At 37.4% G+C, this 72089-nt stretch overlaps 1 protein-coding gene across 1 annotated transcript; it reads right to left on the reverse strand.

The window, feature by feature from the left end:
• Positions 1-23038: 23038 nt before the first annotated feature.
• Positions 23039-41912, reverse strand: ANXA1 (annexin A1). Its single transcript, XM_037030331.1, has 13 exons — positions 41810-41912; positions 35182-35261; positions 34979-35087; positions 34174-34268; positions 32625-32738; positions 31876-31966; positions 30207-30286; positions 29957-30013; positions 28309-28402; positions 27342-27437; positions 26198-26256; positions 24287-24409; positions 23039-23386 (listed from the first exon to the last, which is right to left on the reverse strand). Exons 2-13 carry the CDS (start codon positions 35245-35247, stop codon positions 23330-23332), a joined length of 1041 nt encoding a protein of 346 aa, XP_036886226.1. The 5' UTR covers positions 35248-35261; positions 41810-41912; the 3' UTR covers positions 23039-23329.
• Positions 41913-72089: the final 30177 nt, after the last annotated feature.

A 72089-nucleotide genomic window follows, 5' to 3' on the forward strand; every position in this document is an offset into this window, starting at 1 on the left:
AGGTTTTTCAATTTTTAAATACCACTCAACAGTTTTTTTAAAACTCATAACAACATAGTTCACAATAATAAAAATATGGACACAATCCAAATGTTCATCAAAAATATAATGTATCAGTAAAATACAATGGAATATTCTATTAAAAAGAAAACTAAAGAACTATACCTAATGCAATTTTAGAATAATATTGGGTAAATGAAGACACAAAATGATACACACAGTATTATTCCATTAAAAAATACAATGAAAAGCAAAACAAATTTGTATTACTTATACACAGAGTAAAATCAGTTAGAAATGCAAAGAAATTATTTACCTTCAAATTCAAGATAATAATTTCCTTTACATGGAAGGGATGAGGTGGCCACACACGGGATTTCAAGGGTTGTATTATTAACCCAGTTATTTTTCAATCTAGGTGGTAGTACAACAGGCATTCACTTTAAAATTTAACATTAAACCATATAAACATGTGCTTTATGTACGTTCCAGTATGATGTCACAATATCCAAAGAAACAGATTAAACAAAATTTTTAAAGTAAAAACAAAATTGAGATTATTAAAATGAAGCAGAGATGATTGCCTTCAGAAATATAGCCACAATATCTCTGCAGCTTTTCCCTTTCAAGAAGTAGGTCAGGCTGCTTCCCTACTCATTAAATCTAGACTGGTCTGGTACTAGCTTTGACCATTAAGATATTAGCAAATGTGATGCAAGAAAAGGCTTGAAGAATGCATCCATGCTGGGATTTGCCTTTTCCTGAAGCTTTGGGAACCCAGTTGCAGTTTGAAGAGACCCTGACTGGTCTGCTAGGTGCCGGAGACCCTGAGCCTGACTCAACTGCACCGGGGAGCTGAGGTGAGACAAGCGTAAGAACTTCCCAGTCGGTTTGGCTCAAATTGCCAAACCCTTGAATTGCAATTACTTAAAATGATTCTTTAAAGCCACTAAGTTTTGGTGGGGGTTGTTTTCAGCAAAAGCTTGTTATCAGAGGAACGGGATATTTAGACATTCCCGGATAACATAACAAAATACCTTTAGTACGACTGGGCAGAGATTCCGAATCCTAGTATTGTCACAGAAAACAGGAAACATGCTGAAGAACATGGTTTTAATTTTCTGATCAACAAACACCAACAAAAGGTGAAGAATACTGTTGCTTTTGCCTAATCTCAGACATAAATCTTTCACACCGATTCTTTTGAAAAGACAAAGGAGAAAGAATAGAAAATAGAATTCACCACAATCTTGCAAGTCCCAAGAGAAGTTATCTGAGTTAACTGGTTTTGAATGCCCCTTCTGCAGAGACAAAAAGGGCTATAGTAGAGAGAGTGACTCAAGGAAGGCATTTCAGGAGAGGGACAGAGAGCGTGTGGCCCAGACAATTTGCTTTCTGACAGTATACAATGTGTACACCATTATGAGGTTAAAAATACAGTACTTTTGCAAAATAAATATTTCTCGAGTTTATTTGACTATCACTTTCAAATGCCATTGTCTTAAAGCAGCTTTTGAAATTGCTGCGATGTAGCCAATTCATGAGTACATCTAGAAAATACCAGTACTGCAGGGAAGACAAGCTGTGCAGTTAAATAAACTGAGAGCTGAATGGTCTAGGTACAAGGCTGAAAAGGTCCCATTGTTTTACTGTGATGTCTTCAAAGTCATGGGCTTGTTTATTTTTACTTCTTCATACTTTGTGTTAAATTAGGAAGTCACATCAACCCAGTGTCTTTTATTTTTTAAATCTTTTTTGAAAAGAAATTTTAACTTCTACTTTCAACTTTTAACTTCTATTTTTGTTTAAAATAAATTTCCTATCTTTAGCTGCATGATCAATTTTTTTATGTTCAAATCAATTTCAAGTTACCTTTTCAATATCTCTACCTGGATGCCACACTAATATCTTAGGTATTATATGTAATAAACTGAAAATAAAATTCCCCCTCCATATACATATCTACTAACCTAAACAGCAACTATTTTTAAAATTTTCTTATAGTACCATTTTTTTCTTGATTACTTTGCTTATGAAAATTTTTTAATATTTCAAGGACCATCCACTATCTCTTTGAAGATATGCCTGAATATTACTCTTTCTCTCTTTTATACAAATTTAAATATATATATTTTTCCCTTTGCTCTGTTATAGTCATCGTGCATTTGTTTTATTCCTTTAGCTCATCTTGAGTCCTTTGAGGGCAAAAGCTGTGCCTTACTGTTTGGATCCTCCACAATGGTTATCACATGTGTTGCCCATAATAGGGGGTCAATAGCTGTTGGTTAAATGTTTTTAATTTATTGATTTTAAAGACAAGTGGAAAAAGAGAGGGAAAGAGAGAGAGTCTTAGTTTTTCCACTTATTTATGCATTCCTTGGTTGACTGCTGCATGAGCCCTGGTCAGGGATGCAACCTGCAGCCTTGGCATATCAGAATGATGCTCTAACCAACCGAGCTACTGCCCAGGGCCTGCTATTTGTTCATTTTAAAGTTTAAGAGCAATTTTCTATTTTCACACAGGCAGAATGTAAACTTATTCCAGCATGAATATGTGTCTGCAGGTAGAAGCAAAATAAACATTTGATTAAAATATTCTAAAGACTGTTGGCAATGTGGGGGTTAAGCTTTGAAAGTTGTTGGTGCAAAAGATCTCATTCTCACACAGAAACTATATAGAATTTGAGTAAAATGAGCTAAGTCGATGGCCAAGACCTAAATCTGGGGAAAGACTCTCAGTAAGGGGGAAAGAAAAAAAAAGTAGATAAAGAATAGTTGGAAGCAAGGGGTGGAGGGAGGGAAATCAAAAGAAATTTAAAAGGGAAATAATGTTTTAAAAACTGCGATTCAGCAAAGGTTGTGACATCTTGCAGAGGAACTGAAGAGAGCCAAGACTGAGAACACGAATGCATATTAGAATTTGCAGTGCTTTAAAATATTACCAAATACACCACCATCGTTCTCTCCCTGGAAAACAGTGTGTAGTTATCAAGCGCATTAAGCTGAACACGTAAGGTTTGTGCGTCTTAATGCGTGGACACTGCACTTTAAAACCTGCTGTGTACAGTTGCTCAGCTACCATTTCTTTGACTTGATTTTCACTGATTTCCACACTTTCCTATAGGTAAATAGATGAACACTCATTTAGGCAAAATGCATCTTATTTAAAATAAAATAAGAAACCAAGAAAAGCTGAGTTTGCTGTTCAATATATCAATAGAAAAATAATTTCCCCAAAGTCTACCTTATCTTCTCAAAGAGAATAAGAAGTTACTTAGTTGGTATGGATAAATACCACTATGAACCCCCCCCCCCTTTTCTAATAACTCCAGAAGTTTGCTGGTTTGTGTGATAGGACACTTTTATCGTCTATATTTAGAAATGACTAGACATCGTAGCCATAGTAGTTGTCATATTAAATGACAACTCAAAACAAACACTGCTCAAATGCTTTGCTGTTCCTGTCCACGAAAGCGTGGTGCCATGTAAGGGCTTCAGTTTTATTTATTATTACCTACGGTGGCGTCAAATGCTATAAGTATTTTGTTTACATACTAAAAATCAGAGGGCTTAAGAGAATTTGCCACACATCTGTTACAATTTTCCCACTTGACAGTGTTTGATTCTTATATTTCATACTTGTATAATTTTATACTAATGATGAACCTACTCATTGACTGATATTAAATTTTCCAGCATTGATAAGATTCTGAAAAGAGATGACCTTGCTAAGACAAAAGTAACAGTAATTGCAGAATACCCAGCTATTGATTAATAAAAGGAACTACTCACCAATCCCTCCCCCAAAAATGCAGAAAAAAAGATTTCGAAATAAGTACACATATTTTTATTAAAAAGAATGTTGAGTTGATATCCAGAATCCCCTGTATCTTATACATTTTTTAAGACTCTCATCTATATGAAACTAGCATTGGCATATGACACCTAGATGCTTTAGGAAATAAAAGAGAGATTTAGATTTCTAAGGGTTACAGAATTCAAATACAACAATCTCAGGGGCAGGTAGAAGATTTAGAAAACGAAGCTTGCCTCCAGTATGTGGTGCAGCCCTGTATCTGTTATTTAGTCACTCCCTAATTCCTGTAAGTGCTTTGCAGTGAAAGAATTAAAAGAGAAGACAAGAGGATCCTCTGGGGAGGAACCCGGATGAGGGGCTGGGGGAGCTGCAGCACCTTGGGAGAGAGAAGGAGAGGATCTCGAGGAAATGGGAAGAGAGTGGTTAGTACCAATTATAGAACCACAAAAGTAAAAACATCCCGAGTACCGGAGGTCTGAGCAAAGAAAACCTTGGAGAGCTTTTCTGGACCTGGAAAGGGAATGCGGGGCTGAGAAGGCAAACGGCCTACATGCAATTTCCTAACATGTCGAAAAACTGTGCTGCGTGCCCACAAAATAATACTAAATGCTGAAAACAGGTACACCGGAAGTACTCATCTTTGTTTTACTATAGATTCTGAATCTGAGTTCATGGTCCACAAAGGTACCTCTCTTCAATCAGTAACACATAGCACACATGTAGAATATTTAACTCCTAATGTTACACACATCTTTATATAGTTAAAATAAAAAACCTTACCTTTATTTCAAATGATGTTTTCACTAGAATCCACATTGTCTCCTAATTAACTTCTCTACCACCATTAAGGAAAAAAAAAGTTGTACCTGTAAAGACTTTGTGATGTAAAATTTAGACACCAGAAAACGGTGTAGACAGGCCCTTTTTGAAAGCTTCTTCTTTTTGTTGCCTCTGCAAATGGATTTAACATCATTAAATCGCAAAAGGCAGGACAGAAAGGTGATTTGATAAAACGAGCTTGTTTGTTTGGAAGCAGCCCGGAAGCAGTAGCTCTGAACTGGGGGCCTTGTGGGTTTCTCCATAATGCAGATAAAACTTCGTGATATATTTAAATCCTTTTCCTCAAACATTTCCCTGATTTGTCGCCAGGCCATCGTTGAATTTAGTAATCCAGACAGATTACCATAGGGGTTCTATTTTCAGGGCCCTTCTGTCACGGTGGCCGCAGCAGCTGATGGGATTACAGCCATATCCTACCCATGTAAAATGCATTGATTCTTCAGGAGCAACGTGCGCTCCACTCCCGTAATGACAATGTCAGACTCATGGCTGGCTATTTCTCTCTGAATTTATTTTGTAGCTCCATTGTGGCCAATCCATTATTAACTCATGAGATGGCGTGTTGTCTTTTAGTTTTGCTCTGTGCCTTTCAACACTCGCTCACTATTGTGCGTATGTGCGTGCCGGGGGGAAGGGTGGGTGAAGGAAAATGCATGCTGTGGGTCACAGAGGACATGGATAATTTTTCTGAGTCTGAGGGCAGAAAAATAATGTCACCAGACATGACTCTGTTCTGCAAATGGCAATATCTCCACCTATTGGTGAAAATGAGCTTAATCATTACAGTTTCTTTTACCTCACTGGTATTTACACATCTTTCTCAGAATGTAATTTTCCTCAAGAGGGAGAGATGTTTGCTAAGCCAAGTTGGAGTCCTTCCTGCAGTTTTGGCAAGGGAAAAACAAATAATTCCATTCACTTCAGACAAAGTCTGGCCTCCAATGACCAGGAGGAGCAGGTTGACAATCTCACCCATGACTTTTCACAAGACAGGGGAAGGGAGGCAGTTATAAAGTGTACTAAAGTAACAAGTTGAATTAATTTCATGTGAATTTTTGTATTTGGTTTATGAAGTAAATGACCTAACAAATTTCTCATCTCCCATAACAATGTTTCATCAATTTCATGGTAAATTAGTATATATTACAATTTACCACAGTAAATTAGTATATATTACACACATCTAAGCAAGTAAATTACATTTTCTTTAAGGAATAAAGGCTAAAGAAGAATGTTAAGATTTTCCTGTCTCATAAGTTATTGCAACCTCAATAAAAAAGTTTTTGGAATATAATGCCAATAATTTCAGGTTTTCACTTACAAATATTCTTAATTCATTATTATTATTTGTTAATAAAAATTCAGGATTGCTTCTGGCTAATCTTCCAACTCATATCAAAAAACTTATTTACCTAAGCATAAATACAGAGTTACCAGGCAGAGAACCTTGCTGGCAGACTGCCACTGAGCTTGCAGCAGACGCCCACTAGGTGGCAGCACTCACATGAGCCCTGTTCTGGGAGAACTCAAACCTCCACTTTGTTTGCCATAGAGTTTGGTCTGTCCTGAAGGGCTGAGTCCGGTCCTTCCGGACCGGAGTGAAAAAAGAGTCAGATCTTTCAAGGCACAATGCAGATTGATTCATGTGAAATTGTGGATATTCCTTTCCTGGGGCTGTAAAATCAGAATTTACAGAGAGAGATCAGAGAAAGACAAGTAAGGAAATAAATGGGTATATGGGTATATGCTACATGGGTATATGCACACATTTATTTCACAGCTTGGTATGCTGAGCGATCCTAAAAGCCATCACACTCTGGTAGATACGCACACTACTGACTAGATCTTGGTTCCTAAAAGCAATCTTCCTTAAAGTAGTAACCAGGACTGGCTGAAGAAATGAGTAATTCCAAATAACGACACAAAAGAAGAAGGTAATCTTGCGGACACACCCTTCTCTAGCTCCTTGGGACGTAAATGAAGATGTCAGTCACAGCGGAGAAGGCCAAGAGAGCGCAGAGTTGCTGTCCGTTTGGCCCTGGCCAAGCCGAGAGCCATTCACCTCTAGACTCTTTATGAGCAGGAAATAAATCCGTGCTTGTTTAAATCATAATTCACTAGGTTGTCTTTTNGACTGGCTGAAGAAATGAGTAATTCCAAATAACGACACAAAAGAAGAAGGTAATCTTGCGGACACACCCTTCTCTAGCTCGTTGGGACGTAAATGAAGATGTCAGTCACAGAGGAGAAGGCCAAGAGAGCGCAGAGTTGCTGTCCGTTTGGCCCTGGCCAAGCCGAGAGCCATTCACCTCTAGACTCTTTATGAGCAGGAAATAAATCCGTGCTTGTTTAAATCATAATTCACTAGGTTGTCTTTTATCTGGAGCTAAACGCATTCCAAAACTGATCCAAAATTTAAATGTATAAATGCAATTATTAGACAAACTCAAACTACTGATATAATTAATACATTTGTAGGATTGTGTGGGGCTGTGATTGATTGGGAGGTTACCTTCATTTTTTAATGAGAGATGTTAGTAGATACTTTCTAAGACGAATAAATTAAGGAATTGGATGCATAGATTTGTAATAAGAATTACTGAGGTAAGCCATCACAAGAAGTAGAAATAGAAATTTCCAAATAGATTATCCATGGGGAGTGGTGCTTTCTTAGACAATACAAGAATAAATTATGCAAAATGGCTCATCGTATTTTGCCATGTATAATGTGTACTTTTTAGCCCAAATTCTTGGGGGAAAACTAAGAATGTGCGTTGTACATGGGTATAATGGTTACACCCCATGGGTATAATAACCCCAGTATAATCTGTACAAAAATGTGGGTGCACATTATATATACATGGCAAAATGGAGTAAATGACACTATTTTAAACAAAACTAACACAAAATGATACATGTGGAAAATATGAAATAGAAGAAAATATTACTTAAGGTGACCTAATTTTCTTAATTTAATAACATGAATACTCATTTGTATTAATACAAAACCACAGAAAGAATTATTTCAATGATTTAAAGTATTTTCTACTTTGGGATTTTTTGTTTCCCTCAAGAATGGGACAAAAAAAAAAACTAAAATGTTTTTTTCTTTCTTTTCCCGGACAGCTGGAAAAGAATAAAATGTTCTCAGTGTATGAAAAAAAAAAAGAATTTCATTAGTATTTGGAAATAGATTTTAAAGATCCCTTAAAAGAAGTATTTTAATATGTCATTTCATATGCTGTTAATGGGTGTGTTTTCTCTCTCTGTCTTACATTTCCCTTTTCAAGATGCCCTTTTCATTTTCTCTCATTTGTATATACCTTTGGTTAGATACTAATGATCTCAAACATTGAAAAACTCCCTCTATAGTGAGACATGGCTTTGGGCACTCTGCAATAAATCCGAGAGTCCACTGGCGCAGCACCAAGGACAGGAAGCAAGGAGTATTTAAAAGGGGATCATTTATCCAAGGTCAGGGATGATTTTTGCCAGACTTTTGTTTTCAAATTACTGAATTCTAAAGGAGTTGTTAACTCTTAATGAGGGTTTATAATGTTAATACCTAGCGAAGTGTTTCTGCTTATTAACATTACTATTTTTTAATTTTATATCATTGCTTATGCTATTACAGTTGTCCCAAGTTCCCCTCTTCCCCACCCCATCCAGCAGCCCCCATCCCTCAGGCATTCCCCACACCGTGGTCCACGTCCATGGGTCGTGCATGTGTGTTCTTTGGATACTCTCTTCCCTCAGTGTATTTTGCATCCCCAACACTACTGTGTAACTATAAATTTGCACTTCTTAATTCTTTCACTTCTTTTACCCATCCTCCAACTTCCTCCCTTCTGGTAACCACCAAGACATTCTCTGTATCTATTGATATGGTTCTGTTTCTGATCTGATTTTTTGTTTATTTTGTTTTTTAGATTCAATTGTTGATAGATAGTATTTGTGGACATTTTATTGTTCATATTCTTTATTTTCTTCTTACAGAAGGCCTTTTAACATTCGTATAATGCTGGTTTGGTGATGATGAACTCCTTTAGCTTTTTCTTGCCTGGGAAATTCTTTATCATTTCTTCAATCTTGAATGATAGCTTTGCTTGGTAGAGTAATTCTGGTTGTAGATCCTTGCTTTTAATCGTTTTGAATATTTCTTGCCAATCCCTTTTAGCCTGTAAAGTTTCTTTTGAGAAATCAGTTGACAGTCTTACGGGAGCTCCCTTGTAAGTAACAAACTGCTTTTTTCTTGCCACTTTTAAAATTTTGGTTTTGTATTTAACCTTTGGCATTTTAATTATGATGTGTCTTGGTGTGGGCCTCTTTGGGATCAACTTGGGACTGTCTGAGCTTCCAGGACTTGCATGTCTATTTCCTTCACCAAGTTAGGGAAGTCTTTTGTCATTTTTTCAAATAGGTTTCCAATTTTTTGCTTTCTCTCTTTTCCTTTTGGCACCCCCCATGATGCAAATGTTGGAACACCCAGAAGCTCCTTAAACTGTCCTCATTTGGTGGGGAGTAGGGGATTCTCTTGTCTTCTTGCTATCCTGATTTGGTAATTTTTTTTTTGCTTCCTTATATTACAAATCACTGATTTGATTCTTGGCTCCACTGTTGATCCCCTGTAAATTGTTCTTCATTTCAGTTAGTGTATCCTTTTTTTTCAACTGGATCTTTTTTATGACACTGAGGTTCTCACTAAGTTCATTGAGCATCCTTATAACCAATATTTTGAACTCTAAATCTAGTAGATTGCTTGTCTCTATTTTGTTTAGCTCTTTCTTGGGAGTTTTGTTCTATTCTTTCATTAGAACCATGTATCATCATCTCCTCATTTTGGCAGCCTTGCTGTGTTTTATTTCTATGTATTAAGTAAAGCTGTTACATCCCCCAGGTTTGGTAGCATGGCCTAATGTACTAGGTGTCATACAGGGCCCAGCAGCACAGCCTCCCCTATCACCCAATCTGGGTATTCAAGGTGTGCCCACTATGTGGGATGTGTATACCTTCCTGTTGTAGTTTTGGTTTTTTCCCCACCCCAGTGATTAACACTGGCAACAGTTGGTACCCTCACTATATTACTATTGGTTACCAGTGCAGCCAGGATGATTCTCATAAGAGACTGTCGTACCCGATGCCATCTCATGGGGACCTTCAGCAGGACCAGAATTCACTGTCAGATGGAAGTGTGGACATGGTGAGCTTAGTTTTGGGGTGATATCCAAATGTTGGACAGGTCACCAGATGTGTAAGGCTGGTGCTCTGGGAAATGAGTGCATACACGATAGATTTGAAGGTCATCAACATATGGATGGAAGATAAACATGAACCTGTGAATTATCTCAACCTGTGACCCTTAGTATGCAACTTTGGGTAATACCAATGCGGTAGACTGAAAGTTGTGTCCCCCCAAATTCACATGTTGAAACTTAATCCTCCAGGTGATGTTATCAGGTAGTGGGGTCTTTGGAATATGCTATGGGATGAGAGCAGAGCCCTCACAAATGGGATTTAAAGATCTTGTAAAAGAGGCCCCAGAGAGGCCCCTTTCCCCTTCTGCCCCCTGAGGCTACAGTGGAGAGTCAGCTGTCTCCAGGAACAGCGCTCTCACCAGACCCAACTCGAGGCTTCCCAGCCTCCCCAACTGTGAGAAATCAATTTCTGCCGTGGATAAGCCCCTCAGTCTGCGGTGTCTTGTTATAGTAGCCCGAATGGGCTGCGACGACCAACCGCGCTGAAGGAGTAAACCACAGAAAGAGGAAATGCACAGAGAACCAGAGGACCGGAGCCATAAGTGGATGGAAAAGCTTAAAAAGAACACGGCAAGTGATGCAAATGACCCCAAGAAAATAAAGACTAGAAATGGGCATTATATTTCTTGATAAAGTCACTGCTGATTTTGCAGGGTCATTTCATCAACGCAGTGAGGAATGAATGGGACTGAAGAAGCGGAACTCGTCCCTGAGGTGAACTCTTTTGGAAAGTGCAGATGATAGAAAGACAAGAATTATTCGTGTAACTTCTAAAACTCTTAATCCTGTGCGATGTACAACTAAATTAGGGAAAATGGGTGAATGAGCTTTCTAATGACTCACTTCAAATAAAATTAATAAGCATGCTATTATATCAAAACAGCATTATTGTTTCACACATAGAGTGCAGACTTATAGTTTTCCCCATTGTTGATATTTTATCCTTTTATATTCTTTTTAAAATGTTCCCCTATGCTTTTTGTGCCTACAGCTTAAATCTCCTGGGCTACACTATAATCCCTAAGAAGAAATACAATATTCTTTCTAGTTATTGACACTTTCTTACACATTTCTTCATGTATGTACTTAAAAGGAAGTTTTTTAAATGTGTCACTAGATGGCAGTAAAGATCAAAATTGAATAAAACCATGGTAGAAAAGTTCCACTAGTAATAAATTTTGGAATAAAGTATGAATTTGCACATTTGAGATCACTATAAAGCTTATATTGCAAAAATACCATAGCCATACATATGTGAAAAATATGCAAACGTACTGTTCCTTAAAAGTAGATTCTCTTGGAGGAAAACGATGAAGCTATTGAAGCCAACCAGTTAAAAATCGCAAATGAGCAATGATGTGCCTCTTTGGGTGACAACCAGGCCCTTTACAATGCCCTTGAGATAAACTCTTTACACAATATGACAATCATGCCTAAACCATAAAGTCCAGTTCTGTGCTTTCTGTCAAAATCACATACTCCCTCAACAAGTAGAGAATTTTTTTCATTTAGTATTTTAGTATTTTTGACTCTAATATTTTCTTCATATTTCTGAAACAGTAGATTAATACAAAAATAGATCACAATATTATAATAGTGAATAATAATTCTCATGATATTTAATGGCATTTTTTAACTTAAAATAATTTCATAGTTCCTTTTTGGACAGCAGTTTCTGTTAGGAAAGTTATAATATTCTTTGCTATCTTTAACTTATGCCTATTTACCATTTCTCTTCCTTGCATAATGTGAACAGTGAAGATAAAACATTTTTGTTATGAAAGCTCTGAACCCTGAACAGCACTGTTTGTGTCCTATGGACAGAGACCAAGGCACCCCGTGACCCCAACATGGACATACTTGCCTCCAAGCAAGTGTCACAGAGAAGCAGGATGGCTTGGGGGAAGGCCCAGCGGTTCATGCATCCCCCTCTGGGCTCTGTCCAATGGCACTTTCCACTAAGCAGCCCCTGCAGAAGCTCACCTGTTACTTAACTGAAGTCGGTAGCTTATGTTCATTTTGACACGAGGTGCCAGGGGCATATAACAGACCAGTTTTTGTGTTTGTTTTTCTTTTACTTTTTTTTGCATTTTTCTTTTTATTTCTTTTTGTCTTTTTAGATGGAAACTTTGTGAATCTTAAAAATAAAGATGGGAAAGAACCAGTCAAGAAAATAATTTAAAATAAATAGAAGTAAGCAATAATGACTTCCATGAAGTATCAATGCCTTACTGTGGAATGCATTTATATATCTTTTCACGGAATCCATCAAAACACTGAGAAACAAGGAGAAACAATAAACTAACTGTATTCACTTTTTTAAAAGATCATTATTTAATAAATGATTTTACTGTAGTGTTCCTTTAGATAAGTCGAACTCATGTTTTTATATATAAGTAGGGTGTTTTTTGCTTGCTAATTTTTTAAATTTCAGAAACAGACATAAAACTCACCTAAAACATAAATCAATATTTACTTGTAAATTAAAAAGAACAACCTTATGAAAAACTATCATACATGACTATGTCATAAATTTCATATGAGTTTTACCTTAAATTTGCAGCAAATGTAAATAAACCCCCTTATTTTGCCATTAGTTAATAAGGTCTTTTTCCCAAGTTCCCAAACATTGGAAGAAAAAAACTAACTTTGAAGCGACCCTGTTTAAAATCCAATAATGACTTCCTCCGTGGAACAAATAGGCAGTCTCTCACATCCCAAGTTAACCCGTGATGTCGACTTCCCCCAGGTAGGAGAGAGGCGTGAGCCCGCAGACAGTACGAACAAGGCCACAACCCCGAGCCAGAGACCTCAATCATTCCCTCTGCAACAACACACTGCCTCCTGAAACCCTCCGAAAATGTCTAGACCCCAGCCAGGGGAAGAAGTGCAGGAGAAACTGAGACACTAAGCCTTTTGTTTCTAGACACATGAAGGAGCATCTAAAAGTAGATTGTCAAATAAGACTAAAGTTCACACCAGATGGCACTAAAAGTTTAATTTTTCTCTCCTGAGCTCGGCTTCTGAGGAAGAATGGGTTATTTTTAGACAACATCACGGAGTTACATGGCGGGTCGGCTTCCTGGGGACACAGCCTGTGCAATAGCCCGGGGGCCTGGGTGGGAAAAGGCCCGTGGGAGGGTTACAGCTCCGCCCCGCCTTCCGGGAACTCCCAGTCGCTTTCCGACCAGGACCCCGCACACAAGTTTGTTTTGCCACATCGCCGCAGGTGGCTGTATTTTCTTGACTCCTTCAAATTATGATATGACTGCATTTTCTTAAGTTTACTAGAGACACGCCAATATGTTTTCTTTCTTTTTTTCTTCTCCTAATCTGAAAAATAACATAGTAGTTGTTTTTACTGTACTACATATTGAAGTGTGTGTTTCTCTGATTCCCCACCCCAACCCCGGTAACAGATTTAGAAAGACTAAACTGGAAATCGGAACCTAGAGAATTTAAAAGGAAAATATAGAGATGCTAAACAAATCAGAATTAAATGTGTAAAGGACGAAAGCTGAGAAATTTGAAGTCTGGAGTTGGTTTGCATTCTGACAACAGAAACATTCCAGTGGTCACAATCTTCACTGCAATGGAATGACAGTCATTGTTTCCAGTTAGAGGCAAAAGGTTTATTTCCATTAGACTGGCCAGGCGAGTCTAATGACAGACAGCCTCCTTTCCATCCGCCTGGGTTATTTGGTTGATGACTCAGCTTGGGATTTCTATGGACTCCTGGGATGGGGCCTGACAAAGAAAAATTCTGAGATGTCCTAAATTAACTTACAGTGGGCAGGACCAATTCACAGTTGTGCGGCAGCTCACCATGAACTGCTCACATTCCCGAATGCATGGGAAAGCTTTTCATCGCCTCTGCAGTGACCACCAGACACCCCAGCACCCCACATCCTCAGGAACTTTCAGGACCGCGGCCTGTCCAACCACAGGCAGTAAATCTTTTCTACTCACAGGTGTGCACCTACCATACACACGGCCCAGCTTCCCCTTTCCCCGCCCTTCGTTATCTGTAGCTAATGGAAATTCTTTCGAAACAACTGACATCTTTCTTCCCCAAAACATAACGAATCAAAGTGCCCATCATCTCCAGGACAGCGGACACGTTTGTCTGTTCCACTAGGTCTTGCGGCTGGGAGTTGAGATTTCACGCTCCTGGACCTGGTCTCAACAAATCCTGTGTTTGGGAAAAGGTTTCCATCAAAGTTTTTTTGTTGAACAAACCAAAAATAAATGCACACACACAGAGAGACAATGAGATTCTTGACGTGCAGATACAGTCATTTTTATTTCCTTTTTTAATCTCATGTCTAACTTTCTGTATTCTACCCTGCTCATTTTCACAGGTACTTCTCCCTCCTTTAACTTCGACCCCTTTGTAGTTCCACAGTCGCAGAAAAAAATAGTCCATAAATAAGCTTTCCACTACTTCAAAGGCTGACACTATTGAAGTTAATAACCTGCAGTGAGACAAGAATCTAAAAAATATAATCCATAACTTAGTTAATGACATACAAGAAATCTCATTTTATTTATCTTTGCCATAGCTATAAATGATCTGATTTTTTTGATATTATAGGACATATTATAATGCATTATCATATCAAAGGAAGGTTTCTTTGGTGGAAATGCATTGCAAGCTCCTCATAGTAGCGACTGTTACTATAAATTACTATTTATTGAGTTCTTTACATGTGCTGGTTGCTGAGTATCTCATTTAGTTTTCATCGCAACTGAGGGAAAGAGAAAAATGTTCCCTCTTTTCCTTTTTTCTCTTCTGGCTGATCTAATAATCAAATCGACAGGAGACAGATTAACAGGACAAAAACAACCACACTTAATTACATCTGCACATGCAGGGGTTCTGGGAGCAAACGGGCGCCTGAGGCTTCCACTCCATTTGCAGCTGAGGCGAAAGAGGGGCGGCCGTCTGCACCGCACAGAGAAGGTAGGCAATTCACAGGTGCGAGACCAAACAAGCGTTGGTAAACAGTTTTGTGGGGCCACTCGGAAACAATGGGACACAGCAGGGCATCCAACAGCCAGTCTCGGGAAGTTGCTCCCAGGCTGCCCCACCTGGCGCCCGTGACACCGTAGTTCCCCATCTATTTTCTTTTAGGAACTTGAAGGGGAGATCGGAGGCTCTTCCTCAGTCTTTTTTTTTTTCTCCTTAAAAAAACTAACTTAAAATAATATTCCCCAAAAGACATATTTTGGGGTGACAAACTCTCCTTTCCCTCGCTGCCATCCATATCCTCACTTTCTAATGAACAAGGTGAGAAGGCAGGAGAAGGTCCGAGGGCCGCACCCCGCTGTAGGTCAGTGCCGGGGCAGGGATTTGAATCGAGCAGCCTGACTAATTGGGAACCAGGGTTAGGCAGGCACTTACCTTCTGTGAGTCATTCTCAAGTAAACAGTGGGGATAATTGCAAGAAAGTCACTGTTTACACTTCAAAGGTAAAGAAAGGATTTGGAAGGTGGGTCACTTTGGCTACTGAGTTGATATCCCAAGTTTCTGCTGTTAAAGCTAAAGAAAAGATTGTTTCCACATGACTGCATTTTGAGTTTCAGGATACAAAAAGCTCTTTGTCTTCCTGTATTTCTGGCTCAGCCTGAAGCAGCTACACAAACCCTGGTGCAAGATTTTTTTTTCATATCGTTCATTTTTTTAAGTCATTTCCATTTGGAGCTAAGAATTAGCTTAATCTATATTTAATCACCACGGGATTTATGTCATCTATTCCAAAAGAGATAAAAAAATAAAATTTCATTCTATCATATTGATTGATTAACCTACCATTGGCAAATATTTTAGTACTTGGAAGCAGTGATTTTTTAAAATTTTTTCTCTTGGGTGATTTAGTGTTTAGTTGCCCCTCTAAATTCCTATGCAACTATTGTGTCAGTCACTTTACCTCCGTTATTTCTAGTCTTTGTGGTAGCACTACAAAGCAAGTGGTCCTTGTAGAATTAATAGTGATAGTAACAGTAGCAGTATTATACTGATGAAAAACTATAGCTTAGAAAAGGTAGTTACTTTGTTCAGGGTCACTTAGTAAGTGGTAGAAGCTTGATTAAAAAGTCAGATCTCATTCTGGCCAGTGTGGCTCTGTGTATTGAGTGCCTGCCTGTGAACCAAAGAGTCACAGGTTTGATTCCCAGTCAGGTCACATGCGCGGGTTGCAGGCCAGGTCCCTGGTGGGGGGCGCACGAGAGGCAACCACACGTTGTTTCTCTCCCTTTTTTCCCTCCCTTCCCCTCTGTCTAAAAATAAGTAAATAAAAATTTAAAAAGAAAACAAAACAAAACTCAGATCTCTCTGGCTCCCACGTCACTACCCTCTGTACCACTCTACTAGCAAAAATTCACAAATGTCTTGTCTTCTTTCTCTTCTTTCCTAGCAATATACCATGACTTCCACAAACAGAAAAAAAACCTAAGTCTTAACTCTCATTTAGTGAGTGTGATCTTTTGAACTATGATGTAGGCATGCCAATAAATTGAACATGATTTTCAGCAGTCCCATAAAAGTATTTCCCAAGATAATTGGTATTTTGCCATGTATAATGTGCAGTTTATTGCCCAATTTTTTGAGGGAAAAATAAAGAGTACATTATACATGGGTATAATAATCCAATGTATAATCCAAAAGGCACAAAAACATGGATATGCATTATACATGGGAAAGTGTAGTATTTATTTCTCTTATTAAAACAACTAGGAGAACCATGGCTTTCTTTTGAAAAGCAAAGACAATTTGTGAACTTGCATAGACGTTCCATAAAAGATACTGCAAAAGATGTTACGGGGAATGTAATGACATGCTATTGTTTTATGTATTATCAGTTACAAAAATGGTTGTCACATATCTGTATACGTTCCCAAACCATCTAGGACCTTTAAGAGGTGAAATGTAATTATATCCCTTTAGATCTGAGCAGTCTTGTGACGTGCTTGTAACCAAAATAATGTGGCAGAAGTAATGATGACCCAATATTGTTACATTATTATTAACTGTATAATTTATATAGGGTTCACTCCTTGTAGCTGTACAATTCTGTAGGTTTGACAAAGGATAATGCATGTATCCACCACCACAATATTTACAAAATAATTTAATTACCCTAAAAATGTCCTGTGCTTCACTTATTCATCCCCTCCACCCCGCCAACTCTTGGCAACTCCTCCTCTTTTCGCTATCTGCTTAGCTTTGCCATTTTCAGAATGTTACGTAGTTGAAATCGTACAACATGGAGCCTTTCCAGATTGGCTCCTTTCATTCAGCAAAATGCATTTCAGATTCCTCATCTCTTGATACTTCATTTCTTTTTGTTGAGGAATAATAAGTACTTCATTATCTGTCTGTACCACAGTTTGTTTATCTATTTACCTACTGAGGGACATCTTGGTTGCCTCCAAATGTGGGATATGAATAAAAGTGATATCATCTTTTGCGTGCAAGGTTTTGTGTGGATTTAACTTTTCATCTCACTTGAGTAAATACTTAGCAGTGTGATTGCTGAATTGTGCAGTGACTTTAACTTTGTAAAAAACTGACAAACTGTCTTTCCAAAAGGCTGTGCCATTTTACCTTCTTATGAATAATAAATGAGATCTCCTGTTGCTCCAAATTAAATGAATTTTTGCCATTCTAACAGGTGTGTAGTAGTATCTCATTGTTGCTTTAATTTGTAATTCCCTAATGAGTAAAATTCCCTTTGCTCAACAGTAAAGGATACTGTTGAGTATCCTTTTAAATGCTTATTTTCCATCTGAGTATCTGTGGTGAGGTTCCTATTCAGATGTTTTGCTCATTTTTTACAGGAGGTTTGTTTTCTTATTGTTCAATTTTAAGTGTTCTTTGTATATACTGGATACTAGTCTTTTATCAAATATTTGTTTTGCAAAGATTTTTCTCTCAGTTTGTGGCTTGTCTTCTCATTCTCTTTACAGTATATTTTACAGAGCAAATTTTTTATTGTTTTAATGAAGTTTAACAATTTTTCATGGATCATGGAGCACTGTATTTTCGTATTCTAAAATTTCTTTATATCACTGCTTACTACTCTTCTGTTCAATTGGGTATCCACTTATTTATCCTGGTATCTGAAATTTAGTTAGTAGTCTCTCAAGTAGTTTTGGATAAAATAAGTACTTTAGCACCTTTTCAGATTATTATCAGACAGGGTTTTAGCAAAAAAAAAAAAAAATCTTGTCACACCAAACTGAAAGTTTTGACAGTAGTTTTAATTAAGGCAGCAGTCCCCAACCTTTTTGGCATCAGGGACTGGTTTTGTGGAAGACAATTTTTCCAGACTGAGGGGAGGGGTGGTGGATTTCAGGATAATTCAAGCACATTACATTTATTGTGCCCTTTATGTCTATTATTACTACATTGTATACATTATGAAATGATTATACAACTCTCCACTTGCTAGGGTTAGCATGTGGGCTTACCAAAACCGTGACTAAGACAAGTGAGCAGTGCAGGAAAGAGGCACGGACCGAAGCGCTAAATAAAATAATGGGCAGGCCACACATGGACTAAGATAAGTGTCAGGTTCTGACTTAAAGCCTGTCCCCAGGTGCAGCTGTTTAATTGAAGTACATTAACTCCCTTACCACCATAGAGCCCGCCACCAGATACAGCTTAACTGCCCCTTGCCGCTCACAGATAGGGATTCGACATGAGGCTGCAGGTAACTGGTGTATTATGGTCTCTGTGCCGTCAGACCCTTCTGCTCATGATCATCTGTGTGTGCAGCCGCTGCCCAGCGCTAGCATCAGTGCCTAAGCTCCACCTCAGATCATCAAGTATTATATCCTCATAAGGAGGGGGCAACCTAGGCCCCTGGCATGGGCGGTTCATAGTACGGTGCTCCCCTACTGTGTCCCTATGAGAATCTAATGCTGCCACAGATGTGAGAGGAGGCGGAGCTCGGGTAACTCAAGTGATGGGGAGCAGCTGTAAATACTGATGGAGCTTCACTCGCTCACCTGCTACTCACCTTCCGCCGTGCGGCTCGGTTCCTAACAGGCCATAGTCTGGAACTGATCAGTGGCCCAAAGGTTGGAGACCCCTAGTTTAAGGAACTTATATAGGAGGTGTGAGCTGGTTAAAGGAACCAACATAAAATGTTGCAGCACCCAAGCAACAGTCGCATTGGGGATCCTAGGGATCAAGGAGCAGAGGATAGAAAAGAAGCATTGAGAGCCAGGACCACTGACAAGAAATTACAGTTGTAGAAACATGAATGCTGACAAATCTGTGGAATCAGGGAAGAAGTCGAAGGAAGGAGCACCTCCCCCGAAGTCCCATCTGCCCCCATGTCCTCCCCTGGACTCCCAAGAGAGCCTTTAGGGTGGAGTCTTCAGAAGCCTCCTTCCGGGGGAGAGCAGAAAAGAACAGACCATGCGCAGGGATGGAAAGGACAGCAGAGAGACTCACTCACACTGGCCGTTTAAAAAAGAAATTAATTTGGAAAAAAGAGGTGTGACTACAATGTTGACTGGCAGAGATATTTGTACCACCTTGACCCCACTTTCAGACTAGTAATGATACAGGGACCAGAGGGGAGAGGGGAGGGAATTTCACGGGGAAAGGGGAAGGATTTACAGGAACAAGTACAAAGGACACATGGACAAAAACTAACAGGGGTGGAAATGGGAGGGAGGTGGGGAACACTGTGGGGGGTGGGCTGGGATGGGAGTAAAAGACACAAAACTGTACTTGAACAATAATTAAATAAAAAAGAAAGAAAAAAAGAATAGTAATGATAAAAATGTATTGATAAATCCCTCTTGCCTCGATGTTCCCATCCCAGGGTCCTTCTGATTTCCCACTCACATGCTTCTTCTCAAACAAGCACACAAGGAAAGTATCTCATGTAATAACAAAAGAACTAAAAAAATTATGACCATAATAAGCAGTACATCTGCCAGCCTCTTTGGCTCACATACTATGTATGGGTCAAGTCATCATAATTCTTCCATAGGCTGCATGGAGCAGGGGGGTGTGGAAGAAAGTGGAGGACAGTGATCAAGGCAAATGAACTCACAAGTGAGTGCAGCTGAAGATAGTCAGAAATTCAAGTCCCCAACTGAAGACTGTCAAGATGAACAAATCCAACCGCTCCCTATGTGGTCAGAATACTTGCAGAGGAAAATAGCTGATTTTTTTTGAACAAAAGTGCAGAAGCAATTCAATGTAGGAACGACAACCCATTCCACAAATGGTGCAAGAGAAATTGGACACCCATAAGCCAAAAATAACAATAATGAAAGAACTATGACCTAAGTGTCACAGTTTACACAAAGAATTAGTTCAAAATAGATGACAACTTAAAGGTAAAATGGAAAACTCTGAAGTTTTTAGAAAAATAAACCAGAGAAAATTTTCAGGACCTACGATTAGGTAAGGAGTCTGTAGATATGACACCAAAGGCACAATCAATAAAAGAAAATATAGAAAGCTTGGACCCCATTAAAATTTAATATGCTGGCTCTGCGAAAGACTCTACATAAAAATACATGGCTCATAAAAAGACATGCTACATACTGAGAGAAAACTGAAAACCACATATTTGACACAACACTAGTATCTAGGATGTATAAAGAATTCTCAAAACTCAACAATAAAAAAACAGTGGCAAACTACAAAATAGCAGCAATAATAAATGCTGGTAACATTGTGGAGAAAGTAGATCACTTGTATGCTTATTGTGAATAAAGTAAAATGGGGGGCTTCAGGCCAAGATGGAGGTGTAGGTGGAAATACTGTGCCTCCTCGCATAATCAAGTTTAAAGATAACAAAGTTTTAGTAACAAAAATGCAACTAAAATAGACAGAAAATTGAACTGTACAGAAGTCCATCAACAACGAAACATTCAGCCAGACTGGTAAGAGGGGCGGAGTCAGTGTCTGGCTGAGCAGGGTTGCTCAGAAAAACTTGGCAAGACTGACCCTGGCGTGCAGGCAGCAGTTGGCAGATCCCAGATGTGGGGTGGCAATGGGTGGACCCAGTGAGGGCACAAGGCAGCTGACCATGGTCACACATTTTCGCACAGATAAACCAGGTAAAGGAGTGAGCAGTGAGACAGACCACACAAACCAGGGCCCCAACAATGGGAATTAAAGCCTAAAAGCACCGATTGGAAAAACTTTCTGGGGTAATGGTGCTGGGAGAGGCTCCCAGGCTCACAGAGTTTGTTGGAGAGACCCACACGATCCTGGAGAATGCACAAGCCCACACACCTGGGAACCAGCACCAGAAGGGCCCAATTTGCTTGTGGGAAGCAGCAGAGGGAACTGAAATCCGAGAGAGAGAGTGGAACAAGTGCCATTGCCCCTCTCTGACCCTGTCTCCACATATAGCGTCACAACCCAGCCACTGGGTTGCCCAGCCCTGGTGAACACTTAAGGCTCTGCCCCTCATACATTACAGGCGCGAACAGACTAAAACATTATGGCTCAAGAAGAAGAAGAGCTCAAAGCCCCAGAGCCAATACTTCTAAGAGACCAAGAGATAGCCAACCTATCAGATGCACAGTTCAAACCACTGGGGATCAGGATGCTCACAGAACTGGTTGATATTAATCACAAATTAGAGGAACAAATGAAGGCTAAACTAAGTGAAATGAAGGGAAATGCACAGGAAACCAAGAGTGATGGGAAGAAAACTGGAACTCAAATCAATGGAGTGGACCAAAAGGAAGAAAAAACATGACAAAACAGAAAAAGAATGAAGAGACAAGAATTCAAAAAAATGAGGAGAGGCTTAGGAACCTCCAGGACATCTTTAAACGTTCCAACATCCGAATTATAGGGGTACCAGATGGGGAAGAGGAAGAGTGAGAAGTGGAAAAGTTATTTGAACAAATAATAAAGGAGAACTTCCCCAATCTGGCAAAGGAAATAGACTTTCAGGGAATCCAGGAAGCTCAGAGAGTCCCAAAGAAGTTGGACCCAAGGAGGAACACACCAAGGCACATCATAATTACATTAGCCAAGATTAAAATGAAGGAGAGAATTCTAGAAGCAGCAAGAGATAAGGGGACAGTCACCTACAAAGAAGTTCCCATCAGACTGTCAGCTGATTTCTCAAAAGAGACCTTTCAGACAAGAAGGGGCTGGAAAGAAATATTTTAAATCATGAAATCCAAAGACCTACATCCAAGATTGCTCTATCCAGCAAAGTTTTCATTTAGAATGGAAGGGCAGATAAAGTGCTTCTCAGATAAGATCAAATTCAAGGAGTTCATCATCACCAAGCCCTTATTATATGAAATGTTAAAGGGACTTATCTAAGAAAAAGATAAAAAATATGAACAGTGAAAGGACAGCAAACTCACAGTTATTAACCACACCTAAAACAAAAGCAAACTAGGACAGCTAGATCAGGACCAGAACCATAGAAATGGAGATCACATGGAGGGTTAGCAATAGGAGAGTGGGAGGAGGAGAGAGGGGGAAAAGGTACAGAGAATAAGTAGCATAGACAGTGGGGAGAAAATAGACAGGGGGAAGGGCAAGAATAGTATAGGAAATATAGAATCTAAAGAACTTGTGACTCATGGACATAAACTAAAGGGGAGAAATGGGGGGCAGGAGTGTGCAGGGTGGAGGTGAATGAAGGGGGGAAATGAGACAACTGTAATGGTATAATCAATAAAATATTAAAAATAAAAATAAATAAATAAAAGTTTTATTGAGAAAAAAAAGTAAAATGATATAGCCACTCTGGAAAACACTTTGACGTTTTCTTAAAAAGTAAACATACAACCATCGTTTTTAAAAAGTGAGAAATTTTTATTGCTGTTGCCATTTTGCCTTTATACTAATTCACAAAATAAAGCAGAATGTCAAATTGTTACAATGCTAAGGCAATAAGTCCATTATAAGACAGCAACCCTCTCAGTAATCTGTACCAAGATAATAAAATGTAAGAAGTCTATTTTCTAACTCTGTATTTTCTTTAATTTAATATATAATATCTATTTCATTAAATGATTATAATTTAGCATTCCAACTCCTGTCCCTTGGTATCAAATTAAATTACTGCATTACACACAGAAGAAAATCAGAAGAGAAAAACCAGTAACATACCAATAGTTCTGTAAAATCACTTTATTTTCTGTTACATAAACATATTTCTTAGGTAATGTTACCAGAGCAACCTATTTATGGGGTTTTACAGTTTAGGGTAAACATATATATTTTAAAGCTTATCTCTGTTATACAGAGTTGTGATATAAAAATGACTTATAGGCTATAGTTTTCAGAAAGCAGTTAGCTAGACTACCCCTGCTTTAAACTTTCCTATTGAAATCTATAATACGGCATGAGAAGATATGACTTAAAAAAATCTCCTGATCAAAAAGTTTGACGTCATCACAGGAATAGTTACTGTCCTTCACAGAGAGCCACCAGGATTTTTTCGTAATCTCCTTTGGTTTCATCCTGTTGATTAAAAACAGAGATATTTAATGTTACCTGAAACCACAATGGATATAAAGTATTTCTAAATTATAGAATAATTTTTATATTAATGGGCTTAAGAGTTGTAGAACACACATCACAGTATGTCAAATATCTAGGATTTTTGATAAGAATATTCTCTATTTAATTAAATAATATCACTCATATGGCAGATAACTGATATTTGTATATGGATTACTATAGAAATGCAACACCTGCCAAAATTCAGATCGTAAACTTCTCTGAGTTGACTGTGTCATGCATTAGAGTGATTGTTTTCCAAGAATGAGATATCACTCAGAGTCAAGTGAGGAGAGCCCAACATTCCTGAGGAACGTCTGACTCACTCGCCAGAGAAAGGTATAAGCTTGTGATTTTCTCGATAGATTTTAGTTATTCATCATAAAGAACAAATTGAATTGAGATAGTCACCTATCTTTCAATAACTTTGAAACCCTGACTTGACTTTATTTTTATTTATTAGCATTATAATAAGACCACATGAACATGCATTTTACGTATTTTACATATAAGAAAATTAAGGACATACTTAGACTGCAAGTTTTTAACCTGCTGATCAATATTCAGTACAAAACAAATTACTGTATATCTCCCTAGTAAAAATATTTTGGTTGCTAAATTCATGTATGAGAAACTAAATGTTTCTGTGACTGCTGAATAATTTGAGTATTTTTTCACTACAGATCTGACTAGTAGATTATACCAGTGAAAGTAAAATTTACTTATAAATTATATATCCTAATATAACAAATTAATTTTACATATGAAATTGACAGATGTAGTAAGTCAGCCTTTCCCTTCAAAGAAGTTGCAAAAAGAATGATTAGTTATGGGGGTAGCATAATGAAAATCACGACATACCAGGATGGCTTGGCAGAGGGAGATGCCATACAGCTTCTGATAGCATGCTTTGATGTCATTCATGTCAATTTCAGAACGGGAAACCATGACCCTGATCAGTGTCTTATGACGTGTTCCCAAACCCTGTCCAAAACAAATGAGGGTTAGGTGTCTCATATTCAGAGCGTACTCTTAATAAAGCAGGATACGGGTCTGAATGTGAAGCTTATTTGTTCACCCATAGAGCCTCTATAGAGAAAATAAAATACACACACACACACACACACACAAATGCACTTTACACAGGTGATAATAAAATGTCAAGAACCCAGTTGCTACATTGGCAGTATGTTAAGAGATTTTACAATCTCCAACTTGGCTTTCCACCATCCAGTCTTTCCTTTCTCTATGCAATAGTCACTAATAAAGTAAACTGTCTACATTGCAAATCTGATTATCTAATTCATCTATTTAAAATCCTTCAAGGGTCTCCTCAACCTTCCTTTATTCCCCCATCTCTTCTGTCCCTGCAGAAGGTAAATTCCTGTTCATTCACAGGTCTTAGTGTAGCTGAGAACAAGGCTACACTGATATCCAAAGTCTGGGATACTGGACAGTCTTCTACTCTTCGACAATACCAAGTATTCATCATTACCCATCGAATTAGCCCATTAAATAAGAGCAGCCATGGGTTAAGGGGCTGTACTGCCTACCACATAATAGCACAATGCCTATCATTTCATAAGGACTCTTTCCTCTTAATTGAATGGATAGATCCCTCTCTAAAGACTTCCTTATTTTGGAGTTGCTAAGGGAATAAAAAAGACAACTTCCTAACCTTCACACTACAAGTATACAGGTGGTATAATATACGATGAGAGCTAGAGAATAAAGTTAAATTGGTTGAAGTATATCTCAATACAGCTTAATAACACCTTCCAGTTCGCTAACCTTGGAACATGTTACAAGCTTAGAATGATATATCAATGCATGGCATGGAAGACAGAATAATAAAGCACAAATGAAACTTAAAAAGGGGGAGATAGTAAAACTTACAACCTTAGCAGAAACAGGTTGCCAAAATCACACATTTAAAGAGAAATTATATCACCCTTCCTGTGCTGACTCAGGTTTTATGCAAATCATGAGTAACACACAAATTACCTACAAGCTCACCTTACCATCTTGGCTATAAAAATATAACAAATCCAACCATTTTGTTCTAAGAAGGAAGTGTACTAGCCTCTTGCATTGAATGCAACAGTGATTCTTTTAATGGGAAAATATTGGGATGGCCAAAAAATCCATGTTTTTTTCTGCATAAAATAAAATTAAAGATATATTTTTTATTTTCACCAATAACTTTATTTTCATGGATATTTTGAGTATGTCAGATATTTCCCATGTGGCAGAATGTTGATTGTCCTCAATTAATATCTCCAGTTTATCTCTATCAACTTCAGCTGGTCTACCTGACCATGGAGCATCTCCAGAGAGAAATCTCCAGCATGAAATTTTACAAACCATTTCTGACACATTCGATCAGTCACAGCACCTTCTCCAGACACTGCACAAATCTCTTTGTGTTTCATTTGCCCTTCTTGAAATAATAAAGCATAATATGCCAAAAACACTGCTTATTTTCTTCCATCTTCAATATTAAAATGGCTACACAAAAATTCACCGATTTTGGTGAGATTTTTTTTAATGCACACTGATATGACAGTTGTCACAATACAATCTAACAAAATTGTTTTGAATGAAGTAAAAGACAACTAAGTGCAGCTAGAGCCATCTGATGGAAAAAAACAAATGAACTTTTTGGCCAACCCAGTATTAATACTTGTATGATTTTCAAACAATCTGAGGCTTTATGGTCTCTCCACTGACAATAATCTTTCCCCTAAACAAATTATGTAAGCGGAATCTCACCTTCATGGCCTGATGAAGCTTCTCAGCGAAGAACATTGGCTTGTTTGTGGCACACTTCACTGCAAGAGAGGCACATTTTAGTTGATATATTTACCACAAAGGAAGAGATACAGATGAAAGAAATAGGAGATTCAGAGTTTTGCAAACAAGATTCTATTCTCCACCCACTTCTCATCCCCCCTTCTCAGTATGGGATATTGATGTATGAGATGGTGGTTTTGAATGTTCTTTCTTCTGACACCAACACCTATCTCCTGTTATCGTAAATACAAACAGTAGCAGCTTCTACAGTTCATGCTACCCTGAGTGTACTCTTCTCAGAAGTAAGGAAACCAGTTGGTATTAAAGGCCATGCTGGCATATAATACATTTTTCACGTTGTAGTAAGAAAAAAAAATAAGTGCAAAAAAGCACAGGTTGTAAAAGGCAATTGCCAAATTAAACACGAACAGGTGTGTCAATTAGGAAGCTTCTCCAGGTCGCTACTCAAAGTGTGATCCATGGACAAAAGAATGGACATTAGCTGGGAGCTAGTTACAAATGCAGAACCCCAGGCTCCACATCGTACCTAGTAAAATCAGTCTGCATTTTAACAAAATTTCCAAGGGCTTCACATGCACATTATCATTTGAGAAGCATTGCTTTAGAGTGCAGGTCCCCAGACCTAACTAGGCATCTGAATAATGTAAGAGAGCTTTAATATCTTTTCGTTTTAAAGGCATTGTCAGAAGCTACAAGAGAACTACTGAATCAAATTCTCTGCTGTTGCCTAAGATTATTCAATTGTCAAGTGACAGACCAGAATTTGATTCTGTCTCTCATTCCAAATCCCATGTTCTTAATGACCATGCTGACTTTCCTCTGTGCTATGTCCAGCCTGGTGCATCACTTGGCATAAGTAGGGGGCAAATAAAGCATTTTCCACCTGCGTATCTTTTTTAAAAAGTGAATACTATCTAGTTAAGGTCATTTAGCTAGTTATCTTACATTGCCATTATCTTCCAGGCTGCCACTGTCTGAAGCACAGATAAACTATATCTGAGTTTTGCCTTTTGTCTTGTTCTATTTTGTTTTTTAAATTATGGGACAGCAATGACTATACAATTTTCATACAGAAAATTCTTCTTTCTGCAGGACTGCATACCGATTGTTACGAAGCATTTCTCGATGTCGCCTTTCATCTCCAGTTCCAGAACTTTGTTCATGTCGTGCTGACTGTACTTGGTGTATCTCTGAAACACTGAATATGACATTTAAACTGAGACATGTAGAATGCATCTTATTTTTAGCAAACATTAGTAAAGTCGGGGAACTGACTCAAAGGACTCCTTGGGATGCCTGAACTTCAGAACACAAGTTTTAAAGCTGGTTACTCAACTGAGCATATCTTGGAGACTACATTTTCCCCTGGGAATGTAGCTCACATGGCTACTCTGGCACTCTTGTATATGTGGGGGAAATTTTTGCAAGTGTTGACATTTATTAGAAATGGCATATGACTGACAATCATAACACCTGGTACATCGGAGCTAAGTGCCATAGCAAATGGATCTTTCCTTATATAAAATTTTGTGCTTTAAGGTTCTCTTAATTTTAACATTATAAATCAGTATGTTATTATAAGATAATGAACTGTATCTTAAAGTCATCATGACTTTCCATTTGCCATGGCTTCTAGCTGCTCAGAGCTAAATCTTGTGCTCAAAGGCAAGAACCGTTTTTGGTGTTTGTTTCTGGAGCAGCTAAATACACTTTTTCACTTAGTCCTGAGTTGTTTGCTTTCCTTCATTGTAATTTCATTTGTCCTGTTGTATGTGTAGATTTTGTCACATTTGTTCCAAATATTTTGGGGGAGAAGAAATAGTGAAAATAGTGAAATAATGTTCTACATACCAAAGTCACAAAGGTGTTTCAGATAGTATAAAATGATCATTACACAAGGTTGGACAAATGCACAAAGATTATTAAGGGACCAGGGGCACTCTGCGATATTCATTTGGTGCAGAAGTGATCCTGCTGATTAAGACTGTTCTCTTTCCTTTCTCTTATTTATCCTCAAAAAAATTGCATCTTCTATGAACAAGTTCCAGGAAACATTTTTGCCTCCTCACCTCTGCGAAGGTGGGGGTAGCTTCTGGTGGTAAGAATGGTGTGGAACACGTTCACATCGGTCCCTTTTCTCTTTTCTCCGGCTTCATACAATGCCTGTCAAGAAAGAAAAATAAACACTTGATTACCTGCTGACCTGATGTCTGCACGAGAATATTAGATCTCTTCAAAGCTTTCCTAGGAAGCTGCTTTGTATCCAATAGGATCAGAGTAGACAATGCCAAGATTGAAAGTTCCTTAAAGATAGGGACCTGATTTTGTTTGTCAAGTACCTTCCACAGTGCCACTCAAAGTACCCTGCAAACATAAGAGACTGAGTATATCTTTGAAAAAGAAATGTTTGATGAATTCAATATTTTTAAGAATATATTCTGTACTAAAACAACTCCAAGGGCCTTTCTGATTTTCTTTTCATTGTTCAAGGTACTTACCAACAAATGGTATTAAAAAATCAATAAGTCAACCATAACCTAGGTCTTGAATTTTGATGTTAGAATTTCTAGGTTTAAGTTTTGACTCTGCAACTTAATAACTCTGTAATCTTAGATAAATAATTTAACCTTACTAAAGTGTAGATTTTCCTTTTTTCTAAGTAAAAACATAGTCCCCTCCTTATTGTCACAAGTTGGTCTGTTAACTTTGAAACCTTAATTGCTGACATCCTCTTGGGTCACACTAATCCATGTAGCTGCCGCAAATATACATCGAAGAGCCCTGATAGTCTTCACATGAGAAGCAGATTCAGAAATGTCACAAGCTAATACGAAATTTTTTTATTATGGACAATTATTCAAATACTCTTTTGTATGCTTGCTTAATTTCTATTGAAATGATGAAACTTCCATTGGACATAAGAATTTATTTTAGATTTTTTAAGCAAACTGATATGATATATATGTGTTTATTCAGCAAAAAACTTAGGGAATGCCTATTTTATGTGCAAGATAACGTAGAAAATGTACTGTTACAGTGAAGAGAAGGAGGATGGAGAAATAAGTTTCTATTCTTACTGAGTCAGTGTGATGAATTTATAGAGATGCTATTCCAAGAGGAAGGCATATGAAAATAATCTTTTTATAAACAGAAATTCCTGACCCAAAATGGCACACTTTTTCTAATGTTACCAATGGATTGGTGTATTAATAACCAGCAAACTCACTGACATTACATAAAATATATACTTGAAAGTATATAAATATTATTGTAACTTTTCTGTAATTATAATATCATTGTCATAGTATTTTTACAACATAAACTTTTATCTGCAAACCATTCCAATGTTCACTATTAAAAGAATGTTAAATGTGCTTACTCTTTTCACTTGACTTAATAAAAATACATTTCCTTTCCTAGTAAAATAAAAAATCAGTTTTCTCAACATAACAATTCTTAGTCATTACATATGAAATTCTCATTGTTCTCTCTTAATCCTCTCAACCATGTGAATAATGGATCTATAGAAAACATCAAGACTACAGTTTTTCTTGGACTGCTCAAGCCCAGAACAGTGCACATCATTCAGAGAAGGAACATTAGGTGTCCCTGGCCTCTTGAAGCATTTTAGACTTCCCTGCGTGGGGTCATCTGGCGGTAGCCTCACCGGAGCTAGGACTGTTGGAGGTGGGAATGTGATCGAGAAAGACTGCTTACCCTGGCATCTGAATCAACCAAGGCTTCATTTACACCGAGATCCTCATCTCTGTCACCCTGAAAAAAACAATCCCATTGTCTTGTTAAGTTGTTTTCTACCACGTGACCACATGATTCGCTTAATTACCTGAAAATCAAATGAGTAATATTCTTCGAGAAAGAGTTAATTGCTCATTTTTTGAGTGAGAGGAAATCTAAAATCTTACTCTTCGTAAGAGAAGAGGCATTTCCCGAACCATCTGAGTTATACCTTAGCAAGAAAGAGCAAAGTCTTTTGATAATCTCCAGAAGTATCCGAGGTGATGTCCTTAGCCAGATCTCTCTTCAATTCTGAAAAATAAGATAAGTATATATTTTCAGTAAATTAATGATAAATAATAGTGATAATTATAATATCTGATATTTCTATATGCATTGGCTTAAAATAAGTAATGTCAGATGTTCAATGACTCATGAAATGCATTTCAAAATATTATCTTTTTAAAATAAAAATAGTGATCTTGAAGCAAGTAAAACTTTAGATCATCAAATTTGTATCCTCTACAGCAATAAAAGCAATTTATATAGTATTGTGAATAAAAACCTACGGTCATAGAGCTTTTGCTAATATAATGTGAATAGCATAAGTATTAAATGACTAATTCTGAATAAACATGCCAGAATTTCAGCAAGGTGATGAATAGAACACTTATGTAAAAGAACAAACCAGAGGTACTTGTTTAAACACAGATTATTTATGTACTTTAAAAATCATATGTATTTAATATAATTTAATTGTGTGTACATACATATGCATATATAGATTTCACATTTTATTTGTGTAAACATGCTTACTTAACTATGCAAAATAATGCTCTATTAGGAAAAATTAACTAAATTTATAATTAATTGGAAGTTGGGGCAATTTCATAAGCTATCATTGGACTGTATCTTGGGTATAATGGGGAAATATGGATATTTACCTTCACAAATTATGTTTTATTGAACAAAAGACTAAAAATAAGTCCCCTCTCAATTATTATCATTCATAAGCAAATCTAAGATAAATACTGGTAATAAGCTAAGTACAGAAAATGAGGTTGAAAGCTTCTTTACTCTGATTCTTGTATTAAACTGCTCTGAAAACAATATGCAAGGGCTGTTTTATTCTCTGTGCTTGGGATGAAAATCGAGCAGAAAGGCCCCCTCTGGTGCCACATATCGGCTTGGGAAACTAGAAAAGAAACACAGTGAAAGACCCAGCACTGCTCAGACCCACTTACAGCCATCTGCTTTACAGTGCTGAGCATGTCACTTAAATGAGATATTTCACTGAATAGATACAATGAACCATGGCTGGCCTTTCATCCCTATGGATCCAACTAGAGGTAAAGAATACGTGAGTCATTTATGTTCATAATGGCAAATTTCATAATGGTAAAAGTTTCTGTCACAGGATGATAAGCACCTAGCTCTTTACTTTTTCAAGGACAAATGGAGAGTATTTTTTTTTGTTTATTTTGGAAACTTTACATTTTTAATCTTTTTAAAATAAAAGCAACAGAATATTTTAAGGAAATAAATCTCAGTTTAATAGGAAATGTTTTTAGAAAATACTTTTAGAAAATTCTTCGAATTCAATGCCTTGAATTGAGTTTTCTCTTACAATAGCACACGGCCATTTGTCTTAGACATTTTTGACTGAAGTGCAAATTGAGGAGGGTTGGACGTCGTCTCCCTTACGAGCGAGCTAGCAACTCGAATGCTATTCCGTAACAGTGCGTGATTACAGTAGACTTGTGCCAAACAATAAAGAAATGTTTTAGAATGCAGAGTTTCCAAAGCCCCCATAATTAAACTCACATTCAATTTTAAGAGAAGCACATATCAGATTTCCTTTGTCAACTAAAGCACTTGGACTGCTGGACATGGAAACTTACCATCTCTGTAGACTCTGTTAATTTCTCTGATTTCTCTGTTAGTTCTTGAGGTCAAAATTTCATTCAGAGTGTCTTCATCAGTTCCAAGACCCTGAATTGAAAGAGAAGAAAAGAAGAAATGTAGGAAAATATTCATTTGAGAGCATTAACTAGTTTATGTGTCCCAAAATTCATTGGAATCTGGCATTTAGTAAATTTCCCCACAATATTTAGTAACTACACTTGGCTCTATTAGTATACTGCTCTAGAAACAAAATGGGTGTAAAGCCAATATTTTTAACAAAGATACAAATTTATGCCCTGAGATATATGAGATATATGTCCTGGATGGTGTGGCTCAGTGGATTGAGTGTCAGTCTGCAAGGCAAAGGGTGGCTGGCTTGGTTCCTTGTCAGGGACATGCCTGGGTTGAAGGCCGAGTCCCCAGTAGGGAGCACAAGAGAGGCAACCACACATTCATGTTTCTCTCCCACTCTCTCTCCCTGCCTTGCCCTCTAAAAATAAATAAATAAAAACGTAAAAAAATAAAAAAATAATAAACTATTTTTTTCAAAGTGAGATGTATGACACAGAGTAACATGTTGATGAAGGCAGAAATAACACAGCTATGAATGCCAACATTCATTAATTAACTCGTGCATCTTATTCCCACTAATTGACAGGTCCTGTACTAGATGTTGAGGGTACTAGTGGACTTGACCTACACATTCTTCTCAGTAAAAGAGTTGTGCTTAAATCAGGTGATTTACCTTCATGGCAGCACGGAGCTCATCAGCATCAAACTGGGCTGGAGTTTTTAACAGAGCCAAAACAACCTCCTCAAGGTGACCTGTAAGGGCTTTCCTCAGAGTTTCATCCAGGGGCTATAACAAAGAAATTAGAATTAGAGTTTATAATAATTAACATGCTGGCTTACACAGCACTGCAGGGTTACCTGACCTTTAGATCATCTTACTGCTGATTCCTAAACCCAACCATCTTTAGAGCTGCTGCTTTTGCATATGAAAGACACCAGATAGTTAGAACGTTATCTTTATCCTTTAGAGTAATTAGAATGACATTTGACTGAATTCATTGATAACTTCTTCAAGAACAGGGTTCTCAATATTTTATAAGGGGGAGAAGCCACAAAGCTCAAATCATAGGGTTGTCTATTAATAAAAACAGTGGTAAGAATACTGAAAAAATTCACAATGTATTAACAATTTCTCCAGACTTTGAGGTTTGTACTGTTCAAATAGCACTCTTATCAGACATTGACATAGTTTTTTGACTGTATTTTTAAAAAATCACTATCTGTATTTGGCATGAAAAAATAAAGCTTACTTTTAAAGTAATGTAGACAAAACAAAAAAAGGCCACATACTAAACCTGACAAGCTCAGGTGAGGCCTGCATGGATGACCCTACACATTCAGAGGCAGAAAGTAAGCACATAGGATGGTCTGAACATAAGAATTTCTAACTACCAACAGGTCATGGCAGGTAGTCAGGTCCTAGGCCTGTAGCTTCCTGGACAAAGGTCAAGCTTGACCTAAAGTAGCCTGTGTAATGACTTTTGCATCTAAGATAACATACCTTCGAAATGTCAGAGTAATCTTCTCCAGACCCCTCAGAGTTATCTCATTCCCCAGCATCTCTATGTGCTGTAAATGTTAGTTGTTAACTATCCTGTGCCCACCAGTGAAAAAGAAGTCTGTCTCTTCATTTTACTTTTTATCCGATCCCAGAGATTTTCCTGTTTTGCCTTCTTCTGACCCCTTAAACCACTGAATCCTTAGGCCTCCTTCTTCAATTCTAATGTATAAAATAAGCTACAAAACTGTTGAGATTTTGCTTCCTGGCAATTGTTGTTAGTTTGGCTCAGATAAACTAATAAAAATTCCCTACAGGTTATGACATTTCTTACATCAATTGCAGAATTATATATATATATATAAACTTTGCATTTAGGCATACAAAAACTCATTTTAAATTTTAGCAGAAGACACATTTCACTCAGAACACATCCTTATTGCCAATAATAATCTCGATGTTTGTTATGTTGAAATTAAAGACATCTCAATAGAGAACACCACATCTGCCAAGAATTTACACCAATACAACCAATGTATGAAATCAGTCAATTTGCCAGAACTGATTTGATTGCAATCAAATGGATAAATACTGCAATCCCAATCTCATTTGTAATGGGAAAATGGTGTTAGAAACTAAAAGAACTAAGTAACCATGCTTCAAAATCCATATTTAATACAAGTACAACTAAAATTAAATATCTAAATTTACCACTCCAACCCACCTTTCCGGTTTCCTGGAGGTAAGCTGCTTTGATCTGCTGACGCTGTGCATTGTTTCTCTTAGTTAGAATGTCAATGATGGTTGCTTCATCCACACCTGGAAATAAAGGGTGGCTTGCCTTGTATTTTATTTATTTTACTTATTGATTTAAGAGAGAGAAAGAGAGAGAGGGAGAGAGAGACCCTGATTTTTGTTGTTCCATTTATGTATGCATTTTGTGGTTTCTTTTTTTATGTGCCCTGTCTGAAGATCAAACCCCACAACCTTGGTGTGTTAGGAAGACACTAACCAACTGAGCTATCTGGTCAGGTCAGAAGCTTGCCACTTAAAATAATTTTTTGCCCATCAATAACTGACGTTAAATGATTCATTATCAAGATGTTCTGAATGAAGTCCTTAACAAACCAAGAAATATGAATTACACAGATACAACAGTACATATCAAAAGGAAGCTCTTGGGATGACATTCTCCTTATTTGAATGCAGAAGGAAGAGGAAACTGTCCCAGGACCTCGGGGTCAGAGTGTTTGATCTTAGTTCAAACCCTAAATGTGAGCAGAGGTACTGGTTTCAGTGTTGAGTTTACTCTAGAAATGAGCTGTTGTAGCAGCAGATATTCTACAAAGTTAACCAAAATTTTTTAAATGATAAGAAAAGATATATAGCTTTGTGTGACAAAAAAAAAAGTCTCTTTATCTTCAAGATGAAACAGACTTTTTTCACTGCCCATGTCTGTTTTTCAATAGCCATTCAAACAGCCATTCTGAAATGTGCAAGAGGGGATTGTTTGGGAAAGACACAATTACCTTTAACCATTACTGCTTTTTGCAGGGCGGCAACATCGGAGGATGGATTGAAGGTGGGATAGGGTCTCACTGCTGACCCAGGACCACCTTTGGATCCTTTCACGGTATTCTGTGGATGAGAGAGAAAAAAATTAATGTCCATTCACTCCTATTAATTTCTCTTTCAGTGTTTAACCAAGTTATTGTATTATCATTTGACTTACGATATATTCCTGCTCTTCATTTTCAATAAACCAGGCCTGCTTGAGGAATTCTGTTACCATTGCCATTTTTAAAGAAGTTTCTGGAAAGAAAACAGATGCTTTTACAAACCATAAATCCACCACATATATACACCACTCCATTCCTTCACATACACAAGACATAGAGTAGCCTTGACTTTACTTTCCAGGATGTTACTCTTAGAAGCATAATAAAATGCTAGATGTAAGATTTTAAAACCAGAGGCTTACCCTTGAACAGAAACCTAGTGCCTCCACTCAGAAATCTGGTTTATTCTTGGCATGTTCAATCCAAACTTTCAGAGATCAGATGACTACTACAAAGCATATAGGCTGAAGAGAGAAGCTGGTGATTCACTTCACTGCTCCAAAGTTACAGACCATTTACTATACGCCAAGCACTGGGGGGTGCAAAAAACATCAGAAACTCATCCCTTCCTCCTGTGAACATAAGCTCATGTGTGCTCTCGGTGGGAAAACACAAAAGCTAAGGAAACTTCTTACAGGAGGTTCTGGCTGATCTGAGCCTCTCTTGAAATGAGTCCTTTAACTAGGCAGAAAAGTTAGAAGAAAACAAAGGGACACTTCATATTTGGGGAGCTGAAAGAAGTTCACTGGAACACAAAGTGTTGACAGAAGCTCCAACTTAGAAGTTTAAATGTGTCCCCAACTAAAGCTTTGGGAAAACATTAGTAGATTTTTTAAAATATTTTTTAAGATTTTATTTATTTATCTTTAGAGGGGAAGGAGAGTAGGAGAGAAATATCAATGTATGGTTGCCTCTCATACGTCCCACCCTGGGACCTGGCTTGCAACCTAGGCATGTGCCCTGACTGGGAATCGAACCGCGATCGCGTGGTTTGCAGGCCCGTGCTCAATCCACTGAGCTACACCAGCCAGGGCACATTAGTAGGTTTTTAAAAAGAAAGCAATATGATTCCATTTATGTGCCAAAAATATTACTCATCCTCTATCACCGAGAATGGTTGAGAGATGGGCAAGATGGAAGATTAGAAATATTTAGTGAGGCCACTAGAGAATCAATATAGGATCCATAGATTGGTATCAGGAACAAAAAAAAAGCATAATATTTACATTTGTCAGGTAAAATAATCTGCAACAATCTGCGGTAGTTGATTTAAACTTAAAACTCTATTCATAAAAAGAGATCCAGGTGCTGTTTCTCCCTCAAATAATTCAGTATCTTTTTCCACTACTTGGTACAAAATTATTTCAGCACTTAGAGTGCTCCCATTTCTTCCTATCTGAGCTGTTTAAAATACCAGGGCTACAAGTTTTTCTACCCGACACAAAAAAACTGGTAAATGGATTATTTTATACCAGGTGCTTGGCTCCAACAGGAAGCATTAGGGTGCAATTGCAACATGGCTGCCCTCTTTTCGGTAAACTCTATGTTAAAGGAAATTTCTTGAATTGCTACCATGGTTCAGGAGTGATTTTATGGAATCAACCATGTATATTTTTGGAAACCTGAAGTGTGTTATGTACAAAAGAAGCTGCCAGTGATCCTTCTTGTCTCAGGGTGTGTTTTCAGGAGCCTATGCTCAATATCTAGACTGATAATCTCTCCAGATCCTCTTGTTTTCCCCTCTGGAAATTCTTCTCATGAACACAAGTGGGACAAAATGGAAGGATAATCTACCCCATTTCAGATTCTTGACAGGAAGCTAAAAGACTCATGAGAAGTGAAACCTGTAACCAGATTTTGTAACAGCTTGTTCAGACAAAGTATTTCAATCCACACCTGCTGAAAAATAACTGCAGTTCTAGGTAATGAGATTAAATACAGGAGAGAAATACTATTCAAAGCAGAAACTTTCTCCACTTAATTATTATGTGGATAGCCCAAACTACTATTCTGTCATCTGTGAAAAGAACCAATACATTGTATACTTATTTCATCTCTTCCCACCCCAGCAACTGAAAAATTTAAAGTTGTTTCCTAAGGTAAAGTTGTAATGTACAATTTTGCACAAGGTTTTACTTCCTATTGCAGACAATTGGGTGCAATTGCCATTGGCCTGCAGAGAATTTCATTTTCCTGTTGCTTAATTGGCACATCCAAAATCTCTAGCAGTTTTGGCAAGGTTCCAAGTATTTGAAATTTCCATCTCTATCGTCTCATCCATGCCTTTCATGAAGTAGAATTCTCAAAATGGGCAATGTGATCACTCATGAATCCTCAAAAAAGTACTTTTCCACAGTTATAGAACTAGGTGCTCAAATATCTCCACTCTTTTCAATAAGAAAATAAAAACTCCAAAAGAGATAAAAGATTAAGAATTATGTCAACTATAATTTCAAAAACGAGACTCATAACTTCAAAAAATTTTCATGAAAACTTTCCCATACCTCACCTATTTTTTCACTGCTAAGTAAATGCTTACATAAGGCATCACTTTCATAAAAAATAAACTTGAGAAAGCCTTCGAAAATGTTATCTAATTACATAACACAAAAGTGAAAAAACAGAGCAACTGGATAATTTATTTGTCATAACAGTGTCCGTGGAGGAGACAGCTTAGGAACACAGCCTGAGCACCTAGACTTCAGTCTGAAGCAGTTGGTGTGGCTTGGGAAAGAAAAGCAGCCTAAGTGCACTGCATCTCAGGGAAGCAATTAGAGGAAAATGGGACCTCAACTAAGCCAAATTAGATCCACTAGCTTTTAACAAAACTTAAAGAAACAAGGGTTTTTGCCAGATGTCAGAAACTGCGCTAAAGGAATTTTAGGAATTGTCAGGTACTGTTAGTTAAATGCCCAAAGTGAACTGCATGTTTTAACAGAAACTCTCAGCAGTTACGACACTCCTTCAGAATTCCAAAGCAAAATATTTTGGCCAAACACTGCTGCCAAACCACTCTGTCTGTTCAATATCTACCTTCTGCATGAAAACCAGCATTTTGTACTTGATAGAACACATTCAGTCATTTGAAGTAACACTTGCTTAACTGTAAATATATAATGCATGCAAAAGTGCTTTACTAATTGCTATATGTTACACAAATGTCAGATACTATTATTATTTGAAGAAGGGTCTGGTCCAGAAAATAGGCTTGTACAGTCAGAAAATAATTTAAATAAGTCTATGAGTTCACAAAAGATTTCCTTTTTTCCTGTCTTTCTTTTGAGTTACAATGTTTAGAACTTATACTAAGTATTTAAGGGTTTATTTTAAGAACTTACCTTGATTCAATATATATTTAATCTGGCTACTAAACAGCTCTGAAACCAAGTATATCTCAGTCTTTTACATCATCTCATTTGGAGAGGAAGTTGGCCATTTATACATAGGCTGACCTATATGGGAATCAACAATATTCCAGATTTCTTCTGGTTAATGAATTATGTGTGCTCTTGCACTGCCTATTAATCTCATTTATCTGTGGATAAATGGGTAGCTTTCTAGACATGAGCAATTTTTGGTATATTCATGTGTCATAAGAAAGCTCTCTCCATCTCACTGAGCAAGGAATTCAATAAGGTAAGTGTGCACAAAAAGTATGCCAGAGATGTCAGAGAGGGGCTCCTGTTTACTAAATGTAAGAAAAAGGTATTCCCAGAAGTGGTACATTAGCAATAGCACCAATTGAACAGTTTGAGAACGTTAGGCTTGTTGCAACAAAGTTCATTTGTTGATTTTTTAAAAATTGCACTATGGTTGTATCTTCATTTTTTAACATATACATTATTTAGAAATATAGGAATATCATATCTGCAGTATTTTCTCAAATGTTACAGCAAAAATAACTGTATAGAAAGGGTAGAAGGGGAAGAATTAATAACAAAGCCAATGAGGTAAAATGTTAACAGTTGGGCTATAATGGGTATAAAGCACATGGTAATTCTGTGCAATATTTTTGCAACTTTCTGAAGGTTGGAAATTATCATAAAAGAAAAGTTTGCTTTTTTAAATCTCTGTTTCTATCTCTGCCAGCCTCATGAAAGGCGACTTCCAGAATTAGCGACAGAGGAAGCCGAGTTCTGTGGCCCATCCCGCCCTCCTGATGGCCCGGTGGAGGGTCGGAGCTCTACCCTGGTGGCAGCTCTGATTCTTCTTTGCATAGGACAATGTCAGGACTGCAGTTTTCTACCTGAGAAAACGGTGTTATTTTCGGGCAGTTTTCTAGCTGCAAGCATCAAAGCATACATAAATTCACATCTTTTGATTCCAAAATATTGGGTATTCATTTAAACTAGTGAGCAAAAGCACAGTGACAAGATCACTGTTATTTCTAACAGTTCACAGTTGAGAATCAAATGCATTCACAGCCAATCCACACACGCTGTGGCAGGTTTCGCCACAGCCAGAGGGAGCTTATATTTCAATGCTTTGTCTTAGGCACAGTTTCTTTCCTCGAATATATATTTCACAAGCCCTTTTCACGCCTACCCGTGGGAGAGAAGTCAATTAGGCTATACAATGGCATAGCTTGTGAAGAACCACTTTATGAAAAGTAGTCTCATAACCGTTTTGCTTCTAGGCCTTTGAATAGGGTGTTCCCTTTGCACAGAATGTGATTTTCTCATCCACCCCTATGGCCCTTTGTCTAACCATTGCTTCTGAGTGAGGACTCAGCACAGACCTCTTTACATCCCCCAGAAAGCCTTCATTCGTTCAGCTCTGGATTGGGTGACCTTCTGGGCTCTCCCAAAGCATCCTGCCTTTAGCCCTACAGCAGCCCCTACCATTCCGTACTAACACTTTGAGTAGCTGTGTTTGCAGCAGCGTTCCATGAGGGCAATGCTGAGGTACAATTCATTCTGTCCCTCCAGCCCCTGGCAAAATGCCTGGTATTTAAAATGTTAACAAGCATTACTAAATGAATAAATAGTGTGTGAGTGCTAATTATTTAAGGAAAAAAATCTATGCTGATCTAATCAATGTTTCTACCCATAACTATAGGATACAAAAATAAGCCCTATTTTGATTCTCTTTAACTGATTGTATGACCTCTAGAAAACATTCATCTTCTCTAGGGGTCTTCATTTGTAAACAGAAGACTATTGGAATAGATAGTATCAAAAATGCATGTTAGCTCTGAAGTGCCAAACTTAAATCTTACCTCAAGTAGATGGAAGTGGAGAAAATCAGCACCATGAAAGTATTATATAAATTGTACTTGTTCTGATCTTTCTGATAAAAATCTGCCTCATTTTAAAGAGAGGGGAACCCATTTATTCCAAAAAGTGCTTTTATCATTGGAAAATAAGTTCATTGCTTTAGCTCCATTTTTTAAAGTAAGTCATAAATTAATGGGTCTAGAGAGGATTAAGAACAACTAGCTCAGCAAGCTAACGTCACATACAGAAATCACCGCTTGCAGATCTTCTGATTTAAAAAGTATTTAATAAGCATGAGACTCTAGCTGACTATTTTGACAACATCAGTCCAATGCTGGCTAGCTGCCAGCTGTGGTTACCACCCAGGGCTCAGGTGGTATCAAACTTCCGGAGAAGAAGCCATTTCAAAATTATGAAACCAGCCTTTTGCCACATTTGAATCATTTTGCAATGTGCCTTCTCCTCCGGCCACCAAAATACATTCATGAAGACAGAGGGAATATTACTTTTTCAAAGTCTACGCATAATTTCAGACATAAACAAGGCAAGAGAAAAACACATCTGTCCTAATTAGCTAGCATTGAAAAGTTACAATTAAGCCATCAGATTTAACATTCAAAATGGGCTAAGAGAAAAATTCTAGAAGGGACATTTGTAATGAACAATAGTCAGGTATATGGTTATGATTCAAAATCTATTACTTTTGCAAATACCCAACACCTGTAAAAACTTTACTTTAAATTTGCTCTGCACTTTTCTAAGGAGTCTTGCGGCCATTACCTCACTCAACAAGCAAGACGCTTCTAAGTAGGATGACTTTTAGATGACTCATCCGGCATTCCCAAGGATGACTTATCTGACGCCCTCAGAAACTGTTGCCTTGCCCCAGGATTGCACATCAGCACTTGAAAAAGTCTGCTGATGGCACAGACTACAGAAATAAGAAGGAGTCCACACCCTCTTTAAATGAAATGATTAATTAACAGATCCTCTTATTTATTTACGTAGCCTAAGTAAAAATAACATTCATTTCAAAGTGTTAATTACAAAGGGCAGGAGACCACTATCAGGTCTGACTCTATTTGGTTTTCCTTACAAAAGAAAATGAATGTCAACCATGCTATTTGGAAACAGTTCCCTTAAAGCCACCCTGCCCTGGTTCCCCCACGGGCACCCCCCCCTACTTCATGTTTTCCATGTGGGGCACACAGCTCCTGGAAACTCATGACTTATAAGAGGAAAACACATTCTTTGCTTCTTTTCCATGGTAACTCACCAACAAGCCAGTATTCATTACTAAGCAAACACAATATTTTTTAAATTATATTTCTTAATGATGTGAAACAAAACACTACAATTTGTGATTCCCAAAATACAAATATACAGTGTAACTTTACAGAAAGATTTATCAGAACGTATGAAACAGTACTAGGGATAAATCCTACAGAAGCAGTAACATGTAACATCATGTTGGGAAAAGTTTTCAAAACTACCAAAACTAACTCAGAGGAAAACCAAGACTTACCTTTATTTCCCACCTCTTCCAAAGAACCAAAGAGAGATTCTTCTCTGAAAGTTTCTCAGCAGAACTGAAGCCTTGGGCTTCTGATTTTATAGAAGTTGAAAGGAAACCACACCCAGCAACCAGCAGTTAGTAATTGGCTGACTTTTGTTTGAAATACTTGGCTCAGCCTTGTCCAAAGAAACAAAGTGAAACAAGTCTTGCAAAACTACTCATCGTTGACAGCCTACTGGGAAGGAAGCAGAGGGGAAGATTTTCTTTTTCCGTCTGTAGTTTTTTCTCCAGATGGTGTAGAATGCAGTGGGTTTTCAAGTCTGCAGCACTGTGTGCTCCAATCCTGATACCAATGATTGACGCTTTATTTTTAGTTAAATAGGTTTGAAATGAAAAATGTTTAAACTTCAAAACAACACAGAGCAAAACTTTTCCTAAAAACCCTTTTAGTTGGAATCTCAGTTCCATCACTTATCATTGTGTGATCTTGGGGACAGACGTCTTTAATTTTTCTGAGCCTATTTCTACTTTTGTAAAATGGGGATAATATAATCCAGGCTGCCTAGCTACTGAAATTCTTGTGACAGTTTAGAAATAATGTATATTTATACCTTCTAATGCTATACAGTGCTGAATAATTTTCTATTTATATTTCACTAGCATTTTTCCTGCTTTTAAAATAAGACGTTTGGTGCTTTAGATATAGGTTGCTGATATAAACAAGAAATATAAAAGAAACGAAACTCTAGATTGACCCACAGTTTTAAGCAAAGTGCTCGAAATGTGATTATCGTGACACTCAAAATAAGTATTGGCACTGCAGAGGGGTCTATTTACAGTAATTCATTTGTAGAAAACAATTTTATGTAAACTTCGATACAAAGAGATCCTTGACATTCTCGACTAATTGAACACTAAACTAAGATTATAAATTGAAAGAATTCATGGACTAGTAACCGTCACAGAACATGTACTGTAAGAAATTTCCCACCTAATGCAAGGAAAGGAAATATGTTCTAATAATCTCAATGGTGATTCATTTTTATTCTTCAATCTTACAAAATATTCTATGATGTTGCCATTGAACTATGCACAAGTATGACCTCTCCCTCAGCATGTGTTTCGGTCCGGGCTCCACTTCAGAGATAAGTTCTTTTCCTCTTTTTCTCATAGATGTCTCAGGTATTTATATAAATGTTAGGGTTAGAAAAATCTGTGAAAATACTTTCTTAAGATTAGGTTGTCAGGTTTTTTTATAATACGCTCTAAATTCTCAATGCTAAATTCGATGAAATCAACTTATCCTGAAGTAGGATGCTCACTAATCTAAATATTTAAGAAAATGTCTATATTTTTGCCATCTACCATATGTGTTGAACTGATCAGCTACTAACTTATGAATTGATTGATATTGTTGCAAATTAGTATTGACAGATGTAAATCAGCTTTCTCACACCACATTAATTTTGTCAGGTGAGAAAGAAAATGATAATTACACAAAATTTGTTTCTCAATTTGTATCTGTATTCTTAACTTTGATAATGAAATGGAACATTTCTACCCAGTAACACTCTTATGAAACAAAGGAAAAAAGCCCATGTACCTTTCAAACAACATAACTACCTAAAATAAACACAGAGTCTCATTTTGTCTTGTTTTCGTGGTTAACAGGACAATAAGCCCAGGGGAATTGCTTTATATATTTGAATCTGTAATGTGTTGGTAAACCTATTATAGCAACAATAAAAGTGGTGCTTGTGGGGGAATTAAGGAAATAAAGTTAGGAGAACACCTTTTCCCCAAAATTCTAATTGTAACTCTAAAGGCAAATGAAATTCCCAAATGTAAAAAGAAAAGAATGTCACTAATTATATATGAATGTTGTTGTGAATAATCTGTTGGAATGTATTTTTCCACACAACAATAATGTCAAGTGGATTCGTGGAAATAAAACACCATATATGTTACCATGAAGGGCTAAGGGGCAATCACGGGTTAAATGCCTTATGTGCTTGAAATGCCATGCACTATAGCTCCCTACAGCTCCAGAGAAATGACTCACTGCTCTTGTTGCTAGAAGATGATGATTCATAAGCTCCATTTCCTTTAGAGAGAGAGCAAAGAAAGTAAAGGAAGAGAAGGAAAGAAGAAAAGATGGTTAAAAGCAACCATTATATGTTACATTTCCACATCATATTTACTTCTACTCCTTTAATGTAGACCTGATAGCGAAGAGAAAACAAACCAGGAAGACAACATATGGAGTCTCTTACACATTTTGTATCTTCACAGAGGAAAGGTTTTGCGTAAAACTCTAAACTCTAGCAAAACATCTGATTTCAGTGAGGTGTTTTCCCCACTTCTTCATGTTAGGCTCCATTTAGGTACTTGTCATTATAGAGAAGGTGTATATTGAGAATCAAAAAACCAGCCTTTTGCCCTGGCTGGTGTAGCTCAGTGGATTGAGCTTGGGCCTTCGAACCAGAAGATTGGGGTTCGATTCCCAGTCAGGGCACATGCCTGGGTTGCAGGCCAGTTCCCAGCAGGGAACTCACAAGAGGCCACCATACGTTGATATTTCTCTCCTTCTCTCCTTCCCTTCCTCTCTAAAGATAAATAAATAAAATCTTTTAAAAATAAAGAAAAAATAATATTAAAAAAACAGCCTTTCACTGAAATCCCCAGATCTCTCCATGATTTCATGCCCAATATCCAGACAATAAAATCATTGTTTTAGTTTGTATTTCTAATACATTCTCGGGTTAACTAAAGCATCTTGAGAGAGTTCTAAATGGTTTTCCCTTTACCTCTAGATTGATCGAATAATCATCTCTCTCACACACACACACATACACACTGAATTACTGAAAATATTATTATTATCACTACTCAGCTACCCCCAACATCCCATAGACAAATACATTTTTTTCAAATTGATGAAGTTAATAAAATGGGCAAGTGGAGAGCAAAGGTCAAAGGAAGGCATCCTCACTGGACTTCACTTAAAAAATGGATGCAATTATCTGTGTGTAACAAGAGAAGGAGCAAACTTCATTTCTTAACACATCGGGGAGGGGATTGAGAATGTAAAAGATTAACATTCTGATAAATTATCTTGCTCCTGTGACCTGGACTCAACAAAGGAAAAAATATAACCCTGTCCACCAAAGGAGTAAACAAAGATTGGAATTCCCTGATACTGGACGTCTTTTATCCCTAGGAACTTTGAACTTTGGGAGGGTTACAGAAGTTTCCTATTAGGTCAGGCCTCAGTAAGACAAGTGTTTGGTTTTGAAGGTCCAGACACGTCTGGAGCAATGTGTTTCACTTTTAAGGTCAAAATCATCAGTGAATTATGGAGCTAATTTGCTATGTTCTGACCGACAATTAAAAAATAAAATAGCTATAATAGAATAGAAATAGAATAAAATGGAACAATATGGAACCTGTTGAGGTGTTTCACATATTATTAGGTATTATTTGTGAAATCTTGGCTTATAGCATTATGTGTTTGCATGTGTGTGTGAAGGTATAGTATGAAGATATAAATGTATCTCAGCTGAACATTGTGCTTAGAAAAGTGAAAAAAGACTGAGGATGACTACGAAAGTAGATGCAGCCAAGAAAGGCAGACAATGCCGTGCCTTCCCAGTTATGAAGTGTAGGGAACGCAATCGTGTCGTCAGCAGTGAGGTATACATATGCTTGTCGTGTTGCTTGTCCTATAAAACAATGAAAACAGCCCCAGCCGGTGTAGCTCAGTGGATTGAGCGCAGGCCTGTGAACCAAAGGATAGGGGTTCAATTCCCAGTCAGGGCACATTCCTGGGTTGTAGGCCCAGCGGGGGACACAGGAGCAGCAACCATACATTGATTTTTCTCTACCTCTCTCCTTCTCTTCCCCTCTGTCTAAAAATAAATACATTTTTAAAAAGTTATAAAAAACTGAAAACAACTCAGTTATCCATTAACAGAGGAATGAATAAAAAGTGATATAATGTTAACAAACTAGATATATAAACACTAATACATGCCAGAAAACTTGTTGACCAAAAAAGCAGTGTTAAGGAATTAGCATAATGCCACTTAGGAAAAATTACTAACCATCAAGACAATAGTATATGTAGTAGAAATGTTCACATATGAAATAACATTATAATCAGCATGATTGAGGACACATAGTAAATGTGAATAAAGGTTAACCCGGAGAAGAGAAAATGGTGAATGGTATAGAGTACGTGTATTTTAACATGCCTATGTCTTTTTATTTCTTTTTTAACAAGCGTTCTGACATAAGTAATATTCATTAAACTTGAGTGTTAGGTACAAAGACGTTTATTATGGCCTTCTCTAGAATTTGTTATATGTTCAAAAACTTCAAACTTGTATGTGAAAAAGGAATAAGGCATTGTGTTTCACTTTTTCATTTAATATATTTATGAGTTTCATCCATATTTTGTGTATATTATTATTTTAAGTATTATTGTCTTTTCTTTATTCCCTTTGCTCTATGGTATTTAATTGTATAACTATATCACAATTTTTTATTCATTCTCCTCTAATCAAATATTGAAAATACTTTTAATTTCTGGTGATTACAAAACTATGCTCTATAAACATTCTTACCCAGATGACACTTCTGGTACTTTTGCTGGTCTCATGGCATATATACATCCATTCCCCTTTAGTCAGTACAGTCACAGACTTTCCACAGTTGTACCAGTTACTCTCCAAAACGGCTGCCCATGAAAAGTCCAGTTATCCCATATCCTTCTCAATGTTTGGTAAGGTCTTTTTTATTTTAACAATTCTGATGTTGTAAAGTTTTAAAATGCCTTTTTCCACTGACCAATGAAGTTGACCACCTTTTTAACACACATATTGGTCACTGAAATTTTTTCTTTCTTAGACTGCCAATTTAAGTTTTTTACTCATTTTTCCAATTGGTCATCTGCTTATTCTATATTGATACTTAGGAGTCTTATATATGTTCTGGATTCTTTGTACAGTGTTCACAAACAGAAGGACATATCAATTTTATTTTTGAAAATATTTTAATTTTCAATAGATCTACTTATACTCACACATACACACACGCGAGCACACACACCATGCACAAAACAATGGGCCAGATCTGGAGAAGTGGTTAATCCTGAATAGAAAATCAGAGCTTTGGGTACTCCCTGGCACTGAGCCTACTAGAAACTGCTCAGATGCCTCCAGGTTAGTGTGGTGACAGAAGCAGCTGACTTTCAAAGGCTGACTTCACGGGACGTCACCACTGCCCTGGGCCAGGGCCCTGCTCTGAGCTGGCCCTCAGCAATGGAGATGACTCGAACTAAAAATGAGGTGGTGCTCTTTCTTGCTTCTACAGATTTTCTGAAACCTTGTTTTCTGCTGTGACCCAAGGATGAAAGGAAAAATTCTAAAAACTCACCCATCCTGAACTCAATGCTATTCTTAGGGCACGAGCTTTGAGGTAGATGTTCATTTCGTTTATAATGGAAAGGAATGTGATACTCCTTCCATCCCACTGCTATAATTCCAATGGCTACCAAGCAAAAACAGCTAATACACTTGGGCTAAGATCTTATCTCTCTACCTCTCTTTTGTGAGTGAGAAATGTTAAGTAATAAGGTAGAAACTCGGCTTCAATGATGCTTAGTATCTATTCCGGTATGATTTAGGAAAAGTCATTGAATGATCTGGTGAGTCAATGACTACACTCCTATCGTCAGGATTATGCTGGGATTAGTAATTTCATGTTTCACACCTCTTTTTTATCCTTGAATACGGTATCCCATTCCTCTCTATGTCATATTTTTAAAAAGAGACTAAAACTGTCGTATTGGCTATTACAAGTAATTTTATCTCAATAAATTTTCAGGAAGTTTGGGGGAAAGAAAATTAAGATGTACATTAAGGTCAAGAGGTCAAACTCTGCTTTCTAGTTCTGTGGAAAGTAAGGGAGCTATTTAAATCCCAAGTTGTGAAATTTCAGGTTTCCCAATACCAGTTTAATTACCATACATTCTGTACACAGATTCTTTTTTAACCCTTAGTAATTTGTGTTAGCACTGTGCCTTTTCATTCTATGTCACCCTCCTTGTAGCAAAACATTGTGATGAGAAAAGAATATATAATAAATTCATCTCATGACAGTATTTATTTGAGTAAGAGATATCATGTGGTCAAGAGTCCAGGTGATGGGAACACTCTTTTATTGCTAGTAGGAAAACAAAACGGCACAGCCTGGTAATTCCTGACAGAATTAAACATAGTCTTATAACACAATCCAGCCATTGCCCCCCAAGGTACTTGAATGAGCTGGCAAACTTATGGCTACACAAAGATCTGCACAGATGATTATAGCAGCTTTATTTACAATTGACCAACAATCCGGAGCAACCAAGATGTTCTTCAAGACGCGGATCTAATGAAGAAAAGTAAACTGACAAACAAAATGAAACTAGAGGCATGGGTACATGAGACAGACTGGCAGGCTCAGAGGGGAGGGATTGTGGGGGACAGAAAGAGATTAGCCAAAGAATATGTATGCATATACACATAGCCCGTGGACACAGGCCACAACGCGGTGAAGGCTGTGACGGTCAGGGGGCTCTTTGGACTCTTTGTCCAAAAAGTATCCCTCTTTGCCTCCTACACTGACCCTCCGTTGACCCTCCCTCCACGAACTAATGGAGGTGGGGCTAGAAGTTCACGGGGCCTTAGGGGAGGCAGTGGGTGGGTCAGAATGCCGGCCCCTCAGAGGCAGAGCCTATGGAACCGTACGTAGATAAAGACCATCAACAAGCCTCTCATTGTGCAGGTCCAGAACAACTTGCAGTTAAAAAAGAAACTTATCTCACCAATAGAGAGTAAGGACAAATTTGGTCTGCACTATTTTGGATAAAGAGCAAATAGACAGTAGAATAAACCTTTAACTCATCTTTGGCTTGTAATGTCTTGACATACTTGTTACTATGAGGAATTTTTAAAACACTCTGTCTAGAGTATGTGGTTATCTCTATTTTTCAAGACAGATGTAACTGTAGTTTAAGGGTAACAGATACTTCTTGAGTTTTGCAGCGACACACCACATTTTTTTTCTACCCGCATAGTGATGGCTTGGAATTTAAGACCAATTTTAACAATGAATGATTTGAAATGTCTTGCAATGCCATAATTGTATAATTGTGACTGCTGTGTAACTAGAATGTAAAATAATTTTATTAATTTTTAAGATATTTTATACTTACACATCCATATATATATATATATATATACACACATATATATATATATATATATGGAAGGTTGTGAAACTGTCATAAAATAAGCATCAAAATATAAAATAAAAAACAGAGGGGAAGCAACACTTTTTATAACCAAGATCATCTTTAAGCTCAAAGCCAAACATGCAAATTCTAACATTTTCCCTAAATCTGCTACATAACTGGGAGTCTTTTGGAGAGACTAAAAATAAGCAAAATGTGAAAAGAAACAATTCTAAATTCTACATGCGATAGCTAAGTGCAGAAGAACCCCAAGAAATCTACATTTAGCTCATGGATTTACAATGGCAATCCAGAGAATTAAAGATCCTTAGACTTCATCAGCAACTCTTCTTTCTATTTGAAACTATATCCTTATATACTGTCACCTGCAAGGTTTTGCATTTTAAGAGGCTTTGGCAGGTGCTTGCAATATGCATATATCAGTTTAATTTCCATCTGGGTGAACAAGAAGTCAGCTGCCTGGAGCTGGGTTGTATTTGCTGTGGACACTGGTAAATTTGCTTAAAGTACTCCAAGTGTAAAGAGAATAAAGGCTTAGTTGGATGAAGAGGGAGCACACAAAAACTCATTGGGATTAGAAATGATGGGTTAGGCAAATATTCTGTATAGCATTTGATATTTGCAATATGAAAATGAAATGCAGATCAGAAGTCCATGGTCTCATGGACTTCTTAAAAGGCAATGTCTCTTAAACTTCCTTTAAACTGAAACATCTAAGTTACATTTTTATGCGGCTTGAGTGTACAAAGTTTAATACCACTATAGATATTTTTAAAGATGCTGTAGATGGGGGTTTGTGAAAACAAGTAGTGCAAGGATAACTAGTGTATAGCGAATGTCACTACAGTGACAGAGGCTTTCTGAGAAAATTAATGAAGAATCCATTTTGTGAACAAACTTGTTTTGCAGGAGTTACCAACGTTCAGAGTGTCTTAACTGCGGTTTAATGAGTCATGACTTTGGCATTTGCCCCTGGAGTGAGGAAGAGGGAGAGGGAGAGGGAGAGGGAGTTTTTCACAGTCCTGTCAGAAGCTAAGTAATGGGAGATAATACCATTTCTTTTCTTGAAATACCTGTATTCCCCCCCCCAAAGGCAGTTCAGTTTTAACATAGCAGATGCTTAAACCTAAAATGCAAACTCAAAAATTAAAAAAAACACAAAAAATAGAAAGCTTTTTTTAAACAATGACTCATTTCTCTTTAAGGAGAAGTGGTGGAAAAAACACAGTTTTCCCACATTGGAAGGTGCTCAGAACTGCTTAAAATACTTGAATCTTAAAGACACCACTGTTTGTTTTGGGTTATTTTTTAAAGGAGAAATAAAAAAATGCTTTTAAAAAAAATTTAAATTTATATTTAGACAGAGGTAACAAAAGGAAGAAAGAGAGGGAGAGAAACATCAATGTGCAGTTGCCTCTCTCATGCTCCCTACTGGGGACCTGGCCCGCAACTCAGGCACGTGCCCTGACTGGGAATAGAACCAATGACCCTTTGGCTCGCAGGCCAGGTCTCAATCCACTGAGCCACACAAGTCAGGGTGACACTGCGGTTCTTAATAAATTGCAATAAAATTATTTTAGCTATTTAAATATATTATTCTTTATTTCTGATGATCTCATGGAGGCTTAGAAAAGACTTTAAGACTAATTTCTAGGGCAAGGCATTTTCTGACTTTGAATTCCCCTCTATTGAAATCCTATTCATGTTTTACAATCCAGCTCAAAAGCCAATCCATTTTTACAGCTTAACTTCAAGTCTCTGTAGAAAGGAGTGTTGCTTCTCTGGGACGTAAGCAGCATATTGGCTAGATCTGAAACACAGATTCATTTAATGTGAATTTTAATATACCTATTTTTATTTTGTCTTTCTCCCCTTCCTCTAGAGACTAAATTTCTTCAGAATGTATTCTTATATCAAAACTGTCCACAGGGCTTCACACACACACACACACACACACAAAACGAAACATTTATTCAATTATTTAGCAAAATGGTTCAGCTGTACCTAATCTCTATGTGTTAGCTATCCTTAAAGTGTTAGACATCATGCATATAAGTACTATTCTAGGCACTGGGGAATGCAATTAAAAATAGGACAAAAATGTCTACTCTCCTCACAGAATGTACATTGTAACAATACAAGTTGTTTCGATGTGTCAGAGACTCTACAATTCGAAGAGAAAGCTTACCCTTTTGCTCTCTGTGGAATTTCCAAATAATCTACGCATAAAGAGTGCAGGCTTTGAAATTGCACTTTTTCCTCACGAGGTGATTGCAGTCAACATATCAACAAATGGAAGATTGATGACTTAGGTCATTCTCTTATAAGGATAGCCAATATCTTCATTTTTTAAAAAAGTAGAGTAGGTTAATAACATAAGGCAACAATAGTTAAACCTTTGAAGGCACTGAAACACAATTCTCTGCTCTCGTGGACTTGCCGAGATGATATCACATCTACCCCTCCATAGTGAGTGTCAGAAAAAGGCTGTGAGAACAGGGACCTTGAGAAAGCCATTTTCAGCATTGTTTCCAGGGGTGAAAGTCAAATTCAGGAAGAATGGGCCAATAAAAGCAGGAACACAAGGGGAGGGTCAGTAGACAAGTCAGTTAAATAAAGGCAGGTATAGTAGTAGCTCTCAAAGGTAGAGTGAGAGAAAGCCAAGGTCTTCTTCCACTTCTAGGTAAAGAACTAGTATGGGATGAACAGTAACAAGTAATCGCTAATGCTGACTGAGCTCTTGCACTGGGCTAGGTGATAGGAGGCGGGGAGAGGAATAGATTCAAGACAGGAAAGATCTTGACAAAGTAACCAGCAAACCACCAAGGGGAAAGAGCATTAGGACCAAGGGAAGCTTTTCAACTAGCTTGTCATCATTTTACAAGTTAATTAACCTCTCCTTAATATGAATAATATCTGTGGTATTGTTGACTTGCACTTTTAGTATAAGTCCCTGGGTTGGTCAGGATTACTAGTGTAGACCCTGGACTCTAACAAGATAGTCAGAAAGAGGGAATTGCACAAGAAAGATACAGGGTGTCTTTTGTAATTCAAGTATAGATGTGGGCCTCAGGCTCTTAGCAGTTTGAATACTGTTAGAAGTTTCTTTTTTTCTTATGTCTGCATGAACGCATCTAATTTTTCTCTGAATGGTAGGAAACGTGACAACCAAAATCATTGTCCTTCACACTTCTTACCACTTCTCTACTAGAGAAGCCATTTTTCTTTTCCTGTTTTGGGGAAAATATCCTGAAGAAGTGTTCTGATTGGCCTAGCTTGGATCACTGGCCAATCCATAAAACAATCCATTGTGGAAAGAGAAATGGTGTGCTATGATTGGAAGACCTTATTGGAACTGGTTGCCTGGTTTTACCCAGTAGAAGATAGGGTTGTTCTTAGCATCAGGAAGAATGCTTCTTAGCCAAAAGACCAAATGTCCCCAACCCTCTCTCAGGAACAGAGTCCACTGTTTTCCTCAGTACTTCTACTTTTATTATCTGAAAATGTTTGAAGTCTTTAAGCTTCTAAGATTGGCCTTCAATTTCCTTTTGCTTTAGTTGAAGCAAGTCCTCTATGATCTTACCGTGATTTAGGAATCATATGGAATTTTTAAAGTATTACAATATTTTATATGTGCTCTTATCATGGAACACCAGGCAAGGAGTAAATTTTTCCTTGGTACTGACTTAATCTGGAAAAAAAAAAGTAAAATCCCACTTTCAGTATCAATATCATCTCATTATTCTAGCATCAAAGTGACTTACTTTAATGCCTTATGTATCTGATATTTTTGCAAGAGTGATATAAATTCTTAGCCACTTGTCATGAACAGCAACAATGTGACAGAACTTGGAAACATATAAATAAGGCCTCTTTTCTTTTGACAGTTGTCATAGAACCTCCTTTCATTTGTTTTTTATTTTACTGAAATATTGTGAAGTTGTGGCAAATATGGTCCCATATCAATTCTCCAGCCAAGTCCACGAACGTGATATCTTTGTTGTTCTGTAATTTTTATTACTCTGGTCACATTTTTTCATTCATATAGAATATCACTATTTACAAAATCCCATTGTATCATTCTCTCATTTATTCATGACTTAGGCCAGCTCAATCCAACGTAATGTATAACAGTCTTTTAGCTAGAGGTTGCTCGACTTTGAATAGGGTGTGCTTTGTTGTATAGGTGTAGATAGAAATAAAATGAAGATTAGAACGGAATCTTTGTGACCTTCCAAAAGACGTACACTCAACTTCAGTGCCCTCAGAAGGGGTAAATTTGAGATAATGAGAACCTGTTAAAAAAGCATACCCTATTAGAAACGTTATGACTGGTTTGTAATGCCCCCAATATCTACCCATTTGCTGCTCAGCTCAGAGGCCCATTTGTCATCAAAGGGAATGAGAAGTTAAGGTTTACAATCTACCCCAAATTCTGGAAGACCCGTCCTGACGGCACAGCCATAGAGTACTTAGGAATGTCCGTCACTTTCCCCTTAGGAAAAGCACCATTTTTCATATGGAAACTGAACATAAGTTCGGATGAATTTTTGGGATCCACACCTAAGTCAATGGTGTATTTACCAAAGGAGTAACTCAAATTATTTTATAGTTATAACTCTAAATAATATGCATGTCATTGGTGGGTCCAGAAGAGGATTTGATCCTGGTCTTGAAGAATGTAAAGCAAGTGCCCAAAGCCTTGGGAGCTTGGTGTGCAATATTACATTTAGATTTCCTTTAAAAGAAAAATAAAGTCTAAGTGAAAAACATATACTTTGTTTTAACAACCACAGAAAAGAAGATATTGTTCCACTAAATAAGAAAATGATTGTTTTTTTTAATGAAGATTGGTCCTTGCTTTGTTTTCTCTCTGTGTATTACTGGAAACATTAACCATCATCCATCATTTTAAAATCTATTTTTCTCCTAAATGTTCATCTTTTCATGGTGCTTTTTTGATGCCTGAAATAGTGATCCTCTTTCCCACACATTTATAGATAGTCACTTCACTATTATAAAGAAAAATGATGGTTTTAGGTAGAACTCTATGAGAGAAAATAGATGTGTATGTGTGAATATATATTATAGTATATGTCCCATCAATGCTGAGAATGAATATAAAAATATGTATGGTGAAACAATAAAATCATTCCTATTTCCAATTGATCAGTTTAAGAAAGTACAATGTTCATTAAGAGCCTACTGTCCTATCCTTCCACTGAAATATTCTGTTGCGTGTTAAGGGAGAAACTCTTTCCCTCAATATCATTTCTGAGGAATGATTACATTCCACTTACATTTTTATAAAGTAACGCTATCTCTTGTGTTAATTCTGAAAAAAAAAAACTAAACTAAAAATGGGAAGATAATAATGGTCAAACTTTTTTGTTTTATTTTGTTTTGTTTTTTGCCTTCTCATCCCACAGTTAAAAGCTACGACCGTGATGACTTGCCACTTCCTCTTCACATGTATGCTGAGCCTAACTAGACCCGTATCTCTACCACTTCCTGATAAAGACACTTCCCCTTTCCCCCCAAATCTTTGTATTCTCTAAGGTCCAGCTGCAATATACTCCTTAACTTTCTAGTTCAATCTTTTGAGTATTCAATCATATTTCTGTTTATATTAGTACTTAATAGTTCCATAGTCTTACAAACTCATTCAGATCATCCATTATGTTTTCAATGTCTTTTAAATTTAAACCTGTTAGAAATTATTCCCACTCCACTTTTCTGTGAGTAAAAATGAGATGAACCATACAGAATTTCAGACATTTTTTCTTTTAAAGGAAAGGGGAATGAAGTGGCTATATATGACCTCTGGTCAGTTTGTTTCAGACTATACTGAAACATCTACCTACCCCAAAGAACTGGGCTCAAAATATAGCAAGCGTTTAGATCAATTTTTATTCACACACTGTGATTCATAATCAGAAGGAAAAATTAAAAAACTTCATATCCTGAGCAGTGCTGCTCAGTGGGGTGAGTGTCATCCTGCAAACTGAAAGATCACTGGTTTGATTCCCGGTCAGAGCACGTCTGGGTTGGGGACCAGGTCCCCAACTGAGGGTGTGGGAGAGGCAGCCGATCACTGTTTCTCTTGCCATAGAAGTTTTTCTTCCTCTCTTTCTCCCTCCCCCTCCCTCTCTAAAAAATAAATGAATAAAATATTTAAAAAATTAGAAAATTATAATTATGACTTAAGAGGTTGATTATACTAAACTACTTTTTAGTGACTTTGGTATGATGTGCAGTTTTGTGGTCCCCCAACAAACTGTAAATTTCTTGATTTATTTCTTGTTAGTTCTATTTCCTAACACTCTGCATGGCACATAGGAGATGCTTAATAAATACTTGTCACATGAATAATAAGTGATGAGATCTCTCTCTACTAGAATGAGCTCATCTGTTCAAGAAATTCTTTACTAAGCAATCAGATGGACAATCTGACACATCCTCCACTATTGGGAAGCTGATAATATTCTCTCACAATGCAGGAATCCACTAGGAGTGCTTGCACAGGATACAGGTGAGTCGATACCGACCTGTTACATAATGAAACACAGGTCCTGTGATCCAGCAACAACAGGCATTTATACCTGTGAAATCAATTCTAGTTTCAGTTTCTGATTCTGTCTTTTATTCTCCCTTTCATCTCACAATGAAATCCTTCACTGTTAATGAGAAGATGACAGTAACGAAGAATGGCTTTCTTGTTTAATAATCCATTGTAGACATATTAACTACAGAATTTGGAGTGACCAGAATGGGATTTAGAATGAGCTCATTGTAAGGAAAAATACGTATTTTTTACTATAATTTTAAAAAATAGGATTAGGAACTTAGGGGTGGAGAGGAACATATTAAGGGTGCAGGAAAGAAAATCAAAGATAAAAGAAGTGCTATTGTTATCTTCCTAACTTTGATAAGTTGCTGAATAAATAGTCTACATGGGACCAGGTCAGAACTCTCTGAAATTAAATCAGGAAGGAGGGAATTCAATCCATCGTGGTAAACCTGGCACAACACTCTCGGTTTCTTTAACTCTCTGCCTATTGTTGATAAGCCGGAGCTCCCCATCAGTCCACTGTCTTTATCTGTCCATGACTTGGAAACATGAAACCTTGCAAGGCCTTGTGCCTACGTAGGTGGGCAGGTGGTGGCAAGGTAGGAAGGTAATGATGTGACTGAGCTTTTTTATGGTTGACCAGCTGGCTCCTTGTGATTTAAGACTGAAACTCAACAGATCTCACCAACTAGTGTACTCAGGCCCATATTGAGATTCCCGAGGCAAGCTTGAACTTTCCTCAAAAAGGGAAATGAAAGCCAAGGCAGGTAAAGAGGGATGTCAGCAGCCACATTTCTGTCCCTGGTAAATTGCCTGTCATTCTCTCAGATTCTTACCCTGAGTGATCCACTTTACTGTAGCAGAAATGTTTTACTCCTTACAATCAGGTTTAATCATTTAACATGTAAAACAGAACAGGTTCTTTTCTGCTATAATACAGACAAGTGTGTATCTCTGTGTGTCTGTGTGTGTTCAACATGCCCTGAATGTTCAGGTTCTTAGATAGAAGTAACTTAAATATTTTTCAGTATTTTTTCTTTACCAGTTAATAATTGGCAGCATTTCATTTGGGAAAGTTTAAACACATTGAAGTAGTGGATTCTGTTACTGGGTCTGGTCAAAGGGGAACACAGTTATCGCCTTACGTTCATTTGACTCTGGTTTCTGCATCGAAGCTTTATTGACACTTTGCTAAGCAATGTGGTATAAATTTTTCCAAGAATAATAAAGCAAATAATGATTCAGAAAGATAGGTCTGATCATGGTCACTATTCAATTGTAGGTCGTTTTATTTGGAAAATATGCTAGAACGGTTCTTACTAAAAATAGAAACAGGTTTTTTAGTAATTTTCTGTATTTGAAAGACATCTTAAAATGCTTCAAATTAATTTGTGGAATGGAACATATATATTTATATGTATATGTTAAATATGTCAATTTATGTATTTTGAGTACAAATGATAAACTTTTCTTCCTGCCAAGAATTATGTCACTATCAATAAAGCACATCACTGATCACCTGGAACTTTATTTTACGACTGCCTGATTCTTGAGCTGGAACAAAGTTGCCCTGAGGGCAGGACAATAAACAGTGCCTAGCATTTTCTTCTCAAACATGTAACTATGATGTCCTTTAAACCACAGAAATAGAAGTGAAATGCTGCCTGCTACATTAATCAACAGGGGAACTTTCTATTTGTTTAACACAGTAGCGCTTGTAAAACTTTTACACATTTTAGGCATATTTATGCCGTCCTCAGAATTACAGTGTGGGAAGGGAAGGGCAAGCGATCATTGTACATATCTGAACACTGGAACACAATGCAGTTGAGATTTAGTTCAATGCAGTGACTCATATTCAGGAGCAGTGAATTCAGATCTTTTAGCTTCTTTGATTTCGGACCATGGTGCCAAGCTTAGCTTAAATATCTGGAGGCATAAAGTTATCTAAAATCTAAGTTGTAGATTGACAAAACATTATGGAAAGCAAAATTATGGATTAACAATAAAATACAGAAATGAGATTAGAATACGATGACTTTAGTGACCATGAATCAATACGTGTAGCTACCTTTTAAAACTGAAAAGTCATCCAGTAAACTCTTGGATCTATAGTCCCATCCCCCAGAGTACGTAGATCCACAGGCATTCACTTGCTCTCCTTCCTTTGGGAGGGCGTGGGAACCTCAAAAGAACACTGTGTTTCTGACAAGTACATCATTAGTTTAATTTCCTGGATGAGTCTCGAAAAACAAGCTTTTCAGGAGTTAGTATTCATGGTGTGTTCATACTTTTCAAAGTTTTCTTTCGTTTTGAAACTTTTGTGATTCTCAGTAATTTTTCATACCTGACAGCTGAAACAAAGCTCAGTGATGGAATAATGAGACGGTTTGATTTATTCATTGTCTCTGCAACAAAAGGGATGCAACGAGCAGCTATCGCATACGCACAGCGATTGTCCACTCAAGATCTTTTCTCTGGGTTGATTGTTCCTGAATTCTATGGTTTTTCATAATTGTCTTTGACTTTGAAATTCTTTTATCCCTGAATTAACTTTTACCCTTCAGTTCCTAAATGTTTATTAATTTTTGCCTCTATTCACTGAAATCATTAAGTCTAATTAAACGCTTATATTTAGTAAGTATTTTTAAATGCTTATTAAAAATATTCCAATTTTCTTAGTGTTCTTCAGAAAAAATAAATAAATAAGCTGACTCTCCAGACAACTTTCTTTGTATTGTTGGTTTCGAGTAAGTCATATCCTTACAAAATTACCAGAATAAGTTCTGTTGATTAAAGCAGATGTAATACAAAATGTCATTATTCCATCTTAAAAAAAAACAGAAAAATACTAAAGCATGAACTAAGTCAGATAGATATGCTTTACTCTAATTTCCCTTTATGTTGGAGAGTAATCTAATTAAATGAACTTCCTAATACTCTGTCACTCTGTATCTGCTATATATTTAAATAATTGATAACACTATTGATTGGAATTCATGTTTATTTATCCTTCTAGAAATCAAAAAAATTAATGTAAAATACTTTCTTGTATCAATGGCATTAAAGATATAATTTGGGGGGAGAAATAAAAAAATCCCATCTTAAAGACATTGCTAATTGTTGAAGAACAAAAATGAGTTATTTGATTGTTATATTTCTCAAACTACTAATATTATATTTTAAAAATCATCAACATGATGATTCCAAAAGAAAAACAACTTTAAAAAGACTTCAAATCTACAGATCCTGGGCTTAAATTATAGCAATAATTTTAAAGAAACCAACAAAATTTTAAAAATCCGTATTTTTTCTTTAAGAAATAAATTAGGAAAACAAAAAACACCAACCAATCTACCATGAGTCCATCACTCTCCAATGAGAGATTTGTTTTTTCTGCAGGAGGGTGGTCACTGGTTTGCATTCCAGCACAGTTCCCAGCAGAGGAGCAGTGCAATTAAATGTTCCAGGAAGCATTCTGTGCTATCTCGCCTGGTGTGTGGCTGACGGTAGCATGACCTGAGTCCTCTTTGAGCACATGACAGGACATGTGTAGAACCAGATGGTTTTCTCAGGTGTCACGAACGCAGGAACGCTGCTTTTGTAAGCCAGAGGCAGAACATACTCTGAGTACAAATGACGGGGCTTGCTACAACTGGCTCATCAGGGTGGGGCCATGACAGTCAACCAAGGAGGAACCACGTCACACACAAAGTACAAACACAAGCCAGAGGCCGGCCGGAGTCCTCAACAGGAGACTCATTTTTCCATCTGTGAAATACATGTAACAATTAATATTCCGTATATTTGTCAGTGGATCACATGAGACAGTCTGTGTAGAAAGCTCAGTAAAATGTCTAGTAAATAGACATTTCTCAATAAAAAGTTGTTTTTGTTCCCTCACAACAAACGGACTAAGACCATAAACAAGAATGAAACCTGGCCCTAATTCAAGAGCATCAAACTCATTTTCACTGGGGGCCACATTAGCCTCGAGGATGCCTTCGGAGGCCCGAGATAATTTTAGGACTGTAAAAATGTAGCTACTCCTTAACTGTTAAGGAGTTGAAATTACATTCAGCCCTTTTAAGACAACCTCAAGGCTGATGTGGCCTCTGGCGAAAATGAGTTTGACACCCTGCCCTAATTAGACCATAATAAGAAAAATTATTTTCTAAGGTAAGAGTGAGTTTTAAAATAAAATAAGATTAGGTTTTCTATTGTATTGAAAATGAAGTTATTTTGTGAAATTGAGTCATTTGGGGGGTACTTTTAAAATAGTCTCTGAACTTCTTTCTGCATCTTGAAAGACACACGATCCAATGTCCCTAAGAGTTTGGTGCCTACGAAAAATAGATTAAAAGAAGTCTTAAGAAGCTGAAAGAAAACAAGTGAATTATTTATTATTTCATTTGTCCTACTTGTGTTTATGAGCTGCTATTGAGAACAAGCAGCATGTTTATTATTTTATTATCAGAAGACTGTATGTTATAAAATAGGTACGAGGGGAGTGTTACAAGCTATCCAGAGAAAAACACTGAAGACAAAGAAGCAGCATGTTAGGAAAAAGTGAGATCAGAGATACTGCTAATACAAGAAACCAAGGAGAGGACAAGGGCAAGGCCTTCTGCAGCCGCAGTGCTGCCGCTGGAAACCAGGAGGCAGGAAGCCCTGTGGTTGGTCTCTCAGCTGCCAGCGCAACTTGGAGTGTGTGTGCTGCCAAGGCACTTCCTCAGCTGGTTGCTATAGAAATAATTACACCACAAAACTCTGAGGCTGCCGAGCAGATGGGTGTTAAAGTAGAAATGCTGTGATTTTTGAGTGTTTGTTCTAAAGTCCTCAGGATTGAAAAGGAGATAAAGTGAAAAACAAAAGCCCATCGTTATTTGAATTGAAAATGCAGAAATATTTCGCAGTTCAACCACGCATTCCACGTCACCACCACAAACCAGTGGCGAGGGCTGTTCGGGGCTGCCGTCCTCAGAGTCCTCAGCAGATGCTGAACGAAACAGGAAGTAAGGGCCAGTGGCAAGGGGAAGACTGATTTTAATCAAGAAACCGAAGATAAGCGTATCTTTCATCAGGTCTCTCTGGTTCAAGACCTGACAATTTTCAGCAATTAGACAACAGCCATGTTTCCCATTTTAGCCTGATAATTTATGGAAAGATTCTGTGATAACAATTGTGGCTCTTTAGTCACCATGAATTAATAAATGACACAGTTACAAAGAGGCCCAAATTTTGAGACTGCATCTCTTCCACAGTGACTATTAATTTCCCTTTGACTCATCTGGTATTGAAAACTTATAATTCCACCTTACAAAAACTCTGAATTTAATTTGCATTGTACCCAAGTTAAGCATTCCATGTTAACTAGTCCTATCTAAGTTTATCTCAATAATTTCAAGTAATTCTGCCAATTAGTCAAAGACAAATATATGGACATAATAATATTTTCATTTTTATAAACTGTGATAAACAGTTTCCTAGTTCAAAAAAGGAAAGAATGAACGCTAAATGAAAACTTCTAATCAAGAATTTGTTAAACATAGAGCATCGTATTAAGTTCTGAGGTAAAAGACTGATTCCGTTTGCAAGGATCTAAGGGACCTTTCTTTGTATATTAAAATTTCAGCAACCAGTCAAGTCTAAATAAAGTAAATGTTCAATAAACAGGATAACTATTCAGAGGAAGGGGTCACCACCGAGAGATGGAGGTCATTGGGAGAGGCATTATGGAAGCCTTAAAAAAGCAGCACACAGAGAAAAGGTACAAAAGTGTGTCCCTGAGATGAGAAGCCTCGTTAGCGAATACAGAGAGGCTAGACTGTGAATAGTGGGCTCGCTGATGATAACTTTAAATTACAAATGAATTACATGCTAACTATGTAAAACGAAGTGACAAAAATGTCTACAGTACATACCTGTTGCATTACGGGGCCCTTCTGGGGGTGTGAGGACTAGTTTAGGTTTTTAAACTAAATAAGGAAATAATACTCCATGGATACTAATGATATCAGGCTTTTGCTCCTTTGGTTTAATACTTCCTTATTATGCATCTCGAATCATGCTCTTGTTGTTTGTCCATGTACTTTTTCTTTAGAAGCACTTTGGGGTATTAGCCATCCCCACAGACTCCTGGTGGTTTAGTGCTGTCACTAGACTCCTGCTCTTCTGGAACCTTATCATTCCCATTGACAACAGGGGCCCAGTTCCCTAGCAACACTGCTTAGCATCAACCCTGGCGCAGCCACCACTGAGCTTCTCAGATATGCTGGTACTTCCATCACTAGCACATTTCTTATGAGTTTAGTGATGAGAGCACTTTCTGGCCCTTCCAACAGCATAGCCAGTTGGTAGGATCTCCAGTGTTATACAATAGAGTCATTCTAGCATGCTCAGTTCGCTGAGACTTTTGAAACCTTCCTCAAAACTCTGCCAAGGCAGTTCTATCATTTGTATTTAATTTAACATGATGCCAGTGTCCCCCACATTCCAGCCGTTATATTGGGACCATTTTCAGATGCCCTTGCCAGGGAGTTTTCAGTTGTGGGAGAATGCTTCCTCATCAGCCAGTGCCCTTTCATTGAACTTCTTTGACACCCCTCCCACTCCAGTCAAACACCGTCAAGTTCTACTTGTTGGCATCTTCTTCCCCAATTTCTTTGAAGTTCTTTTCGTGTATAATCCCTTTTTATCTCTAGCAGGGAAGTACTTCCCTAGTTGGCCTATACTGAGACTAGACCCTGATTACAGGACAAGAAGACATTAGAGGAGGTGAGGTCAGAACTTCAAGAGGAAAATTATTTTCCTCCAAGATCAATCTCAGTTGAGGTTTTGCCATGGTCTTCTGGCGAGAGAAGGCTGCTATAATCCAACAAAACAAGTTGACCATGCGTGGAAGCCTCAGAGTTCAGAGGAATCTGGGGGTCCCATGGTCTCAAGCATATCCACTCATGTGTTCCCATTCAATATAGCCCCATTCCTTCCATATCAGGGTTCAGATTTTAGCGCTAAAGACTAGTCAAAATTATGATTTTGGCTTTTTTTATAGTTCAACTATTTTTCCAATAAAATGCAGCAGCCAATCTGCAGTTCAGTCTGCCTTCTATCTATAGAAATTCTGGAATCTCTTTAAATGCTTCCTCAGAGGCTTTCTAATGTTCACACAAGGCCTGAGGTTGGTAATTGACAGATGTAAGCCTGTCAGTTTTCTTCTTCAAAGCAACAGTGGTACCAGCCAACTCAGTCCTTATAATTATGAATCCCTGCATATCTCTGAAATGGTCTGTGTACATCATGCAAGTCAGTGCATCTCCTGTCACCTGTGTCCCTTCCTAGCTTGCCACTGGTGAAAGTTACAGCAATCATAATGTTAGAGTGAGCAGGAAGTTTTTAATATTTTATCTCCAACAATAGGCTCTCTACTGCTATCTAAATGGCAAGCAATCTGATTACAAAGTCATATCCTAAGGATATGTTTCTTAGGAGCATTGCTGCAATTAGCTATTTTCAGTTGGGTTTCCTCATTGGTTTCCTAAGACTGCCATTACAAAGTATTACAACATTGGTGGCATAAAGCAACAGAAATTTACTGCCTCATACTTTTGGAGGCTAGAAGTCCAAAATCAAAATGTTAACAAAGCTGGTTCCTTCTGGGCACTCCATGAGAAAATCTGTTCCAGGTCTCTCCCCTGGCTTCTTATTGGCAATCACTGGCACCCCTAGGCTTATAGATTCAGCACGCTAATGTCCACCTCTGTCTTCACACGACATTCTCCCTGTGTCTCTGACTCTGTGTCCAACTTTCCTTCCTTCTAAGGACAACACTCATTGCATTTGGGGCCTAGCCTGATGAAGCAAAAACCTTGTCCTAACTTGAGTCCATCTACAAAGACCTTATTTCCAAATAAGGTTGTATTTATATGTTAGGATTTCAACATACCTTTCAGGAAGACACAATTGGACCCATAACAGTTTCACAAAGACAAACCCTGTGGTGGAAATTTTTGTGTAAGTGATCTATTAGTACATAGCCCCACCCCCTAAAAAATACAGTAGGAAGAAGACCAGTCAAGGGTCCATTATCAAGCAGCACCCGACTGAGGATAACTTTTGCTCAACACAGCCATGGAGTTCTGGGGACAGAAAAAAAAAATTAAGACAGCAGAATCAAACAATCTTTAATGAATTTCCTATAGAAAACTCAGTCACAGGGCAAACACTCAGTTCTCTTTCCCAGGTCATTGACAACTGAGAGATCCCAATAGTCTCTGGAGAATAAGCGGTGACTTTGCTGGATGTTGCCAGCACTCAGAAAGAGCATCCACTTACACATTCAAAGCACTAGTTCCTATTGCACATATTAACATCATTTGCCATCTAGCACCCTAAATATATGGTACTTCAACAAATAAAGAACTCCATATGTTATGAAACCATTTCAATTTGAACTAGTATCTTTTAAAATTCACATTATTATAAGTTTTAATGAATACACTAAGAACAGCTGGCATTTTTTGAAAATACTACATTTTAGGCCTGGAGTTTATTAAATAAATAGTTTTCTTTTCATTTGCTTTCTGTCTTGGGTACTTTTGCTCAAGTGTTATGCTCTGTGAAGGGAGCTCTTTCAGAGATACCATGTAGAAACTGTATTAATATGTCTCATTGCAGAAGCAATTGAAAGACCTGGATCACATAATTAACTAGGAAGTAACTTAGGAAAATGCTCTGCTTTTTGTAAAACAGAGGCTGAAGGAAACCAAAGACACAGTTTTTATATAGAACGTCCACTAGAAATTTTGTAAATATATATGCAGCATTTACCTCACCAGTAGATTTGCAGCAAGTCTCGTTGGGGTAACACTATCACAGCAGATAAATATCAACACAAAGAATTAACGTTTCTGTGGGTTTAAAAGATTTCCTTTGAAAAATAAACACAATTTCAAACTATATTATAATTTGTAGTTTATACAATTTAAAAAGGAAGAAGACTTATTTGGAAATTAAGAACAGCCACCAATTTAAGTTGGAAAATTTAAGTTGGAAACCAAACTTGCCAACCTCTTGATTTTGGACTTTTATTTTCCCGAAAATAGATCAATCAATCAATCAATTAATCTTGTTTTCTCAGCCAACCGGTCTGTGGTATTTGGTTTTGGCAACCCCAGCAAGGCTATACAATACAGCACCCACTGACAAACACACAGGTGCTGGCTTGTGAAAGTGAGAGCACACTGGGGGAAGGCGTGCAAGGAGTGGAAAAGGAATCTGAGTCAAAGCAGGGAGAGCACTAACAGTGTGTGCTTTGGACTTACCCCTTCACTCCCAACGAACCATTTCTAGAACCTGTGCTTCTTATCTCCACCATGGTACTCTTTGCTCCATGAGACATGATAAGGGTTCTCCTGGAACCTAAGGCTGTGGCATATACCTACCTTGTCAATGTGGGCTCTGAAAAATTTACCAAGACTTGCTTTTATATAATGGCAGCAGGGGCAAGTATTTCTGGATCTAGGGATATTCATTTGACTACATCTTGCTGTTTCTACCCCTGGTGATAACTTCGAACAGGTAGTAAACGCAGCAGTTGCTGTAAGATGCCCGTAAGGTGCCAAGAGCACAGGTCTTTAAGGTCAAAGACAGGTCACTTCACAAAGTGATCAACCTAGACCAGGTACAATGTTAACTAAGGAGGGGGGGGAATCTAGAATACATAATGAGGAGCTCTTAGTTGATTGGTTACTGATAAAAAGTCTTTTCTTAGTTCAGTATGTCGTAAATACTGTTTTCATATCTGCACATACAAGGAATTTACATCACAGTGCTAAAAATACAAAATTCATAGCCACCTTTGAGGAATTGTTGTATATAGATGGGAAAATAAACTAAATAGTCACACAAATGACAGATCCTTTTTGCTTCTCTAAAGGACTTATTATAAGAAGCACATTATAGTCTGTGATGTTAAGACTGACTTTACATGCTTTTATGTTTCCAAATCTAATTAGTATAATGTCTTATTGCACTGGGACTCTACTATATAATGCAATGTTAAAGCCGATCTTACTTTAGTCATTCCTTATCGTAACTCTATTGTTAGTATAATTTTTATCTTTACTTGGGGCTATAACTTTATATTTTTATTGCCTGGAGAAAAGATTTACTATGCATCTATAACTCACAAATTAGTACATCAAATACCTTTCTTATACATTTAAAAAATGTTGCAACAATAATAATTCAACTTTTAAGAATAAAGTATAGAGATGCAATTCTCATTTTAGAAAAAGCAACAAAATAATGGATGTGATATAGTAATCTTTAAAAATAGGAATACTATGTGTAAATTTGTACAAAATTAAGCGATTTTATTTTTGACTATGTCAAAATAAAAATGAATGTGAAATCACTTGGCACTATTTTTAATAAGAAAAAAATTAAAATTTGCACGTGGTGCTCTGAGTGATATATAGGTTATCTGCAGAAATGAATCAATTTGGTGGCATTGTTTATAGCCATAGAATGAAAAATACTCCAAAAAGAACTCATTTTTGATAGAAAAGAATTTCGGTATTTTCAGAGCTAAAATAAACATCTAAATAAATCTTACATGTTGTTCTATATAGAAAATTATTTTGACATTAGTTTCACAAATGTTCTATTTATGCTTAGTGTTAATTAACTTTTAAATATTCATTAAAATAGCAGAATCTTCTGTTGTAATACAAATAAAGAGATAATTTTCTTCAGGGGAAACAAAGCTAACTTAGTATTCCAAGCCAATAAATAGAATATAGACAAAAGTATTAACTTCTCAAGATAGTCAAACTCCAATGAGTACATGCAGGAAAAAAGTGGATTAAACAAAATTCTTAAAGCCAAATAATGTAAGCCATGCTTACAGGTCATTGGCTCATGATGAAAGGTGGGAAAATGTTACATACAGGTAATTATTGCATAAGTGGAAAATTATGAACTGATGGTAGAAAAATTTAGTGAAAATATAAGTTAGTATATATTCTAATATTATCACATGTAAACCTACTCTTACTTATCTCAGTTAAATGAGATACTTATCTATCTCATTTAAACCTACACCTCATTTTCTCTGACCTATAAAACCTCTCCTTTATTCCATATCCCATAATATTTCTGAGTGTCTCCCAGGAAGCATTAGATTGAGAATAGCTACTCAGAGGACTACCTACCCGCCTTCTCATTTAGGCAACCAGTATGAATTGAGCCAGACAGTATTTTAAGTATTAATGATGTAAAAGTGAACAAAAGTCCATATACCTGTCTTCACCAAGGTTATATTTTTATTGGTATGATAGATGTAAACAAACAAACAAACAAAATTAACATGCTGAATCTTCTTACTGTTCAACTTTGAGTTTTCGTCTACCTGCAATGCCCCACCCCCAAGAGGCCCATATTCATACTCCCTTCCTCCAACTGTCTCTTCTTCATAATCCTTTCAGCTGAGATGTTTTCTCTCTCCTCTTACTTTCCTTTCAGTCTTTATCACTTTCTACCTTCTACCTTCCAGCACTATTATTTGTAGACCTGCCTCCTCTCTCTCTCCTAGTACAGTATAGGTCCTTAAAGGAAGAATCCATATCCGGTTCTTAGTTTTATTCCAGGGTATCCACACTGAATTAATATTTGTTGACTAAATGAATGAGTTAATTTTTCAAATCCTGCAGACAAAAAAAGTGAGAAGGTTAAACATCAAGTACAAATAATGTTTTACTACAAGTCTGGTTTCTAATCGAGAGAGGTGCTGACTTAATTTACAATACAATTTCTGGAGATAACACTGCTCCAAAATATCTTCCAAACCTCAATATTTTACCAGTAGCAGGCCACTAGAAGTTTATTTTCTTAGTCTTTCTAATGGATTTAGGTTAGTGGAGGTTCCAAAGGACATTCACTTTCTAAATAGCATTGTTTATTGGATTGCAGAACATGAAAGAGATAAGGAAGAGTAAGATGACACCGAGAGTAAGAATGGTGCAGGAGGCAACATTGTCCTTACACTGAACTTATAAATGGATCATCCTGTTTTTGTATTTGTCAGCAATCTAATTTCTCAGTGGAATGTGTCATAATTTACCCAACCTGAGGCAGACCACTTGCATGTTCTAAGAATATGTCATGAGACAGAATTAGAGGATGCAGTAGAATCTGGAGATAATTTGAGGGAGTACAAAGGTAGGCAAGGGTCTGTTTGAAGCTGAAAATAGCCAGTTTAGGAAATAGAAGACAGGTCCCTAGCAATTTGTGTTGCTTCATTCAAACAAATTCAGAAGGTACTGTTGAGTCAAACTAGGCATGAGCATTCACATGGTACCCTGGAAAAATCCAGAGAAGAAAATAATTGTGTTAAATCAAGAAGACAGGGTTGCTAAAGCAGGCTCAAAAGGGAGACAACCCACGTCGAGCCAGGACAAACAAATATTGGTAGTAACACAGCAGCAAAGGAAAGGAATAGCCCGCTCACATGACCTTGTGTTAAACATTGCCTTGCTCCATCCCATTTGTATTTTTTAAAAGATTTTATTTATTTACCTTTAGAAGGGAAGGAAAGGAGAGAAAAAGAGAAATATCAATGTATGGTCGCCTCTTGTGTGTCCTCTGCTGGGAACTGGCCTGCAACCCAGGCATGTGCCCTGACTGGGAATTGAACTGTGATCCTTTGGTTCACAGGCCTGCGCTCAATCCACTGAACTACACCAGCCAGGGTGCATTTGTATTCTTGTTTACTCCACACATAAAGGTCCCCAGTAGGCTTTCAGATATTTTTATAAATAAGAAACATTATTCAAATTCTCCAGATAACTCAGATTTCACTGACCTGGGACCATAGGAAGAAGATTTAAGCAGTATTTTCCTTTTTATGTCTAAATCATGACAGCAATGGGCCCCCTACTAGACTGGTAGGAAGTCAGACCATGAAAGTGTAAAAACACCTGAGGTGTCTCACATGCACCTAAATCAGATTTCAGCTACAAATGGGTTTCACGTCATGAACACCATCTCTGGACTCAGTTACATTGAATGAAAATCTGGTGGGGTATTTTGGTTGAATGATGTTAACGGGGTCCTGAGTCGCACATTACTTGGCTGGGTAAAAGTGCTGGAAAAATCTTTTCCTACTCATTTGTTCTCAGAAAACAATGTATTGGAATAATTCAAATCAAGAATTTACAAGGATACATTTAGGTTATCTAATCCTCTTCCCGCAGGCCACCCTGAGTCGCTCATCAAACTAAGGTGTTGCTCAAAGGCTAAAGCAATTTCCCCAGTGAGAAAGAAAGGGTGTCCTTGCTCTGACCTGCAACCAGAGACTGCAGGAAGATTATATGACCTGACTCACTCCTTGTGAAAGTGTGGGAAGGAAATGTTTCGCTATATTATAGCTTAGTGACTACACAGTTTGTACAACCTATATATTTAAATGAATAAGAAGGATTGTTTTATTGCATAGTTAAAATTTCCTCTCCTCGTGATACAATTTCTACTTTTCACCTAATGACTTTAACGAGCCATTTTGTGTGTTTAAATCCAGCTAGAAATAATACGATAATAATAATACAATAAAATAATACAAAAAACAAAACAAAACATAACTAAACACTAAAAAGATAAATTAAAAAAGAAAAATATATCTAACAATAATAATATGAGTACATTAAGGGAAAGAGAACTTACTCACCCCAATCCCCAGAAGGCCTAACATAATGATCTGAAAATATTAGGACCTCAATACCTATTTATTGAATTTAATACAAATATTCAAAATTAAGTTAAAATCAGATAGGCTATTTCTGAAAGAACTTCCAAACTTAAACATTTTCTTTTCTTTACACATAATCAAAAATTAACGTGTTTACAAAATCTTGGCCGCTCCAGGAAATCCAATGACTCTCTCGGGGACCTGAAGATTACCTGGAAAGGATGGTCATTGAGCCGTGAGATAGGTAGTCACTATCCGTGATGCTCCTTTGCCCGGAACTGTTCCTGATGAAATGCAAACTTATCCACCCTGTGTGACTAATGGCATTAAAAGCAATGAAGATCATAGACAGAGTAAGCCATGATTAATTGCTTAGTGTGATGAAACTAATTTTAAAGGTACAAGAATCCTAGTATTTAATGCTCATTATTTTTAAAAATTATCTCTGGTATTTTAACATATACTTAAATCACCTATTCAAATATATTCTTTTACCTACTTAAAAATTTCCACTCGTGAGCTTTCAACTCAATAATAGCAATGATTCTAGAGAAGCTAAAGACACTATATTAATCAGGTATAAACTTTCCCAGGTTGCCATATTCATCTAGCATGAACAATTTTGATGAGATTTCATTGTACTACTATTCAGTTAGAGCTTTCTCTGGGTTAAGTAGTTTAAAATGTTTTCCAGCTCTGCTCCAGCAAACAGGAGAACATGTTCCCGTATATAAGTCAAAACATCAGAGAGGGCTGAGCTGACAGGTGCCAGAAGAGCTGCAGAACAAGGTTGTAGCGATACTTTCTGACAAAACCGAGGGGTGATTTGATGATAGAAATGGTAAAATTCGTGCGATGTTGATGATTTGGATGAGCAAAGCAAGGCAGAAGACATTCTCAACCCACTTACATTCGTCAGGATAGAAGAGGATATATTGCAGCAATAAAGAGATCCTTGAAATCTCACTAGCTTAATACATAAAAGTTTATGTTGGCTATAATTTGGTAGCTCTTCCTCTAGAGCAGTGCCCTTCACAGTGGTACTGTTACAGTAGGGAGCTAGTTGGATGTTAACAAAAGAGAACCGGACATCCAATTAAATCAGATTAACTAGGAAGCTACAGTTTCACCGACATCCCAGGGACAGCCACTTCCTCTAGGCCAAAAGGACCTTAACCTTGGGCAGGTGGGAAAGACCAGCTTTCCAATCTCCCTGGGGAACAACCAGCTCCTCTGCTGGATTACGGGAGGTGGGGGTGGGGAGTAGAATAAACAATAAAAGGGAAATTCCTTTGCTGAGTTTATGTGCAGAATAAGCCAAGATGGTGCAGGGAGAGGTTCTTCTACCGAGTTCATGCTTGGTAGGAGCCAGATGATGAAGCAGAACTTTGAGGCATGCACAGTAGGAGCCAAAATGGCGACCATAAAAGGAAAATCTGGGAAAAGGATTGAATAGCAGTACGGGCATAAAACCCAGGAAGATACAGGGAACAGATTGGTTAAAAGGAGGGCCCAGCACAGCCCTGGGAAAAAATCAGAAAAGTGGTTGGATAGTATGAAAGGCAGCCTGCATATCCCCGAAAACAAGAAAAAAAAATATGTGGAGGATTAACAAGGATCTCTGAGCAGTTGCTACTAAAGCCTTCCCTCTCTCTACATCTCCAAGAGTACAGTATTTCTTTTCACCCCAGCATATCTTGCCACTATGTTTAAACTTCTCCTACATGTCCCGAAACTCTTTTCTTGTGACACCACAGGAGCCTATATTTCTCTGGCAACAGTAGCACAGACATTCACACTATATCTGCCTTAAATTCTTGGTTTTTCAGCACAGATGTGTCTGTGAGGAAAAGACCTGGGATTGTGTCTGGACTTGTCATTACTGAGGCTCAAAGGGGACACTTTTGCTAAGGCACAGACCACAGAACTCATGAATAGTCCTTGCGCCTTCCTGCATCTCCCCGTCCCCATGTTGTGAGTTGGGGACAGTAAGACTACTTCTGCCAGCAGTGGCTTTTAAGTGCCAGCATGTGTTCTGCAAGCTTTCTCTCCCCAGCTATGTCAGTAAAATCTCAAATCACAGAGCTGTGAGATTAAACAAAGCATACACAAAAAAAACTGACCTCAGTTTCTAAGTCACTGTTTGGAAGGGAGCTACCCTACAGAGCTGCTGGGCCCACACAAAGCTTTTCCTGGCTGGACAAGAGAGGAGTGAAGTTGTGTTTGCTAAGTCTTGAGATTAGGAGTTTGTTTCCACACACACACAAAAAAAAAACAGCCCTATTTTTACAGATACTGACTGCAGTGAAGATGAGTGCTTCGGAACTCAGCCCTCCAACGGAGGGGGTTCTAAGGAGCTCAATTTCCTACAATCCCATATACTATTGTTGAAAGATGGGTACTACAACCGAAAGTAACAGGGTTCCTGGAACAAGCATAGGCTATGTGGTTCAACACGTGTCTAGACGGTTTAGAAGCAGTGACACATTTTAAATATAATAGCTAATTCTCCTAAGAACAGATTTTATCTTACCCCTAATCATTTTTTCTCACTTTTCCTTCAGCATCTATTATAATAACCCAGCTAATGTTTTTCGTTGACAGCCAACAGATGTTTTCATGATAGACCTGAGTGGCTATTTCCTCACAGTCAAAAACAATAAACTTCCATGGA

Source organism: Sturnira hondurensis, unplaced genomic scaffold (assembly GCF_014824575.4).
Source record: "Sturnira hondurensis isolate 20B ecotype Veracruz unplaced genomic scaffold, ASM1482457v3 Scaffold0020642, whole genome shotgun sequence".
Lineage (NCBI taxonomy): Eukaryota > Metazoa > Chordata > Mammalia > Chiroptera > Phyllostomidae > Sturnira > Sturnira hondurensis.

Coding starts and splice junctions, on each gene's coding strand:
- ANXA1 (XM_037030331.1), bottom strand. CDS start 35,247: ATGGCAATGGTAACAGAATTCCTCAAGCAGGCCTGGTTTATTGAAAAT. Junction 32,739..34,173: donor ACCTCCAGGAAACCGGAAAG/GTGGGTTGGAGT, acceptor TCTTTGTTATAG/CCCCTGGATGAAACTCTGAG. Junction 24,410..26,197: donor AGCTTCATCAGGCCATGAAG/GTGAGATTCCGC, acceptor TGTTTTGGACAG/GGTTTGGGAACACGTCATAA.